The sequence below is a fragment of the Apodemus sylvaticus genome, chromosome 14, assembly GCF_947179515.1.
Source record: "Apodemus sylvaticus chromosome 14, mApoSyl1.1, whole genome shotgun sequence".
Lineage (NCBI taxonomy): Eukaryota > Metazoa > Chordata > Mammalia > Rodentia > Muridae > Apodemus > Apodemus sylvaticus.
Window position 1 is genome coordinate 14,100,042 of NC_067485.1, and position 71,292 is coordinate 14,171,333.

At 46.6% G+C, this 71,292-nt stretch overlaps 1 protein-coding gene and 1 long non-coding RNA gene across 4 annotated transcripts; one reads left to right on the plus strand and one right to left on the minus strand.

Moving 5' to 3' along the window:
* Window positions 1-9,674: 9,674 nt before the first annotated feature.
* Window positions 9,675-53,085, plus strand: Sptlc1 (serine palmitoyltransferase long chain base subunit 1). The gene is made up of 15 exons (XM_052156827.1): window positions 9,675-9,757; window positions 12,694-12,801; window positions 13,383-13,477; window positions 19,000-19,093; window positions 19,568-19,640; window positions 26,373-26,505; window positions 30,365-30,494; window positions 33,392-33,481; window positions 39,603-39,710; window positions 40,610-40,705; window positions 41,224-41,320; window positions 42,143-42,197; window positions 48,042-48,159; window positions 50,279-50,352; window positions 51,846-53,085. The coding sequence occupies exons 1-15, from the start codon at window positions 9,701-9,703 to the stop codon at window positions 51,937-51,939; spliced, it is 1,422 nt and encodes a 473-aa protein (XP_052012787.1). The 5' UTR covers window positions 9,675-9,700; the 3' UTR covers window positions 51,940-53,085.
* On the minus strand, window positions 45,246-46,856 carry LOC127664702 (uncharacterized). 3 transcript variants are annotated; one of them, XR_007973225.1, is made up of 5 exons: window positions 46,400-46,856; window positions 46,192-46,255; window positions 46,032-46,159; window positions 45,808-45,903; window positions 45,246-45,663 (listed from the first exon to the last, which is right to left on the minus strand). It is a non-coding gene; the product is annotated as an uncharacterized LOC127664702 (long non-coding RNA). The 3 variants fall into 3 exon arrangements; XR_007973223.1 differs by having other exon boundaries at window positions 46,032-46,255; XR_007973224.1 differs by lacking the exon at window positions 45,808-45,903 and having other exon boundaries at window positions 45,246-45,631; window positions 46,032-46,255.
* Window positions 53,086-71,292: the final 18,207 nt, after the last annotated feature.

Below are 71,292 nucleotides of genomic sequence, written 5' to 3' on the forward strand. Positions count from 1 at the left end.
ATACACATATATGCATATGCACATACACAGACATGCACACATACACACATGCACACATACACACATACATAATACATATACACCATATATGCATATGCACACGCATACACACATACATAATACACACATATATACATATGTATATACACATACATGCATACATATATACACATATAATAGATACACACATGCACATACATTTATATGTAAACACATACACATATACATACATGCATATACACATGTATACATACACATATATATACACACATAAATGCATACGTACATATACATACAACACACATACATGCACATACATACATACACATACATGCATATATCAAACATATAAATTCCAGTTTAATCCAATTCAGTTTAGACGCCGGGTAAAGCATGGATTTCTGGGCTCCATCTGGGAATGGCTAGAACATGAGTTCACAGTACTGGTTGAGGACCCGAGAAGGGAATGGGGGCGGAATGAAGGGTTTAGCTCAGTGGACTGTCTCTTGCTCAGCCCAGACCCCTGTTCTTTGAGCCTTCAGGTTTCCGCCCACTGAGTCAGCAAGAAGGCAACCCTTATTTGCCCTTTTTCTTTGGTAAGTCTGGCTGACTGGACTGTGTCTTTCTAGGTAGGTTAATTTCTTTTTAGCCAATCTGGAGCCTGGTCACCAGAGATGCCGTGGTCTGAAAGGTGAGCTGGGATGGGCTGTCTTAGGAAGCACCCTCCGGAGTCCCTCGGTGCACACTCCAAGAAAGTAAAGCCAAGAGAGGCCACTTGACTCACCTGGGAGCACCGAGGGCAGGAACAGCAGATAGGGAGGCCAGGCCCGAAGGGTTCAGCGGAGGAACACTCATTGTGAAAAGGTGGCGTGTGCCAAGGTTTGCAAGCCTTGTCATTAAATGTGGACTGTTGTTGTGGAGGAAGAAGGGAGCTCAAATCCTCAGCTGATTTTGGAGTCCCTTTGTCTTATCAGTGGTGGGCATGTTTGCGCAGGCTAAGTCTGAATGCTTTCCCCATCGTCAATGACTCAAATAAAGTCATCTAAGGCGAGCCGTGAGCCATCACTACCATGGACTGTGTTGTGTCACCAGGAAGGCGTCTTCTCAGAGATAGTTCTGAGCTCACGCTCTGAGGTGTTTCAAGGCTCCCAGCCGTTCTGTTCCCATTCTACGTGGAGATTTCCTACTGATAGCAGCCTTGCTGGCTGCTGCTGGCTGCTTCCTATAGGTTAAACAATTCATGCTTTGCCGGCTCTGTTGCACAAAAGGAAAAAGCAAAATCCAGCAGGCTCCCTGTTTGACGTGCAGAGGGATTTAAAGAGAGAACCTTGGAGGTGGGCCTGGCCAGCTTAGTTCTACCCCTCCCTGGTCCAGTTCCCTGAGGAGAGCATGCAAATGAACTCACTTCTGGATCCAGCTGCCCTGGCTGGATCCAGAGTCTTTGGCAAGCCAAGGGAGGGGTCAACTCAGTTATTTTCTTGTTTCTACTCTCGGCAAGTATCATAGTAGGCGAAAGAGAGAGAGAGGAAAGGTTAAAGAGAGATGTTGGTTGCATACCACCTATAATCTGACACTTGGTGGTGTGCATCAAGGAGTGACAGGTGACAAAATGTCAACTGTCCCTGGGGCTTCAGTTCCCCACTGTTGACATGGCTTCTTGACTGTGGTCTGCTGTCCAGCTGCCTATCCACCTGGACCCAAACCTCTGGTTTCTTTCTTTCACTGGGCTCCCCTCTCATCTCTGAAGCTGGCTACATTCTTTTTCTCAGACCCTGGCTCGCCATTGGCCTGATCTCTACAGCATCAGCCTCTTTCCTGCTGCTTATATACCTGGGTTCATTATCTTATTAATACAGACTACTTGCATTCCTCTCAGTCCACTTCTTTTTTAAAAAATGTTTTTAAATTTATTTATTACCATCACAACCACCACCAACTACCATCACCACCACCACCACCATCATCATCATCAAAGCAAGTATGTCTGTGTACAAGTAAGTGTATGTCTTGTACCTGTGGAAGCCAGAAAAGGATATCAGATACCCTGGAACTGGAGTTATAGACAATTGAAAGCTGTCACATGGGTGCTGGAATTAAACCTGGGTCCTCTGGTTGGGCAGCAGGTACTCTTAACCACTGAGCCATCTCCAGCCACGCAGCTCACTTCCGAAGGCTCCTGAACTCTGCCGTAGTCTCTAGCTTATATTTGCTCTGTAAATGGCTTTTATGAATACGTAGACAGACTTCCTATGTGCTGTGTGATAGGAGAGCTATTATTAGCAATAAAGATTAGAATAAAATAATCTAAACTTGCCTCTGCCTGTTTAGTATAGTAATCAAGATGCTGCCATTGAAACTGGTGAATCTTATGGATTTATTCCCATTTTACTAATTCTGGTGTTACAGAAAACGTGGCCACGCCCATCTGTGTTTGTGGTATAGTGTGCTCACAGCTGTAGACCTCGTGAAAAGATGCAAGGAATGCTCAGCACACCAGTCAGCTTTCCTTCTAAGTCGGCGGGCAGGAGAGGGTATCCTCTCTGGGAATCTTTTCCAGGTGTATCTTAGCTTCAGATGGATATGCACCAGTCTTTCCCCATCCATCGCTGGTGTAATCTTACCAATAGATCAAATGAGTCACGCAGGACAGTTCATACGGCACCATCAGGCTGCATGGGAGTAGACCTGCTTGCTCATGGTCTTGCTATTATTAAGAGTGCTTTATTTATTTTATTTTTTTAAATTGGAGCAGGTCTCAAAAGGGGCCCATTACAAATATGGGTGATAAATAGCAAGTCTATGCACTATGCTCTCTGTGTTCAAAAGTGGTTCTCACTTTCTACACGGGTTTTACTGCTATGAACAGACACCATGACCAAGGCAACTGTTTTAAAAACAACATTTAATTGGGGCTGGTTTACAGGTTCAGAAGTTCAGTCCATTATCTTCAAGGCGGGAACATGGCATCGTCCAGGCAGGCATGGTGCAGGAGGAACTGAGAGTTCTATATCTGCATCTGAAGGCTGCTAGCAGAATACTGGCTTCCAGGCAGCTAGGACCAGGGTCTTTTGTTTGTTTGTTTGTTTGTTTGTTTGTTTGTTTTGTTTTTTGTTTTTTGTTTTTTGATTTGGTTTTCTCGAGACAGGGTTTCTCTGTATACCCCTGGCTGGAACTCACTCTATGGACCAGGCTGGCCTCAAACTCAGAAATCCGCCTTTCTCTGCCTCCCAGAGTGCTGGGATTACAGGCGTGCGCCACTATCGCCCAGCTAGGATGAGGGTCTTAAAGCCCACACCCACAGTGCCACTCCTACTCCCCAAAAGGTCATGCCTAATCAAATGGGGCCACACCTTCTAATAGTGCCACTCCCTTGGCCAAGCATACTTGTTAATCAAATTTCTTGACCTAATACTAAATTAACTATAAAGCGGTTACATTTCTAGATTTAAACACTGCACCCTTTGGTAGTTTTCTATCCAACAGGCAAGGCATCCCGGGAAAGCGCATGTCAGAGCACATCCCAGGGCTCTTTAGAAACCTCAGCTGCTCTCACCACACGCTGAGAAAATCAGAGCCCAGCCCCCACAGACCCTGTTCTCTGCTCGCTCATTCCTCTCTGTTTATTGCCTACTTTATCTGATCTGCTTCACCCTGGTCACGTGCCTGCCGACTCTCACTTCCCTGAACACTCAGGGAAAGCCCCGGCCTTGCTCTTCTCTCCTCTATCTCTCCTACCTGCAAAGTCCACAGAGAATCCACAAGGGTTTGAGTCATGCGGAGCAAAAATAAGCAAACGGTATACTAGATCTCTTCAGGTGATAGACCAGTCACCTCCATCTCTCAGCTTCCCAGAAAGGATTTCTTGGTCATCCTATCTAAAGTCATGTGCCCTATAATGCCTCTTGGTTACTGTTCTTTTGCTTTGAAGAGACGCCATGACCAAGGCAACTCTTGGAAGAGAAAGCATTTAGTTGGGGGCTTGCTTATAGTTTCAGAGGCTTAGTCCATTATCCTCACAGCAGGGCATACGGAAGCATAAAAGCAGACGCTGGAGCTGTATGGACACCTTTACATTCTGATCCAGAGGCAGAGAGAGAGAGAGAGAGAGAGAGAGAGAGAGAGAGAGAGAGAGAGAGAGAGAGAGAGAGATGCTGGGCTGAGTGTAGGCTTTTTGAAGCCCACTCTCAGTGACACACTTCCTCCAACAAGATTGGCACCAGCTTCACTGAGGTCACGCTTCCTAATCCTAAAACAGCACCCCTCCCTAATGACTAAACATTCAAACTGTGAGCCTATCAGCTCCCTTCTTAGTCAAACCACCACAAAGACTTCAATTCCTCATTCCTCCATTGTGGTTTTCCCTCCAGCATTTCCTGGGACTGAATGTATTCTATCATGTTTGTGTCCAGGCCCTCTGGGAGAGTATACTGTTCAGTAAGAAAGAGATTTTTGATTGTTTCTTCCCCCCCCCCCCTTTTCCTGGGCAGACTTACCGTGGGTGCTCAAGAAATTGATTGGGTGACAGAGGAGGAGGGGGAAAGTCGTCTTATGAAAGAAGAATGAAGCGTTGTAAATGACAGACACCATGGCCTTTTGACAACAAAAATATATCCTAGACCTTTGAAAACTATCTGGGCTGGAGAGATGGCTCAGTGGTTGAGAGCACTGACTGCTCTTCCAAAAGACCTGATTTCAAATCCCAGCAACCACATGGTGGCTCACAACCATCTGTAATGAGATCTGATGCCCTCTTTGATGTGTCTGAAGACAGCTACAGTGTACTTACATATAACAAATAAATCTTTAAAAAAAGAAAAGAAAACTATCTGGTGGTTGAATATCATAATAAAAAAATGATTAAAGATGGATTGGAGACTCAACCCAATTGCGTGTGGTACAGTAGGAGGAGACAAGGGAACAGAGGCACAGTGTAAACTTGGGAAACATATAAATGAGAGAAACTTGGAAGGTCTAAACTATTTTAATAGCTATTTTGAAACAGAAAAACAAAAGATAAAGAATGTCTAGGATATATTAAAAAGTAATTCAACAAAGCTGAAGAAAGTTGCATAGCTACTCACTATGAACGTTCAAACAAGACACAATACAAAAAATATGAATGGCGTAGTTTTAAATTGGATAGAGGATTTTAATAGAGATTCCTTCAGCAAAAATGTACCAGAAAAGATGAACCACGTCAGTAGTTCTTATGGAAATGCAGTCAAAGCCATGACCCACCCCATATGGTCCACCAGGATGCCTGCCACCAATAGAAGACTCAATACAATGTCCGAAAGCAATGGGTTAATGGGTGTGTTAGCACATGGGTGTGGACTGGAGATGTGGGCTGGAATATTCTAAGAACTCACTTAAGAGATGTTAGTGAGTGTAAGTAGTTAGCAAACTACCAACTATTTGATGAAGTGTTTAAGCATATTGTTTTCAACTTATTTCTTGCCAAAGGAGTTATATAGGTTTAGTTGTAAAAAGCAGGATTTCAGTAAGTGGATGGAAATGTATACATTAGATCTGAGGAGAAACACGAAGCATGTGTAACATACAAAATCCACCTCAAATGCTGCCCAGGGGTGGGGGTGGGGATGCAAAATGGCCCAGTAACTTAAAAAAAAAAAAGTTTGCATTTCATTAAAATGCAAATACAGAGATACCACACGAACCATCAATTTTACTTCTAGATCATTTGTAATGAATGTCCTTTGCCTTATAAGATGAAAATGGTTCTTTAAGGACTTGGGTAGGATACTGCAACATGCCTGGATGTCAAATTGATGAGGAGGTGTGCACTTAAGGTTAAGGTACATTGTCAACAGCAGTGAACTTAGAATTACCCAGGACACACACCCTATACCTAGGTGGGCGAGTATAGCAGGGCTTTTCCAGAGGGGTTTATGTGAGGCAGGTAGAGCCACCATGAGTGTCGGCGAACTGACTAGAAAGAGACAAAGGAGAAAGGAGCTTTCATCTCTGCTTCCTGACTGTGAACACAATGTTATCAGCCACTTCCCACCTCTGCTGCCTTGCTCTCCCCTCCACATGGAGTGTATTCCTTCAAACTGCAAGCCAAGATAAGCCCACCTCTCCTTAAACTGCTTCTGCCAGGTACTTGGGCACAGCAAGTTGAAGTACTTAGTGTATCTACTAAGGGAGAAATACCATTGTACTAAGGCATAAAAATAACATGGTGAGCACAGTAATAAGGCGTTTGCCTACCCATGTGAGTCTGACTCAATCTCTAGCTCTGGAGAATGTGGGGCTCCCACTCTCTCGGATCGTCGGTCCACAGGGGGAGGAGGAGTAGAAGGTTGGAAAGCCCTATGAGTACATGTGTGAATATGTATGATGAATGGCCACACCTGGACCGCTTGTCAGGAGGCAGATCAACTTTACTTAGGGTGATTGAAGGCTTATAAAGTTTGGGGGGACTGAGGGCAAGATGGACAAAGGTCACTGGCTGGGGGCTTAGGGTACCCGGAATGCCTCATTAGCATGGGGGAAGCAGTTCTCTGGAATCTCAGGTGCTGGCTAAACAGGTTTTGTTGGGAGAAAGGAAATTGATCCTATAAATGACTTGAGGCCACCTGAGCACCCTCTGGTAGAGGGCAGTGTTGGGACCTCAGAATACCCCAGACAGGGTGAGAGAAGGAGAAACTTTGCTAAAGAAGGGAGTTCTCTAATACACGCCAAGCCCCGGAAGGCTGTCTGATCAATGATAGATTTTGACCTTAATTAGAAGTTTTCCCACAGGAGAAGACAGACAGCCCACGTGGCTGTGTGAATATTCATCTTTGTGGGTCACCAAAGTGGCTTAGTGGGTAAGCCTAAAGAGCAGCATTGAATCTTTGGGTCCTGCATAGTAGGAAAAAAACAGAAACCTGAATGAACGAACATGTGCACACACACACACACACACATACACACACACATACACACAAGAGAAGAGGGGATTTTTTTAAAAAAAATCAAAATATTTAGTGAGCTGTGTTCAGTTTGGTTGGTAGAGCACTTGCCTAGCATTCACAGAGCACTGCCTGGCTTTGATCCAGGCAGGTGGGTCCCAGCACTGAAGAGGCAGAGGCAGAAAGTTCAGGGATCTAAGGTTATCCTCGGTTACATGGGGAATCTGAGGCTATGTGGCAACCCTGGGCTATGTGACACCCAGCTTTAAAAAACAAAAAACAAAAAACAAAAAAAAATAAATATTGCACATAATGGCAAAGAGGTAAAAGCCATTTAGATGCCCATAAACATATAACCAAAGAAAGAAAACACAGTGTATACATAAGGACCTCAGCCTTTAAACATAAGGAATCCTGTCATATACTCTAGTATAGTATATAGTATAGTTGTCTAAGTGTAATAAGACAGCTATAAGACAAAGATACTACATGGTCCCATATATGAGATAGTTAACTAAATTCTTAAGAAAATAAAGCAGGGTGGTGGCTGCCTGGGGCCAAGAGGAGGGGGGCCCTCTAGGGCCTCTTTTCTAAAAGAGTGTTCTGCTCACCTCCTGATCTGCTCACCTCCAAAGCCCCAAGCTCCCAACACTGCCTGGCCTCCTCCATTCTCTCCCCACAGACGATTTTATAAAGCTAGGAAATTGAACTTCCATATTTCAAGAAACTAGAAAGTCCAGTTTGGTGGTAGGACCTGGTGAGAGCTTTCCTAGTGTGTCACAACCTGCCAGAGGCCATCACGTGACAAGTGAGGACATAGGAGAACTGGCGAATAGAACAAAGCCACACTGTGTGGGCTAATCTGGTCTCTCAGTAATAGTATTAATCCATTTATAAGGATGGTGCCTTCATGCATAACACTGTCTTAAAGGCCCTACCTCCTGACAGCAATTAAATTTCAATGTGAATTTTGGAGGGGATATCCAAATGACAGGATCACTGCCCTAAAATCGGGTTTTTGACATAAGAGCTTCAGGAGACACAAATGTCTACTCTCCTACATATCAAACAGAAGCCTAGCATCTCAAGATGGAGCAGCCAAAACAGAAATAATCCAATTGGAGACTGCAGAAAAGACATGAACAGACTTTTCACCAGAGCTTTATTTGGTGGCTAGGGTGATGACTTGGCGGCTTAGAGCACGTGATGTTCTTGCAGAGGATGCAGGTTGAATTCCCAGTCCCTACACAGCAGCTCACAGCCATATGGCACTTCAGTTCCAGGGAGTCTGACACCCTCTTCTGGATTCCACATGTACCACGCCTACTTCATGTATGTATGTATGTGTACCATGTGTACCTCAGTGATACACACACATACATTCAGGCAAACCACTGTACACATAATAAATCTTAAAAAAAAAAAAGAAAGGGAAGAAAACCCAATAGCTTTATTTGATGTCAAGTAAACATATAAAGAAGTTCCAGCATCATTAATTAAAAACTAACAAATTTAACCAAAATGAGATATAAATAAATACACACTTGTAAGAGTGGTCAAAGTTTCTAAAAGCGATAAATCCTGGTGAGGATGGGGAGAAATTGAATTTGGCTGCTAAATACAAAACTGGTAAGTCATTTGGGAAATAGGTTGGATATTTGTGTGGGTGTGTACATGTGTGTACTTATGGAGACCTGAGGAGAGTCTTCGATGTCCTTTATGAGCCATGTGCCTTGTTTTTTGAGACAGGGGCTATCTCTGGCCAGAAACTCAAGTGGGCTAGGGTAGCTGGCCCAGAGAACCCCAGAGATTGGTTTTCTCCACCCCAAAGTAAGGCATGGGTGCTGGGGATTGAGCTCTGGCCCTCTTTACTTACTGACCACTCTCTACAGACCCAGTTTACTTCTTCCCCCATGCCCTTTAAAAAGCAAAATTGCTGGGTCAACGCCACTTCTGGACAATTCTCAGGAAATGCAAATTGGTATGGACATAAAACTTGTTATTGAAATGTCTGTGTAGCAGCCTTTTGACTGTACTTCATCATGAAAATAAATAGACATACTCACACTATTTTAATATTACTCCCCCAACTCCCCTGAGGATCAAACTTCATAAATTTGTGACTATTTCTTTATAATGCTGCATAACTAGATTGCTTGTTATATAAAAGGGAAGGATATCTTTCCTTCATGGCTTTTTTTTTTTAAGTTTGTGTTGGTGTTTTGAGACAGGGTCTCACTGTGTAGCCCTGGCTGGTTTGGGATTGGCCACGTAGAGCAGGCTAGGCTAGACAGAACTCAGGAGATCCTCTTTCTTCTGCCTCCCAAATAGGATTTATGGGAGGATTTACCACGCCCGGCCTAATTTCGTTCATCTTAATAACCCTGGGCCCAACTGATTGCCCAGGACAAAGGCCGCGAACTAATTCTCTTAGCACAAAGTACACCGTGTGTTGCTGGCTATACAAGTCTCAGGGGTTCCGAACCTCTGTCTCTTTTTTTTTTTTTTTTTTTTTTAAGTTTTTCGAGACAGGGTTTCTCTGTGTAGCCCTGACTATCCTAGAATTCACTCTGTACAACAGCTGGCCTCGAACTCAGAAATCCGCCTGCCTCTGCTTCTTAAGTGCTGGACTTAACTAGCCCGGTCCAAGCACACAGCACACAAGAGAGAAGGTCCCGCCCTACTTCCGGCAGTCCCGCCCCCGAGTTTCATTGCGTCACTAGTCCGCGCCGCGCACTATTTGACGCGCTGCGACCCGCCTGCCGGAAGTCGGGTGGCTGACCATGGCGACGGTGGCGGAGCAGTGGGTGCTGGTGGAGATGGTGCAGGCGCTGTACGAGGTGCGTTTGCCACCGGAGCCTCCCGTGAGCCCGCGGCCGAGACCTAGCGACCTGCGCCCCGGATCCGCGGTGTTTTCTGCTCCCCCGGAGCGCAGCGGACGGGGTCTTGGCTGTACCTGCCTCCGGGAGCCCGGCAGGGTCTCGGGAAAGCAGCTCTTGGGAGGGGTGCCGAGGACAAGCAAGTCCTCAGAACCACAGTTGGAACTGATGGCGAGACGGGGTTAGTGGGAAGTCTTAGGTGTGAGAAATGCCTTATCATCGACTGTAAACTTTACCCAGGGCACGGAGAGAGTAATTTAGAAAAGCAGAATAATTGGGAATTGATGAATATGGAGTAAGCCCTATCCTTTGCCCACAACTTCCATGCTATAAGCGTTTAACTTTTTGAAAGGTTTTTTTTTTTTTTAAACGGTTGAAGGGTTTGAATGGTTTTATTCAGCTATGTAAGACAATAGGAAATCCAAATGCTGGTCTTGGGAGAATGCTGCCTTATCGGGCAAGCGAGCTCTCTTGCTGTGCCCTATAGAACATATCTGACCTCTCTCGCTGGGGCTGTTCAGTACAGAAGTCGCCAACGACACGTGTGGCAACGAATTTGTAATTGCACTTTAATGTAAATGTCGTTGGCTAAATGTGACTAGTAGGCTTGTATTGGACCACACAGATCCAAACCTTGGAGATCATACTGTGAGCAAGCAGATTGATCACAGTACATCGAGAGTCACGGTAATTCAAAGTGAATTTTAATTCTCTTGCTGACATTCGAAAATTTGCTGCTTACTGGAACCGGTAGTGATAATGCTCCATTATAAGAGCTACCTGAAATTTTCTTAGGAAGAATATTCGAGAGAGCACACTTCATTTTCCTCTACTATATTGAGGTTCAATATTAAATTAGCTATAGCTACTGAGTTACTCAAATTGATTTTTTGTTTGTTTGTTTGTTTAAAGAGAGAAGTGAGTAATTTTTGTTGTACAATGTGACTTCTTACTCCCCAAAAGGGACCAACACAAACTCAGGAGAATTCTTGGTGCATCACATTTCCTGAGGAGACAGAGCAAGGAAAACAAAACAAAACCCAGTGCAGCTCCTGATGGTTGTTAGAGTAATTCCCTAGACCAGTAGTTTTTCATCTAAGGGTAATTTTGTGGGGTTGCTTGTTTGTGGGGTGGAACAGATGTTTGCCTGAAGTCGTCCAATTACTGAGAGAATCAAGATTATTTGGAGTTGTTCCTAAATTAATTTTAAGAGGAGTCAGCAAAAATTTTAAGTCATATTAAAGAGAGATTTCTGTTCTTGTTCTCAGTTTCTGTGTATTTTTGTGCAATTTGATCTTTGGATAGTATCCTCCCCACAAGTGAAGATCTGTGTGTGTGTGTGTGTGTGTGTGTGTGTGTGATCTATATGGTTTTAGTGGTATTTTCACATTGTCTTGAAAGTTTGTGAGTCTGTCAACAATTTTCCAGTCTCCATAATCTGGGTATGTTTTTGTTTGTTTGTTTACCTATGGTGAAATACCCACATTTATAATTAGTTGTTAATCTGTTTTTGTATTTCATTTTGTTAAGTACGCATCTGCATTTTGAGATAAAATCTTGTTGGGTAGCCTGGGCTCTCCTTGAACTCCAGATGCCCCTGGAGTTTCAGGCATAACTCACCATGCCTAACTTTTAAATTCTGGGGCTTGCTGGGTATGGTGGCTCATTCCTTCAGTCTCAGCACTTCTGATCTACAGAGTGAGTTCCAGGCCAGCCATGACTACATAATGAGACCTGTCTCAAAAACAAAACAAACCCACAAAGGCCTGGGTTTGTATTTTGTTTCCTTTGTTGCTGTTTGCTTGAGATAAGGGTCCAACTATGGGGGCCATCCTAGCCTTAAACTCAAAGATCTGCCATCCTGTGCTTCCCAAGGGATATATCTCTGGGATTAAAGGGATGTATCATCACACCCAGCTTAACATGGTTGTTTTAAATGATTTTCTGGTAATAACCCACTGGAATAGAGAGTATCTAACACTAACTGACTGAAGGGTTATTGGTGTGTCTAGATTCTTCTGTGTAAACTCAGCCGGACTTCTACCCTGAAAATATGTAGAAAACAAGATACTAGAACAGCTAAGAGACCATCTCAGCAGTTAAGAGCACTTACAGCTCCATCAGAAGGTCTGGATTCAATTCCCAGCACCCACATGGTGGCTCATAGCCATTTATAACCAGTTCCAGGGGAAATCTTATTCTGGTCTCTGCAGGTATCAGGCACATGATGTACAGAGACATACATACAGACAGAATACCATACACATAAAAAATAAATTATGTGAATGATTTAAATGAAAATAAAGCTATCTTTGTGCCTCTCGTCATGGAACTGGTTGAAATTCTTTGAGAAAATTATAGAACAGAGAACTGAGTTCCTTTCAGCATTTGTTACTGCTACCCCACCCCACTTCACACTGCACTGTCTAACATTTAAGGAGATTTAGCTGGGTCCAGGAAATATGGCGAGGTATGCAAAACTGCAACTTATGGAAGCTGGTTTCCATATGACTTAGTTAACTTCTCTGTGGGCGGGCTGGGGAAGCAGTAGGTGTGCCCAGGTGTGTATTGTTCTCTTACAGTCATTTCCTGCCAGTTAAACTTTAAATTATCTGAAAGATAAGAGTGTTGTGATTGTGTCAGGTCCCACATCTTTTTCATTTCCATCAGTGGAAACTTTTAAAGCTGGCAGTGTTAGAGGGGTTTCATGTGCTGAAGTAATTGCCTGTTAGGATGGGAAAGGCATGGAGAGCCAGCTGTTGAGGAAGCGCTGGCAGTGAGGTTTATGTGGTAAGAATGTGAAGGGCAGGAGAGGCAGCTCTGTGGTGGGCTCCATTTCCCTGCAGGCTTTAAAATAGCTCCTTTGGTTTCTTTGTCTTTGCTCTTCTCCCTCGCAGGCTCCAGCATACCATCTTATTCTGGAAGGAATCCTAATACTTTGGATAATCAGACTCGTTTTCTCTAAAACTTACAAATTGCAGGAGCGTTCCGATCTTACAGCCAAGGTAAGAAATGAAGCTTGTTTCTCTCAAGGCATGTGGAAGCTACATCTAAGAAGGAATGAAACTCAGCCCTGTCGTGTGTCAAAATGCTTCATGAAGGGGGCAGGGAGAAGTGTGAAGCTAGTATCAGAGTAGACAAGTGTGAGGAGATGGGGGTAAAGCCACACTGGAGGAGAGAGACAGCAGCCTGCATGGGCGATCCAAAGGGCACATGCGCAGCTGCTGCCCTTCAGTGTCTACTTTGTGAGTTGTCCCTGATACACAGAGAAGAGTTCTCCATGTGTCTTCAGAAAAAGAGGTTCAGAGTTGGAAATAATCTTACCTACCCACATCTCAAGTGGAATTTTGATATGTTTGCTAGAGAAGAGGAAATTCTGAGTATAGAATTAAGATTTTAAGTTGTGGTGTTACCCAAAAACTGCATGGAAGAGTTTGAGCTGTTGTAAGGCAGGGTGAGAGAGGTAAGTACCCTGAACCCAGGAAGGATGGCAGAGAGGTTTGTGTGCTTTGCTGTTGAATGTAGCAGTGTGGCAGTGACCCCCGCTGGGCCGCACACACTCTGACGCTCGCTTGTTCTTCCTTAGGAGAAGGAAGAACTGATTGAAGAGTGGCAGCCGGAGCCCCTCGTCCCCCCTTTCTCCAAGAACCATCCTGCTCTCAACTACAACCTCGTCTCAGGGTGACTGATTGCCCAAGTCTGGGAAATGTGTGATGTCCCTTGTTAAATGCAGACATTTCTTTGACTCACCACTATAGTTCTCAAATTTTTCAAGGGATGGCCGGGAATCTTTTAAGCTCTGATTTAGGCTTATCATTTTGTTTTTCTTTCAAAAGCAACTCTCTCTTCCCCTAACTTGCAGTCTTCTTTCTTGGTTCCTCCTTGTTCTGAGTTTTTATCTTACAACTGGTGGTAGAACTAACTACTGGCTATAAATGCACCCGTACTGGCTGTCCCCAGGACCACAGCATTGTCTGTCAGGTCAGGTCTTTGTATAGATTAGGGACAGGTAGTCTAGAGCAGGTAGAGCAGCATGCTGTGGCCCTCAGCTGTGTCTCGGCACCCAGGGTGCCTGCATGTCCAGCCTTGTCCCTCCCTTCCCTGTGGATTCTGACTCTGGCTATGTTGCCATTAGAGAGGCCAGTGCTGTGCGGGCGGCTCTGCCCTCTTCCTCTGTACACCGTCCTCGCCTACTTGATGATTCTCTCAGGCAGTCTGCAGTTAATGCGCGTCTTTCTCCAGGACTCTTCATCTCCTCTGGTTACTCATGTTAGCCAGTACGGTTCCTTTACTTTTTTCTAGAACCTCTCTCCTCTAGTCCTGCCACTCAGAGACTCCTTGTAATCTTCTCTGTTAGCTTGAAATGTTGGTCTCTCCTATGTTGGCCTCTCCCCCACCCTTCTCCCTTTATCTCTTTCTCTCTACGTGGGAGGCAGGTACACATGCAGTGTGCACACATGCAAATGTTTGCAGGTTCATGGTCCAGTGTCTGTCTGTCTCTGATACAGCGCCTCACCGAGTGTAGAGTTGTCATTGCTTATTCCCTGGAGATAGCCCCTCACTGAACGTGAAGCTGTAATAGTTTCTGACTAGGCTGCCTGATCAGTGATCCTCCTGCCTGTGCAAAGCCTGGCTCTGTGGTTATAGGCACCCTCTGTTCTAGGCCTCTCTTTAATTTTTTTCTTTTATGTAATTAGAGGACAGGCAGACAGAGTCTGGAACATGTCTCATGCTTATCTTAAAAATGTGTTTATTTCACACATGTCATTCTTCTGACTCTCACCGTCTTTTTTTTTTTCAATAATTTCTATTAAAGCCAACAGCATCATGTGCAGTGCTTTGAGAGGCTAGGCCTGGGGGCATAGGGTTCCAGCGGTTCAGGAGGCTGGTCAGGTGGATCTCACGATCAAGCCCTGCCTGGCCTATAGAGTGAATTTAAAGCAGCCCATCTCCAAAAAAAAAAGGATTTAAGTGATAATAATAAATGGGCTGGGATTGTAGCTCAGTGGTAGAGAACTAGGAGGAGACAGCAGGTTAGGTAGTTTTAAATTGTTTTTGTTTGATTAGTTGTGTGTGTGTATAAGAGAGAATATGCAAGCCTGTGTAGATGTGTGGATGCCTGTGGAGACCAGAAGAGAGTGTTGGGCCCCTTGGAGCCGCTCAGCATGGGTGCTAGGATCCAAGCTCTGGTCTTCACCGTAGAGCCTCAGGTCCATCACTACTCAGATGTCTCTCCAGCCTAGCCTGTGGGGATTTAAATGTTTTTGTGGTGCTAAGAATGGAAACCAAGCCTTGTGTATGCTGCCTGAACTCTGACCCTGACTGGACCGATGCTTTTACTGATGCACTGAGCCTTACTGCAGTTGATGTAATTCCTGTTTGCTTTAGTTCTGAGATGATGTGAAAGTGCCACTGTAGGTTTTTCTTTTAAAACATGCCTTACTGAGCTATCCACAGAGCACAAAATCGATTCTTTTAAAATCTCAGTTAAAATTAAATAGGTGGTTTTCGTTGTGTCAATGTAGGTATGCCACCATCACCAGTATCTTAATTCTAGAATATTTCATCTCTCCCCGCCTCCCTCCCTGCTCCCAGGCCCTGACATTGTTTATCTACCCTTTCTACTGACTCAGTATTTTAGGTATTTTATATGAAAGAAGTCATACAAAGTGTGACATTTTGTGACATTAAGCTTAGTGCCTCTGGGGCCATCTTTGCTATAGTAGCTATCAGTGTGTCTGCCCCTCTTTGAGGTGGCTTCTGTGGTTTTTAAAGTGTCTTTTATGTTCCATGAAGTCTGGAAGTCACCTTTGTGTATGGTTTCTCAATTTTTGTCAATAGAAAAACTGATAAATGATCTGATAGCTTGTGGGTCACATGCCGCCCTACTTTACCAGGTCTGTAGAGACACAGCTGTCAGCAGGCCAGCTTCCCATTGGTCTCTGCCTTCCGGCCCCAGCGCTGAGGCCAGTGTTACCCTTCCTGTGAGGGGACTTCCTGCTTGTTTCTAATTGAGCCAGGCATGGGCTTCCACGTTCAGTGTCGTTACTGAAGTTCGGGGGATTTCCTTGGAAACCCTGATAGAATTTTAATTTAAGCAGTCCTTTCAGATGAACGTCATACATTCCTTCCTTAATATTTTTCTTAATATTGCACATTTTGTATTTTATTACACACTGCAGATGCTTCCCACATCGGGGCAGTAGTTTCCTGAGTCTGGAGTCCAATGCAATGTGACCCAGGCCTTGCAGGTGATAGCATGACTGCTCCCCTTTATGTAGCTTACCTCTGCACACAGTCCCACTACACACAGTGTGATGTTTTGTAATAAGCTGAGCAGTAAGAAATAAACAGCTTTGGTTTCTATTCTTAGAGAATGCCTTCATTGTCTGCCTTGTTATCGACGTATTTTCCACACTGTGTCTTATCATCTTGCAAATATCTCCTTTGATCTTGGTTTTAAGAGTTTAGATATCAGTGCTGAACTTTGTCATTTCCATTTCTATGTTTTTAAAATTGAGTCACACTTGGGATTTGCCTTTTTGCGTTTTTAAGATTCACTAATCAAGTGATTTATACGTGTTTACTTTTCTCTATTAATGATTCGGCCTTTTTTTCTGATACCTTAAGAGCAGGCATTCAGAATTGTGTAGATTTTGAAAGACACAGTGCTAATCCCAGCACTTGGGAGGCAGAGGCAGGCGGATTTCTGAGTTCAAGGCCAGCCTGGTCTACAGAATGAGTAGCAGGACAGCCAGGACTACACAGAGAAACCCTGTCTTGGTGAAAAAAGAAAGAAAGAAAGACACAGTGCTTACTTCCTATCTAAGAGAGTGCTGCGCTTGGCCTGGGACAGGCTCTGACCACACCCCTCACTGGGAAAGGCGTGGCTCTGCCGCATTTCTCCTCTCTTCATAGGATGGCTTTGCCCATTTGAGACTCGTCGCTTCTGAGCTTTAGAGAGTGGAGATGAGGGGTCCATCCTTCGTACGTTCTGTCCAGCTGTAGCCTGTGCTTTTAATGTGTGCTGGAAAAAGAGTTTGATACTTTTAAGCAGAATTTTTATTGTTTTAAATGTGTGTGTGTGTGTGTGTGTGTGTGTGTGTGTGTGTGTGTGTGCACGAGTGCACGAGGCTGCATGTGTGACTGCTGCATGCCTGTGGAGGTCAGGACAGCTTTCCGGAGTGAGTTGGTGGGGCTGAGCTCAGGACATCAGGCTTTCTGGTGAGAGCCTTGACCACTGAGCCATTTTGCCAGCTGTAATATTTGCTGTTGAAACCTGAGCATTCCCAACTTTTTACTTTGATTTTTTTTTGTTTTTATTTTTTATTTTTTTAAACAAGAACATTGCTTTCCTTGAACTGTCTTTTTAGTGGTTTCTGATTCATTGTCTTGTCTCCAGGAATTATGTTCCTTTCTGAACGATTCTGTGTCCTTGCTGAGTTTGGCTCTGTGTCTTTTACGTTTTTTGCAAGTACTTTACTCATACTGAGTATCGTGGCACACAGTGTTGCTGCTGGGTGGGTGGCACCCAGCTGTACTCAGTCAATAGCATTGGGAAGGCGGGGCAGGAGTTCAGGAACTCAAGGGCAATCTGGGCTATATAATAAGTTTAAGACCATCCTGAGCTACAAAGTCAGGCCCTATTCCAAAAGAAAAAGGAAGACGCCATGTTTTGTAGTCCTGGATGTGATGGCATGTGTCATAATCTTTAGAAATGTTACAGTCAAGCAGACATTTGCTTTACTTCAGGTGTCTTGTATCCATTGCACTCACTGTTGCTCAGATAGTTCATCTCAGACGCTGTCTGCTCTGCTGAGGAGTGGAAGAGAGTAGACAGGACTCCCTCCCTCCTTCCCTCCCTCTCTGCCTCCCCCCTTCCTCCCTCCTACCCTCCCTCCCTCCACCACCATCTAGGTTTTGTTTTCTCCCCCACTCTCTGCTCTCAGAACTTCAGTTCACTGCCCTTTTTACTTTTTTCCTACTCTGTGTCCGTTTTTGCTGTTTAATATTTTTGTGGGGGTTTTTTTCTTTCGTTTTATTTTCTTAATACAGGGTCTCTCTATGTAGCCCTGGTTAGCCTGGAAATCACTATGTAGACCAGGCTAACCTCCAATTCACAGAATTCCTCCTGCTGCTGCCTCCTGAATGCTGAGTCTTCGTCCATTTTATATGATCTAGTGCACGTCTGTGAATTGATTTCAGATCGTCTCTTCTCTAGCTTTCCAGAATTTTGTGCCTCTTTCCTCTTGAGTTGCCAGATGTGCTAAACCATAAATAGTGTCCCTGAGTGCAGTGTGCCAGTTCTGTCTTCTCACCACAGACACAGCCAGGCAGCAGTGCAGCCGAAGCCACAGCCCTGGGCACAGGCCTTTGCTGGGTTGTAGTATGCTGGGTTGTGTCGTTTCCTTACGCCAGCTGAGGACTTGATGTTTGTTTCTGCAGGGCCTGCCTCCCACGTCAGCTCTGCTTGCTGCTGGCTCTCGTATAGCTGGCTGCTGGGATTCTTTTCTGGGGCGGGGTGAGAGGGCATGAGGGAGCCTTTCAAAGATCATCTGAGCATTAACTCGGAAATGACCTATTCTTTCGGTGGGTTGCTAAAGGTAGCATTTTAAAACACTTTAAGATCATAACTCATTTGGCCTATTCTTGCCTTTGGTCTTGATCATTTCATACTTCTTCCATCATTGTTTTATTATAGTTTCAGACATTTTATTTAGCTTCTTCGTCCTTTTAAGTTTTAAAAATCAAAGACTTATTGTTCATTTATCTCCTTTTTTAAAAACAGATTTTATATTTATTCTTGATTTACTTGAATGAATATTTGCCTGAGTGTATGTAAGTGTTTGGTGTATATATGCACCACACGTATGCAGTGCCCATGAGGGCTGGAAGAGGGCCTCAAGTCTCCTGGGACTAGAAGCAGTGGGAACAACCACATCCGTACTCAGAACCAAACCCCAGTCTGTCTTTCCCACAATGGCCCCCTTTTTCTCTGTTAAGTTGTAAGGGACCATTTAAAGGACAGAGCTAATGGGAAGGTGCCTGACTTTTAACTTACCATTCTCTGACCTATCAGAGAGCACAAAGGAAAGGGGTGGGGAGCAGATAGGGCAGGCTGGCTCCACAGGTGTGCTGTGCTGTGCCTGCTGTCCCGTGCCCAGATGGGTGCGGAAGTAAACCTCTCCGGGTCTTTTCCCCAGCCCTCCAACCCACAACATCGTGGTGAATGGAAAAGAGTGTGTCAACTTCGCCTCCTTTAATTTCCTCGGGCTGCTGGCCAACCCTCGGGTAAAGGTGAGTACACACGAGGCAGAAATGGGTGCAGACACTGCTAGCCAGAGAGATGCCGTGAAAGGCTGGTGGGTCATCCAAGGGGGCCAGTGTTTCACATTACTGTGTCTGACAGAATCAAATCTGGAGTTAGACCACACAGGGCAGAAGTGTCTGGTGGGCTCAGTGTGGGTGGCAGCCAGAAAACCTAGGAAGCCAGGCCTGGGCGGAAGTCAGAGAGCATCCAAGAAGCCTCCCCAGCTGCTGTTAGGATCAGGACATCCTCCAGAAAAGCCTGGCCATCGGTGGGCTTTCAGAAGTAGGCAACTGTCACTTCTCTGCCTTCAGTCTGTATCTGCTTCGTAAACCCTGGTAGAGTTGCCATAGATACAAGGAAGAAGGGAAAGTGGGAGCAGGAGGGAGATGCCGTGTGAGACCAAGAATAAGGAGGTCGCCTGCCTGTGCACACAAAGTCATTGCAGGTTTGCTTCCACACAGGCTGCAGCTTTTTCGTCTTTGAAGAAGTATGGTGTGGGCACTTGCGGTCCTCGGGGGTTCTATGGCACATTTGGTACGTGAAATTTCCAGTCTCCTTGAGAGATTTGTTTGAATTCAAAGCTCTTGGAAGTATTCTTAAGTATCATCACTTAAGAATATGTGTATGTGCGCATTTCATTTAGTCCTGTTTGAGAACACAGGTGGGACTTAGAGGGCAGAGCTCTAAGCGCCTGAGGATGCGCCTCGGGAGAAGTCCCAGCACATGGTGCTGGAACAGGCTTTCGGTTGTGCATGACTGTTGTTGGATGGAAGGGCCGACTGCTGCGGGCTCACTCTTTGTAGTTGTGGGGATCCATGTCTAGTGCCACAGTACTGGAACAAAGGGGAAGGCAGCAGTGCGTTCCCCCAGGACAGGCGGCATTGAGCCTGTCTTTCCCACCATCCACTGGCAAGAACTAACAGCAGGCCACATCTGACCCAAAGGTGGGGCTGGGGCAGAGCCCTGGGCAGCAAGTACAGTGGCGAAAGTGGGGCACATTCACTCGGTTGTGACTGTAGCTTTTTGTTGTTGTGGTTGTTGTTGTTTTGGGGTTTTTTTGGTACGATGAGGGTGGAGGGTCACTAGGGTCTGTCTGTATGTGAGCTCCTGCTCAAATGCCAGGATCAAAGGGCTGAGCTCCTCAGGCCAGCCCCCACTACCAGACGGCGTGCGCGACGAGTCTAAGGCCAGCAGAGGGCTTTGCTTGGTTCTCACTAGCAGCGACTTGTTTCTTAGGCATAGGACTAGAAAACAGGAAGGCTGCTGCTTACTGCGGTTCTAGGCTGTCACCTGATTCAGACTCTGTGAATTTGCCAGCGTAAAGAAGCAGCTTTCTCCTCCTTCCTCCTCCTCTTCTCCCTCCTCTTCCTCTTTCTCCTCCTTCCTTCCTCCTCCTTTCTTCTTCTTTGTCTCTTTGGACTAAAGGTTTTGTTTTGTTTTTAATTCTTTTTGCCCATTTACTGTAACAAAGACAGTAGAGCAACGGCCAAGGTAAAGTTTATATGAAGTGTGGGTGACATGGCCTTCCTCGCAGAGGTCTGGCTGAGAGAACTGAACATCAGGTTCTTAACAATGGTCAGCACAAATCATGCATGCCATGTGTACCAATTTGTGGTGCTGATAAGTGTTGTTAATTGTGGTTTAAAAGCCGTTGTAGAGTCATGAGTGCACTGCTTCCCACACACTCGTTGGGCTGAGAGCCTCGTCTCCCTCCAGGGTGCTTAGGTCCTGGTGTTGAGGAGGGTGTGTTGGTGCCTGTTCATTCCAACATTTCCTGTTTGAGGCCATGGAAGCCAGACTTCCTCCTGTGCAGCCCTCTGCTGCCTTGGGAGTGGGCTAATGCAGATGACCCTCACCGCTTCTTGGTGACAGCACTGTATAGCCGTGAACCTCCTGTGGTGGTCTTTAAAATACCTGCTTTTTGTGAGAGTGGTCAGCTGGGCTGCCGCTGAGGGCCAAGAACACATGTTCTTCAGACTCCTAGAGCAACTGCTGCTTTCCTTTTAAGATCATGGTTTTTAGGGGAGCAGTCCTCAGGCACAGAGCTGCCCAGAGCATTTCAGTGGAGTCACAGGGTCCAAACATTAATCATGACATTTGAATACATACGTACTGTTGGTTTTACTTTTAGGAAAAGGTATATGTGTTTGCGTGTCTGTTTATTTTGAGTCAGGGTCTCTCTAAGTTGCCCAGGATGGCCTTAACTTGGGATCTTCCTGTCTCAGCCTCCCTGGTAGCCACGCTAATGTCTCCTATATCTCAGGAGTTTTTATTTTCACTTATTTGCTTATGTGTGGGAAGGGGCGTATGCCGCAGCCCGTGTGGGAGGAGGAAGTCAGGTCTTAGGTCTGCCCCTCCACCATGTGGGTTCTGGGAACCAAATTCAGGCCATCAGGCCTGGTAGGAAGTGCTTTAACTTGCTAAACCATCTCAGTGGCCAAGGAATTTTTTGGTTTTTTTGTTTGTTTGTTTGTTTTAGAATAGTATTTATTAACGTCGCGGTGGCACACACCTTTAATCCCAGTGTTACAGAGGCAGGGGCAGGCTAATCTCTGAGTTCTGGGCCAGCCTGGTCTACAAGATAGCCAAGCTACACAGAAAAACCCCGCCTCAAACCACCACTACCACCACTACCACCACCACAACCACCACAACCACCACCCACAAAAAGAAAAGAATAGTATTTACTTAAAAATAGAAAGTTCTCAATAGAAAATGTCATACATTGAATTTGAACTATTGTGAAGTGAGTTGTTTCCTGGGCTTTCCTTTGGAAACCAACCCACAGGGTATGCTGCTTCTTCGTTGTGAGTGAAGCCAGACAAGTGGCCTACAGAGAATAAATGTTAACTACTATGAATTCATATAACTTCATTAAAAGATAAGGGATCACAAGACTTTTCTTTTTTGAGGTAAAACCTTTTCTCCTAGATATTAGTCTAATTGAACAGTCTTTTTCAGAGCCGGCGCTGTTCTGAGTGTTTTAGTGATAATAGCTTGTGTGTCCTCCCAGCCCTTTGAGGAAGATGTGGCTGTTTCATGCTTGTCAGAGGAGATATTGCGAGGCATGGAAGAGGTTCAGACTTGTGTGGGTGTCCACTCAATGGTGGTTACCCAACCTGAGCCTCCTAGAAGCCTGGCTGCAGCCTGAGCTCTGGGGTATCTCAGTGGTCAGGTCTCCTGTCTCAGGCTCTGGTGAGCTTTGACAAAGGACTGGAGGATCTTGAAGCATCAGTGGCTTTAGGGAGTGTGGAACATAGACCTCCTAGTGCCGGCCTCATCTCTGCTGATTCAGTTATCCAATGTAATGCTTGAGCTGTACTCCTGTGTAGTTGGAGCCTCACTGGTGTGGGTTGGTGTACACACAGAAGGCAGGACCGTCAGCACTCAGAGAACAGCATCAGTAGTTTTCCCTGCCACCCCCTCCCTTGGATGGGAGTGTGTTCACTCACAAGCCAGCATCAAGAGGAACGAGTTCTGCACTTGCCCATGTTGACCCATCACAGAACCTGCTCTGCAAGCTTGACGCCAGCCAAAATCTATGTTGTTAGAAGGAAAGGCCACAGCTTCTGAAACTTTGAGGACTAGGCAAATCTGATTCTCCAGCCCAGCATGCTGCAGCTATCTGTCTGTGAGCGACCATCAGTGAGCACAGTGTGAGCTTGCTCCCTGCACCTGCACATATGTGGCTTTGGAGCACACGGTGTGAGCATGCTCTGACACAGTTTCTACCGCTGGGGGCTTCCTCTAAGGCCCTGGGACAAGCCCTGGTGTGTCCACCAGTGACAGGAGTCTGAGGGATGAGAGGCCCTTTCAGTGTTGGTAACAATGCTGTGCCTGCTTCCTAAGTGACAGATTGCATTGCATCTGAAATGGGGCTCTCAAACGAGAGCAGTTCACCATGACCTAGAAGCTGAATTACCCCCTTCAGCTAAATGCTGAAGTTCTGGTAGTCTCCCAGGCAGGGGCAGGGGTGTAGCTGAAGGGAGTCTTTGTTTGGACCTGAGAGGGCAGGCTGTGAGGCTCCAGAGCCTAGGAGAGAATGGAAGGAAGGTGTGCCTCGGACTGACCTGTGCTTAGCAACCCGGGGAGGGAGCAGCTGTAAAGTCCTTGTTGCTTTCTTCTTTCTGGCCATTTTACCTGAAACCTTTTCCTGGTGACATTTCTCTGGGCAGCCACATATTTTAGGCTCTGTGTTAATGTCATAGATCTAGGACTTGCTGAGGAACACCTGCTTAGTCCTGTGGAAGCCACATTTACTTAATGGTGAGGTAAGTTTAGCTGTGATTTGACTGTGGCCATTGGCAGTGTATTCCTTGCAGTAAGGGCATCCTGTTCCTTACAGACACTGTGGCCAGTGAGTATGGACAAGCATGCTGGGTCACTGCTTGCTTGAAATGGGATCTGCTGCTTGTTTTCAAGCTTGTAGGACCTTTCAAAGAACCTAGCTGACCAGGGATCTGCCATGGCCACTCCCTACAGTCCCTTGACAAAGTCTTGCCCTTGCCATTAGTTAGAGTCTCCTCAGTTGACACGCCCTGACTCCTTCCTGCACTGCTGTGGAATCTGCCTCTACTCCCCTGCCTACGCCCGCCTGTTAGTGGTAAGGACCAGAGCCAGTTTGCCTCCCTGAGCTGCAAGTCCTCCCTGCACAGAGAATGTGGTGAGGCTCATCTGCTCCTTCAGGCCTGAGGTCCTCCCTGCACAGAGAATGTGGTGAGGCTCATCTGCTCCTTCAGGCCTGAGGTCCTCCCTGCACAGAGGATGTGCTGAGGCTGATCTGCTCCTTCAGGCCTGAGCTTGGGCAGGGTAAAGGAGTGTTTATGACCAGTGCTCCCTCACACTGCCTCATTTAGAAGGGACTTCGATGCTCTAAGACTGAGCCAGTTGGTGGTGAGCTGTCTCAGAGACTGATATCTTTCCTTCAGGACCTGAATTAATGGCTCAGACTGCATTGAAAGGCTACAAGGAACCATGGTTTTAAAGTGACTAAAGCTCACAGTTAATTTATGTGGTATACCAGCATCCCTTTTTCCCAGTTTTATTGAAAATAGATTTTTTTTCTCATATAATATATCCTGATTATAGTTTCCACTCCCATCCAGATCAAGTCCCTTTCTGTCTGTCATTAGAAAACAAACAGGCTTCTGATGGATACTAATAAAATAAGACAGAATAGAGTAAGATGAAACAAAACTAACAAATTGGAGTTGGGTGAAACAAACTGTAGGAAAAGTGTCCAAGAGATGGCACAAGAATCAGAAACTGTCTCTCTGTGATATCTGTGTGTCTAATTATATTAATTAGAATTCTCTAGAGTGATGGAACTTAGAGAGGTAGGGGGAGGGATAGGGAGAGAATCGTGAAGATTTATTGGGTGATTTATAAACTACAATCCAGCTAATCCAATAATGGCTGATTGTGAGAAGAAAACCCAAAAATCCAGTTATTGCTCAGTCCACAAGGCTGGATTTCTTGGCTGGTCTTCATTTCAATATCTGCTGGAATCCCAAAGAAATAGGCTCCAGTGCCAGTGAAGGAATATATGTGCTAGCAAGGCTGGGGCAAGCAGACCCTGAGCAGCACCTTCCTTCTTCCACGGCCTCATATAGACTTCCAGCAGAAGGTGTGGCCCAGATTCAAGGTGCATCTTCCCACCTCAAGACCCAGATCAAAGATGTGTGTGTTCCTGGCTCTAAGATCCAGACTAGAAGAGAATTCTCCCACTTCAAACCAAGCTAAAATAATCTCTCACAGGTGTGCCCTTCATTTCTGGATTCCAGTTCATTCCAGATGTAGTCAAGTTGACAGCAAAACCTGCTGTTACATGGGTCTCTATATTTGTACCTATCTGCTGTAGGACGGAGCTTTTTTGATGATGGCTGAGCCAGGTATTGATCTATGAGTGTGGTGCTTGGTCCTTCGAGTAGTGTTGTGTATGGAAGAGGCCTGAGTCAAATCAAGTATTGGTTGGTTGTTCCCACAAACTTTGTGCTACCACCTTACATGCAGGACAGCATTGTGGATTAGAGGGATGTGACAGGCATGGTGGTTACATTTTCTTTTGGAACCATGCAAGAATACATTCCTGTACCAAAGATGCTAGAACATAGGAATGGAGGCTCTATGTAGAAACCAGCTGGACTTCTTCATGCTCAAAGAGTTGTGTGTTATCATCAGCAGTGGAGCCTTACATCAATTTGTGGAGAATAGTCTGTAGTCTTAGCAACAGCCTGGGTTGTTTGGGATTCCCATGGGATCCTCTTGGCCAACAGCTCCATTAAGTGTAACCCAGTCCTGGTACTGGAAGCTTCATTTGGTTACAAGAGCTGGCCAGCTGGAGCTCTGTCTCCCATCTTGTTTAGAGGTTTCATTTGGATTGCTTCATATATGCTTACATCTTAGAAGGCTTCTACTGTGTCCAGTTTTCGTGCTACTCTCAAAGGGCCCTGATTTAGCTGTTTCCCTGTGTCCCCTCCCTCATGCCCTTCTCCCCTCCTCCTCCTCACTTGATCCTCCTGCTCCAGCACTGCCCCCATCCATCCATAACTGTCTATTCTATGTCCCCTTTCTATACCCCTAGTCCCTTACTGTCCACCTACCCTCTGTGGTTCTGTGCGTTTATACCAGCATTCTTAAGCTGCTTCTACACGAGGACCTGCTTTCTGTTGGTGCTGTGAATTTGAGTTTTTCTAGTATCCACCTGCTGCACCTGAGTGCTAACCTGGCCTGTGGGAGAAGAGATCACTTGAGTTCAGCGAGTCTCAGTGCAGAGTTGGCACTTTTTTTTTCTAAAGTATAGCGCTGCTTGTGTGAGCGTCAAGGGGAGGTGAAGTGGGCTAGGTAGCTAAAGTCGATGTGTATGGGTTCCTGGTGGAGAGGTGAGGAGGCAAAGCTGCCCTGCTTCTGCTGCCACTGCCCTGTCACCATTGGGATCAGTTGTTAACACCCAGCTTCTGAAACCCTTGAGAAATCTGCAGCTATGTTGGGGTCTCCATCTGTCATGCTTAAAGGTAGGGAGATAGGAAACTGCTTTCAGTTTACGTGTCTGGCAAGATCTTTTGAGACCCAAACCACACATAGACTATCACATAGGCACGCACCCGCACACATACATACGCAAATAAATACATATTTTTAAAATGGAATTTTGTCTGTAAGGTGAAAGGGGCAGTAATTAAACTACTATGTACTTTTTATCATTTGTTAATAAACGGAAAAGAATTACAAGACAGTTTAACTGTTTTAACTTTTTTCTTAAAATAGATGTCCACCTGGATTTGGAAGAGCGCCTGGCAAAATTTATGAAGACTGAAGAAGCCATCATTTACTCGTACGGCTTCTCCACCATAGCCAGTGCGATTCCTGCGTACTCCAAGAGAGGGGACATTATTTTTGTGTAAGCGCCCTTACCTCCACATCTAACCACATTCCCTGTGAACCAGCCCTGTGCTGCCAGGGTCAGCAGGCCCTCATAGGAAGTTACCTATGGGGATCTTCTGGGGTTCTTGGGTTTGGTTTGTTTTCTGAATGTTTGGTTTTCCCAGTCAAGACCCTCACCCATAAGAAGTGCAGGTCTCACGCTCTCAGCACCACAATTGCTTATGTTGGTGTCCACATTGAGGCGTGCCACCTCCTTGCCGTCAGGTCTGTGGCCCTGCCATGGGCTGAGTCATGGTCACAGGCTCACATTGCTTATTGTGCCTGCAAACGTCACATGCTCCTCATCACCCACCCTTCCTAGTCTCCAGGTCTCTGCTGATCTTACCTCAGTGCTCATTAAGGATAGGAACTGAGGCAGGGGAACTGGCTCCGTGCTTAAGAGCACTGGCCGCTGTTGCAGAGGACCCCAGGATGGTTCTCAGCATCCATATGACAGCAGATAGCCGTCTGCAACTCCAGTTCCAGGGTAGCTGATACCAATCTTCTGGCTAATTGGATACCAGGGACCCATGTCATGTGCATATATATGATCAGACAATCACTCATACAAATCAAATAAAAACAAATATTTTTTTAAAGGGATATAGAAGCCACAAGGTAGGGATATCCCTGACTGCTTATGACAAGTCTACAAACTCAGGTGTATTCCTTGAGTGCATAGTGACTGTTTATTGCAAGGGGAAGGCTACTGGCTGTGCAGCTGAGGTCAATGGTTGCTAGCATCTCTGCATTTACCGTGAGTGCAAAACCATCTTGTCACTATAGCAAGCTGATTGCAACTTCTACATCATAAATGTAAGGACAGAAACAGATGGAAGATAAGCTGTTGGCATTCTTTCCCCCACTGGCCCAGCTCCTTGCTTTTTAATGCTGCCCCAAAGCTCGTGTGAGCCCTCTTCACCATAGTTTATTCCCCCAACTCCAGGTAAATGTTTGTAAATGGTCAGCCTGTCTCTGAGCTCAGTGACTCTCCTGTGTCTGACCTCTCTGGTGCTGGTGCCTCCTGCCACGCTTTCTTTTTCGCTCACTGTGCCCTTTTAGCTCTACACTGTTCTTGTTTCTTCCTGTCAGTTTCTGTTAGAATACTGAGAAGTTTATCCGTGCTTCCTCTGAGCTCCTCGGTCTTCCTGAGAATGCCGGTGAGTCCGCCCGTAGGTTCTCTCCATCACTGATTACTATGCAGTTAGCCTCTGCTACCTTATTTTGGCATAGTGAGGTTTTACTTTTTAAGATTCTTCTTTAACATGTGTGTGCAATGCCCACAGAAGGTCAGAAGAGGATGTTAAATCTCCTGGAACTGGAGTTAAGTGTGGTCCTCTAGGTACCATGTGCTGTTGGGGATTGAACCCACGTCCTCTGCAGAGCAGCAGTGCTTGTCACCGCTGGGCCAGCTCTCCCACCCCAGGGTTTTAGTGGTTGACAGCTCTTGATTGTTTTGGTCTAGACAGTTCTGGCACTGAAGGAATCATGACTTGTCTTTTCAAGCTGGCTTAATGAGCATGCCCAAGACCAGGTTTCCCAGAAATGATCTGTTGTATTGCCACGCTTTGAACACTAGAGGGCAATCCAAGCCCAAGTTTTTGTCAAATTCCTAGATGGTGGGTTGTGTAGGGATGAACCTGAAGTACCTAGAAAGGTTAGTAAGTTTTCACAAGTGCCAGCCATAGGCCCAGGAAGCTTGTTCTGGACGTCACTGCTGTCACTGGCACACAGTCAGGCACTACAGAATTCTGTTCAACAAGGCGTAATCATTGTGCATAGAGGTACTCTGCTTCCCGTGCCATGCCTGTTCTGGCAACACTGCCAAACTGTGTGATACCACAGGCCCCAAATCACTGGCGACACACTAGAGCACACCTCCTCTGGACTGACTAAGGCAAAATGGACTTGTGACCCATGACCAGTGCAACTGGCATGGATGACCCTGCCTCTTGCCGAAGTTTCTTTTAGACAGAGGCATCCTCTGTTACCAGGGTGTTATCCTTGGACCTGAGGCAGGGAATCAGCGGAATTTGCGCCTTCTCTGTGCTAGGTTTCTCCTGTTTGACACTCTGAAGTCAAGTCTCTGCTTTTCTTGTTGTACCTCCATGAATGGAGTCTTGGACCACACTAATGGGTGAAGGTGATCCCTTGGCCACCTAAACAGGTGCTGAATGGCTGAAAGCAAGTTGGGTTATGTGTGCCTTTGAAGCCTTGAGAACCTGCACAGGAGGGTGTTTCACTGTAGCCCTGTGAGTCTCCACTCGGCCTCGCCTGTTGTGGTTTGCCCCTGACTTTAACCTGTGGGTTTGAGTTGGTTTTGTCTTAGGGTTGTAGCCAGGTTGTTTGTATCAGCCAGTCTGTGTTCCCTTCTTCTGTGACTACTGACACAGATGTTGGCTCACTTGTCAGAACTCCCTGGAGCTCTGCCCTCTTCCCAGCTCTTTCTCTCTGACGTGCAGTGACTCGTTTCAATTATGCCTTTGTGTTTACCGATCCTTTCCCTCCTCTCCACTGTGTGTCTCCTCGGCTATTTTATTTTTCAGTGCTGTCTCTGTAGGATTCTCTGTAGCTTGTTTGTTCGGGCTGTCTGTTTTAGCTGACTTGCTTCTGGTTTGTTGTAATACTCACTGAAGCATTTCTCCTGGCTGCTTTGGATTTGCTCCCAGGTTCTCTTGGGTTCTGTCAGCTTAGTGACACGAGGGACACTTGATGGAGGTGATACTCAGTTGGAACCTAGCATTTTCCTGCTACGTGGCTCCACTCTATAGAACCTGTCCACTTGCTGCCCACGGGTCACATACCCCGAGGAAGCTGTAAGTGTGATAACACTTAAAATCCCATGATATCCTCCCCCTTCTAACCCAGTTGTGTTTCTGGAGCATGGCAGTGTTGTGGTGTCGTGCATCTGGGTCGGCTGTCACTGACACTGGGGAAATAGGAGGAGGGAGGCTACTGTGTTGTCTCTGCTTCAGCTTGGTACCCAGGGTCAGAGTTTCTCCATTGCTGCTGGGTGATGGGGACAGTGCTGATTTTCCTTGCTGTTACGTCTGACAACACCCACTGGAAATGTCTGGTGCCTCGTTGTCCCCAGGGAAGGTGCAGGCTGCCACCCTCATAGCCCTCGAAGGCCAAAGGCTACACTCTTCCCTCGCCTCAGCTAGGGTGAGCAAGTGAGGTTAGACCAGGTTCCCTGTGAGCAGCACTAGACCGGTCCCCTGTGCTGCTTCCTGTGCTCAGGTGCTTATTGCCTAGAAGCTCTCTCTGCCTGCAGCTGGACTGCCAGCGGTTCTTTTTTAAAGTCTTTTTTTTTTTAAAGATTTATTTATTTATTTAATGTATACGAGTACACTGTTGCTGTCCTCAGACACACCAGAAGAGGGCATCAGATCCCATTACAGGTAGTTGTGAGCCCCCATGTGGTTGCTGGGAATTGAACTCAGGACCTCTGGAAGTGCAGTCAGTGCTTTTAACCTCTGAGCCATCACCAGCCCCCGCCAGTGTTTCTTTCTGGAGCACGATATGGAGCCATCAGGTAAACAGAGCTGCCACTCGGGGTGAGATCACCAGTGCTTTCCCAGGTTCCTTGAAAGAGGAGCACGTGAGCAAGCTCAGATGCCGGCCACAGCGTGGGTCCTGAGTTCAGAGTGGTCGGGATGCAGCTAGCCGACGGGATGTGCAGTGTGAGGAGCGAACAGCGCTCAGACGCTTTCTGTTTGCTGCGTTCCAGGCTGCAATTGGAGGCTGGCCCGCCATACAAGCAGGCATTCTTCTGGGAATGTTGACAAGGCCCTTTAGCCCCAATCTCGTCCCTTTCGTCCCTCTCGTCCTTGCAGGGACAGTGCTTCCTGCTTTGCCATCCAGAAAGGACTGCAGGCCTCGCGCAGTGACATCAAGTGGTTCAAGCATAATGATGTGGCCGACCTGGAGCGGCTGCTGAAAGAACAGGAGCTTGAAGATCAAAAGGTAGGGAGGGTCCTTGAAGGAAGCCAGGCAGTGCAGCCCTTTGTACTTCCTAAGTAGCTAAATTATAGATGAAATGGTAATTTGTCATTGAAAACTTGCCTGCAGACTGCATTTGGATGGTAAGTAAGGCTGTTTCTGCTTATTAAATGTGTCTCAGCTTGGAGAGCATTGTCACATGGAGGCCGTCGGGGCAGCTTCCATGGAGGCCGGGAGGAGAGCAGCTGGCCCTTCAAGAGATGCAGATCTTTGGGTTCCACACAGTAGCTGCAGAACACTAAGGCTGTAATGGGGTGCATGGATTAAATTCATAATATACTTATTTATGCCATCGAATTGTAGCCTCCTGAAGCTCCAGGCAGCTGCTGTGGGGAACAGCACCCTGAAAAAGAGGGAATGCCTGGGTGGTGGTGATTGAATCCTGTCTCCCTGGCATGGTTGGAGTGTGTTTAAGCATTGTTGGGAGGATTGTGACTTATTTTTCTGGGCAGTTTGGATGGAAGTCAAGCTGGTTTGTGGCTCTGCAGCAGGACTCCATGATGTGTGACTGTCTTGGAAGCCCTGTTGTCCCATCTCAAGCATCCTATTCAAGTGGACCTCGAAAGTCCCGTTCTTGACTAGAGTAACTGATGAGATACTCACTGCTTTCTTTGATTTTGTGTTAATTTGTGTTTCCCCAAATATTTGCATTATTCATTTAGAATTCTATCATCTTTATTTAGGAGTCATCCTATGCAATACACACTTCATGAAGATGCACACTGTCATTGAATTGAATAAACTCACCAGTTTTGGGGTTTTTTTTTTTTTTGGTGTGTGTGTGTGTGTGTGTGTGCTTAATATGCTGTCAGCCAGTGTTCCATAGTTACACAATTAAGAAAAGGCTAAAGAAATTCTGAAATTGAGACTGTCCCTCAGAATAGGGAGACAGACGGCCTGTAATCTGACTGAGTACCAGATCCCAGCCACCAGAATAAATTCTATCTTGGAAAGTCTGACTGAGGACAAGGCTGCCTGAGCTTTTCATGTGACACTCAAATCTCACGTGTAGTTTTCATAAGGTTTACACATGGTGGAGCTTCTTAACGGATTTTTTTTTAAAACGGTATCTTAGAAACTAAATTCACTTTTTTACTAAGTAATTTATACTTCATTTTCTTCCCAAAAGTAGCTATTAAATAACTTCACATTATATTTTTAGAAATATCTCCTTACTTGAGATTTTGTCTCTAAAAGATAGGCAGAGGTTATATCAAAGATTGGTCGGTTCTTACAGTGCAACATAAAAAGCCAGGCGAAGGTAGCTGCCTGCTCCAGCACGAAGAGTCCTGAGGTAGCCATGTGCCTGCAAGGGCGTGTCTCCTAAGCTGTGTCTTAAAGTGCAGTCATCAAGAACACTCACTGCCCTTGCAGAAGCAGGCCCATTTTGCAGCATTGGAACTCCAGTTACAGGGCGTCTGGCACCACTTCCTCCTGACCTCTGTGGTCACTGCACACATGCACTTACATATGTGCAGGCAAAACATTCATACACATAAAAATAAATCTTAAAAGAACAAAAAAATGTGTTTTGAATAAAGCTTAGAAATGACCACAATGTAATATTTTTAAAATTCAGATTCTAAAATTCCTGCAGTAAGGTCCTGGTTTTAGAGAAAGTGATGCACAGGTGATTATCTAAGAGAAAGACAAAAGTTACCCATGCATCGAATGACTACCTAATCTTCAGAATCCTTCCATATATTTTTGCTCATCCTTAGCCTCTTACATTGACTATTTTGAAATCTCAAGCAGATACGTGAATGGGGATGTGGTACAGCACTTGCCTGGTGTGTATACAGAAGCCCTCAGAAACTGAGGAAGGGAGATGTCAGGATGTTGTGAGTGGACTTGCAGATGTCCAGTTTCCCCCCTACCCCCGACAGAGCTATACTGTCACCTTGAAAGCCTTTAGCTGTGAGTTTCAGGAGACTGGCAGCCTCTATGGTGTCTACCTGTGCAGAGAAGTACTTCTGTGCAAACAGTGCTCACTGGGGCCTGAGATGCTCTACAGCATGACTGTCATGATGCCTAGAGCACAGTGTGAAGTCTGAGGAGGAAGTGGGAATGTGTTCCCTCTGGTCTGAGTATCTTCCAGGCCATCACACCTGCAGTGTGATAGGATAGTGGCCTGCTAGACACGAGGTATAAGGAGACGCACACTGTCTGAGTTAGGCCGCGCTACTCTACCTTGGATTTGATCAGACAAGTTACGCTTGGATTTTACTTGACTAACTGGTGGGTCAGCAATGGTGATAGAAGTTACAGATGGCCAACAACAGAGGAAAGTATGATAATAATGTACCCCCCCCCACACACACACAGACACACACAGACACACACCACACCCCTTTCGCACTGTAACCATCAAACTCCCATTGCCTGCACCGTTTTCAGCTCACCCTGCTCCGCAGGCTGTACCCGACCTGCTGAGAATGGTCGTCACTGTGCATTTTTCACATTCCCTCCTATGCTGAAATGGGTAAATCCTAGCTATGAAATCTTGAATTTATTATTACATCATAATCCACCCGTGAGTCTGTGTCTCATCATTAAGTCCCCTGGGCATTCTCCCAGCTATTCTGGCTGGGACACTGTTTTAATACTGTCAGGGTGCCTCCAGTGGGTGCGAGGTCACCTGACTGATGTTCTTCATCGAGAACCGCCTAAGGATGGAAACTGCTTGTTCTCACTAGTGTTTCTGTCAAAATAATAGGATCTCAAGAGTTGGGTTTTAATTCATCATAGCCTTCCCTCCCCCCTTTAAAATAATTTATGAGGTGCAAGTTCTTGGGAGTAACAATTTTTATTTGGAGTTATGACAATTAAGCGGCTTTGTTTTGTTTTTGTTTTTGTTTTAGAATCCTCGCAAGGCCCGTGTGACTCGGCGGTTCATTGTTGTGGAAGGGTTGTACATGAACACTGGAACCATCTGCCCTCTTCCAGAACTGGTGAGCAGCCCTGTCGAGTCCCTGCGTTCTGTGCTGATTATCTAGTTAGACCTTTCGCTTATGACTACATTTAAAGCACGGTGCCTGGGGCACAGGCTGGCTCTGCCGATGAAGGGCTTTGTGCTAAGCCTGACCTCAGAACTCACTGGGTGGCGTGAGGGAAAAAAAAACCCTGAGAGCTGTGCTCCAGCTACACACACACACACACACACACACACACACACACAGACACACAGACAGAGAGAGAGAGAGAGAGAGAGAGAGAGAGAGAGAGAGAGAGAGAGAAATAAAGAAGTAAATGTATGTTTTTAAAAGATAATAAAAGCGTGCTATAGGGAAATGTCATAAATAGACTCTTAGATTAGGAAGGTCAGTAGCCTTATTGGCCAATGTGACCTTCAAAGCAGAACCTATGTTGAGTGGGTTGTTTTTACTTTTACCTCCCATCTGCAGTTTCCCTTTCTCCTTCTCCCCATCCCTCATCTCATCTTCCCCTACCGTCTTCCATTCCTCCCCAATCCACTCCTCTATTTCTCTTCAGAAAAGGGCGAGCCTGCCATGGAATATCAAGTTGCAGCAAGGCTAGGCACATCTCCTACTAGTGCTAGACAAGGCAACCCAGTAAGGGGAAGGGCCCCCAAAGGCAGGCAACAGAATCCGAGACAGCTCCTGCTCCCTCTGTTTGGAAAGACGGAGCTACACAGCTGTCGCATGTGCAGCAGGCTAGGGCAGTCCCGTGCAGGTTCCTTGGTTGGCAGGTTAGTCTCCGTGAGCCTCTCAGAGCCCAGGTTAATTGATTCTGCGGGGCTTTTTGTGGCATCCTTGATCCCTCTGGCTCCTACCGTGGCTCTTCTGTGGGATTCCCCAGGCTCTGCCTAGTGTGTGGCTGTGGTTCTGCATCTGTTCCCATCAGTTGATGGGTGAAGCCTTGCTGATGACACCTGGGTTGCACACCAATTTATGAGCATAGCAGAGTAGTGTCATTAGCAGTCGTTTCGTTGACTTTCTTTTTTTCCATTTGTGTTTGGCTCTATCCAAGGTAGGTCTCTGGGCTCTTCCGCCTCTGGTTCTTGGCCCTCCAGGCAGTGCCAAGGGTGGGCTCCCTCTCATGGCAAGGGTCTCAAGTTGAGCCAGTCATTGGTTGGCCAGTCCCACAGTTCTGCACCAACTTTACCCCAGCACATCTTATAGACAGGACAAAGTGTGGGTTGATGGTTTTGTGGCTGACCTAGTGGCCCAGACTCTCCACTAGAAGTCCTGCCTGGTTACAGGAGATGGCTGGTTCAGGCTCCAAATACTTAACTTCTAAAACCAAATTTTATTGAGACAAAATTGACATGCAGAATGTGCCCACTTTAAGTGTATTGTTGGATAAGTTTTGATAGATAGGTATGGATGTATACTGTGTCACCAGCACAGTCGGGATACAGGACATTCTGTTATTCTCTAAGTTCCCTTATACCCAGGCAACTACTGATATATTTTCTATTCCTATAGATTAGTTTTAGCCTTTGTAAATTTTATATGAATGAAAACAAATAATGTGTATTTCACAGTCTTTAACAGTGAAAGCAATACAATTTTCAGAAGCCATAGCCACTGTAGCTTTCCTAATCAAGATGAGATTTCTGTACTAAACTGCACAGCACAGCACAGCACAGCAGGTCCCCTATGCAGGCGGCCCCGTCTAGCTCCAGCATGTAGTAGAGCCCACGTCTGTTCAGCAGTCAGCGTCCACCTCCCCACACCCTTGGCCCACCCGTCGGACTGTCTTCATGGCTCTGCTGGCTCTGCGCATTTCCTATGAGTGACACTCAGTACCCGGCTTTCTTCGCTGTCGGGATGCTTTCTAGACAGATGCACATCCTATTGTTAAATATGTCCATTCCTTTGACATGCTGTCCCTTCATATGGGTTCAGCTTTTGTGTTCTCATCTGCTGGCCGCATGAAGGTCTCGTCTGTTGTGAGTGTTTGAGTGTTCATGTACAAATGTTTTTCCAAGGCCTGTGTGTTTTCACAGTAGTGTGTGGAAGCAGCTGCATCCCCTGTGTGGTGGCTGCCACATCGAGCAGAGGTCCCATCTCACACACACTAAAAAAAACCTTGAATTTTGATGAGGTGTAGTTTGCCTGCTTTGTTGGTCATAGTGTTTGGTGTGGGGTTTGTACGTTTGGATGAGGTTTGTCGTTGCTTGGTTGGTTGGTGTTTTTTTTTTCTTTGTTTTATTTTTTGTTGTTGTTTGTGATGCCATGTCATTTCTAAAAATATTTTTGTAATCGAAAGCTACATAAAATCTTGTGTTTGTTTTCCTCCTTTCCCTGGCGTCTGTTGAGGTGACTGTTGTGTGTGTGGCACTGTGGGCATGGCCGTGGAGTTCTCACCTTTTGTGGAGGCGCCTGTCTGTCTAAGCTCACTGGGCCATGTCACTGTCTTCTGTCTGAACTTGGGGTTTTAGTCACCCATCTGTGTCATGTCAATCCTTCTGGTGCTGTGACGTAGTCCGGAGCTCTGAAATCACGACTCCTGAATTCTCTAACTTTACTTTCATCTCTGTGAATCTCAGAATGTGCTTCTCCTTCCCTGTAAAATCAACTGTTGTTTTGTAGATTGGTTCATGGCACAGGACCTCACCGTTACGGTAAATCTTGAGTCTGTGTGGAGGTCCTACTCACTTTAGTCCTTAGTCAGCCTGCAGCGAGCACAGCCTTCACCTCACCACTGTATTCACCTCACCACTAAATGTCTGAGACTTAAAGTCTGTTTTAAATGCAATTGTTTTCTCAAATTCCTTTTTAGATCATTCACTGCTAGTTATAGGAATACAACCATCTTTATAGATCTTTTATTACATTGTAGTGGAACAATGCTGTTTTAGTATGTTATATACTGTGAGTCAGACAGAGAGACAGACAGAGACTGACTGACTGACTGACAGACAATGTCTGGGCAAGGCATGGTGTCTAGGAGTCTCAGAAGTTTAAGGTCACTCCCAGTTACTGTTAATCCCAAAGATGAGAGGAGAAATACTACTGACCTAAATAATCAGCCAAATTAATTAAAGTAAGCAATTAAAGCAGACCTTTTCATTTGTGTGCCTGGGCTGCCTTCTCCTAACGGGATTTGAGAGGCAGCATTGGATGTAAGGAAGACAAGGCTTTTATAGCTCAGGGCAGGGAATTTACAAATGCAGTATCTAGCAGGCAAAATAGGCTGGGTTACAGAAGCAGAATGAGCATAATAAGTCAGTCCTACATAGGCTTCTAAAACAAAGACATGGTTGCAAGTTGGGCATAGCAAGGTCATCATAGTCATAACACATAGTCATAGGTGGCCATAGAATCTTTTAAAATAAAGGTAGGGTTGCAAGGAGATTATAAATAACTTTTCAAAACAAAAACATGGTTGCCGTTCCTGGACAGGAAGAACAAAACCATTTGTAGTTAAGGTTGCAGGTGGGACATAGTCCAGTCCTTGAGAAACAGAGGTTTAACCATGAGCAGGAATGAACTAGCTTGTCTTTACTATGAGATGACGACTTTCAACCCTAAGATGGATGCCACATTCTACGGTATGTGGCAGTTTAAAGGCTAGCCTGGGCTGGATGAGATTCTGTTTCACAAAACAAAAGAACAATGTAATTTGTAAACAGTTTTTCTTCTCCCTCAAGTTTCCACTCTTTTGTCTTTTCTCTTTTTGCCTGCTTTCTCTGGGTAGAGCTTCCTCCACAGTGCTTAGGAGCAGTGAGAAGAGAACCCTTGTCCTGGTCTGAGAGGAAACTTTCTGTCTCTCTCGGCTGATGGGTTTCTGCAGGTTTTCACAGATTCTCTCCAGGAGGCTGGAAAAAAAACCAAAAACCCTTCTCGTTCCTGGGAGATTGTTGGATTTTCTCAAAAGCTTCTGTACCGACTGGGGTGCATTTGCATTTCTCCTGAGTTCTGACAGTGTGTTCTCCTGTGGTGGCTGCAGTGCATCTGGACAGGAGTCCGTTAGTTGAGTAAGGACTCAAGTTAAGGCTTCATGGATATTTGTAAAGCTTTTCACTACTATTCTAAATACTGATGCAAGTGATGGATTGTTCTTCATCTTCCTGTCTTTGTACAGGTGTCAGAGACTGACAGGATAGTGAAGAGGGAGCCAAAACTTATTACAGCAGGGTTTTCAACGCACTTTGGTACAGTTATTTATATAGTGTGGGGAAGAGCATGTATGTCACATTGCACATTTGTGGAGGCCAGAGGACAGCTTTGAAGGATGCACCGTGTGGGTCCTAGGATTGTACTGGGGTAGCTTAACCCACTAAGCCATCTTGCTACCCCTAGAGCTGCTTTTTATGGGGTTACGGTTTCAGGGCATTGTCCATGGACAGGTATGTGGTGGAACAAATACAGAGAAGGTGGCAGCAGAAGGGATGAAAGTGCTCATTGTGTAGAGATGACCTGGGACCCTGTGCTCTTCCACTGGTTTCCTCCAAGTGCTGGGTTATTGTTACTGCTCTGTAAACATGTTTTAGAACTTGATATCTCATTCCTATCAAGGTAGGTAAAGTCTGTGTTGAAGAGCTTTCCTTTAAATTAGTGTTTTTGATGAAAAAAAAAAAAAAAAACTGAACCAAATCCCCCGTCACCCAGCCCACTCACAGTGATGATCAGGAACAGACCACAGTACTCACTTATCAGAAACTTAGGAGGTGGGACAGCAAGCCCCCTTCATCTTCTGAGCATGTCCATGGTGGCGACAGTGGAAAGGAGAACTTAGTAATTGGAGCTGTAATAGTTAAAGTGTGACTCCAGCCACCAGACAGACTCGGAGTAGCTCACGATGCTGCTCCTTAATGTGACTGTGCAACTGATGACATGCAAATTACATGTAATTAAATTACAGATTGGGGAAATACATACAAATATGCATGTATCACTTCCTAACACGTTGTTGGTAAGTTTGTTAAGAATAGTTATTTAATAATTTCATACATGTCTCCTTCAAGGTGCTCTCACATGTCTTTAGTCGTAGCATTTGGGAGGCAGAGGCAGTCAAATCTCTCTGAGTCAAGGCCAGCCTGGTCTATAGAGTGAGTTCCAGGACAGGAAGGGCCACACAGAGAAATCCTGTTTCAAAAATCAAAAACTTAAGGGGAAAAGATTTACTTAGAAGCCTAACAGGAAAAAACAATAACAAAAGAAAGCCACCTAGCAATCCCTGTCAGCGGCACCTGCGTGTCCGCATCCTGGCACCAGGGACTCAGACAGAAGGAGCAAGGTGAGTTTTAGGCTATCCTGTTCTGCATGCAAGTGCTATACTAGCCTGGGCTACAGAGTAAGATTCCTCTCTTAAAACGTAAATTTATAAATAAAAGCAAGTAAGAGAAAAACATGAAGGAGCTATAATCATAAACATAATAAAACATTTTTTACATTCATTCATACATTTTTGTGGATCCAAATTAAAATACCACTGAAAAAAATTAATTTCTCAGAGGGTGTTATAGGTAGTCAGACAAGTATTTAACAGATACGTTGTATGTCTGTACACATAAATGTCTGAACGTTCCCTTTTTTAAAGTGAGGCACAGTGCTGTCTGTTGCCAATCTGGGTCACATCAGAGGTGAAAAAGACAGTTGCCTCTTAGATTGACTGTTCTTCCGTCCCGTAGAGATGCTGTGCACAGTGACAGGGAAGACGGAGCTTGCTCATGAATGACTCGGTCTAGTGCGGATTGTTGATTCATTCCCACTGCACTCCTGCCTGCGGCCTCACAGTCCCTGCTGAAGGGATTTCTCCTATGTACATTTCCCCAAAAGGCATTTCTCCGCCCACACTCTGCATCTAAGATACTAGAAAGCATGTGAGCAGGGCCAGTGTGAATAGTGGAGTCACTAGTGAAGGCACAGTGACGTGACAGTGCACAGCGGTGTGATGCAAAGGGCACAGAACACAGGGAGCTCGCTTGTCCCTCCCTGGAGTCATAGATTTTAACAAGTAGGTAAAGTTTACTCATAGATAGTGAGGGTCAACTGTCAGTGTTTTTATAAGTTTAATTTTTTTCTCCAAAAGAATTCTATATGTTGCTATCGATGATAGTTTTAAGCTTGTTTGTTTGCTTTGGTCTTTTTTGAAACCTAGGTTAAATTAAAATATAAATATAAAGCAAGAATCTTCCTGGAAGAAAGCCTGTCATTTGGAGTCCTCGGGGAGCACGGGCGAGGAGTCACCGAGCACTATGGTATCAATGTGAGTACTCTCACTGGGGAAGCTCCCCTGTCAGAAGCCTGTCCAGGGAAGAATTCCACCCACCCAGAGCTTCTGAGGCTTGATGTCCTGGTGGACTGCTCAGCCCCACCCTATCTTTCCTCTGGAATTTTTGTTCTGGTTCCCAGGGGTGGGGGGTAGGGTGTGTAACTTGACTTTCCATATCTCTTCTAGGTGTAGCTAGGTTTGTGTCACATTTGTTAAGATCACAAAGAATTGCCTTAGTGACACGTGCCTATGACCCAGCAGTTAGGAAACTGAGGCTTTCCTGGGCTACCCAAAGAATCCACACCCAAACAGCAGCAGCAAAAAGGATTCCCTTAGTCCTTTTAAAGTATTTAAAATTCTACATCTAGTTTGGAAGTACGTACATCATATGTGTGTTTGTGTAGTGGCAGTATGTGTGGCCATATTTGAAACATAATATTCAAACATACATGTATGCTATCAAAAACACCACCAGAATGGATTCAGCAAAGCTACTAAAGGCCCCAAAAGTTGGAATAACATTGGCCCATTTCCATTCCCTACAGGGAAATAGAGCCAGAGTGACAAGTGCCCCGGGGTGTGCTCCTGGTGCTTCGGGCTGGTGATTGCTGCCTCGCTGGCCACCGTGGGTAGTTAAAGGGAACCTTTTCTCCAAGATGTGCTTTGTTGCCTGTGTCACCTAGTTGATGGGTGAAATAACCAAATTTCCTTAATTATGTGCACTGAGCATCGGACTGCCCCAGAGAAAAGAGTGCAGCACAATGCCCAGGAAGTTAAACGATGGCTGACATCAGCAAGTGTGGGTAGGGACCTAGGTGATCTGTGACTGTGTGACATTTAGCACCGTGCCCGGGTGGACCTGTCCGTGACCAGCTTTCTGTTCTTCCTGGCAGATCGATGATATCGACCTTATCAGCGCTAATATGGAGAATGCGCTTGCCTCAGTTGGGGGCTTCTGCTGCGGCCGCTCTTTCGTGGTTGACCATCAGGTGATGCCTCTTAGAAATGACATACAATTGCAGGCCATTGTCCCCACCACCCCTTCAGAGCACTGCTCCAATACAAGATTTAACTCATAACTTATTACACAGGTCTTATTTAAAAGCCTGGGGGGTTTGTTTTATTAGTTTTGTTTATATATATGAATATAATGTAGCTATACATACCAGAAGAGGTCATTGGATCCCATTACAGATGGTTGTGACTACCATGTGGTTGCTGGGAATTGAACTCAGGACCTCCGGAAGAGCAGTCGGTGCTCTTAACCGCTGAGCCATCATCATCTCTCCAGCTCCCTAAAAACCTGTTTTTAAAGGATAGCTCAAAGTGTTTACAGATATATAAAGTCCTTATCTCTTGAGAAAGCATCTTGGTTTTGTTATATGTGCACCCCTGTGGTTCAGTCAGTATGCCTGCTGTTCAGATGGGTGTGCCCTACTGGGGGGACTGGGTACCTTCCAAAAGTCCCTCTCTACAGAGAGAACATCTTGTCTTTGTTTCTCCTTAGCGGCTCTCTGGCCAAGGATACTGCTTTTCAGCTTCGTTACCTCCCCTGCTAGCTGCTGCCGCCATTGAGGCCCTCAATATCATGGAGGAGAATCCAGGTAACAGTGCTAGGAAAGGTGGAGGCTGGGTCAGCCCAGGCCCCAGTGCTTTCCCAAGGATAATGGCTGCTGTGATTTGGGGATGTTAGCTGAGGGTGCTGAGCTTTAGTAGATGTCCTTTTCTATCTTGTTTTCCCTTCAGCCTCTGAAGCATCAATTAATAACAATTCTAGCCTGTTTTGTCAGCAAACAACTCTGGGCAGAGTAAAAAGTTAACTGGGAATTGCAAGTGGCCTTTGACTGTAATAGTGCAGCCTTTAAAACCAAAAAGGGGCTGGCAAGATGGCTCTGCAGATCCAGGTGCACACAATACAGCCATGGCAGCCTGTGTTAGATCTCCAGAAGCCAGATCCAGGTGCTAGAGAACTGACTCCACACATGCCCAGTGGGGCTTGACTCCACCCCAGGAAAGGAGAAGAGGCTTGCTTAGCTGGCGCTCCTGAATCCCCAGCAGAGGTGTCAGCCACATGGTCAGATGTGTGTCTCAAGCTTTCCTTGAATAAAAGAAAAACATCACAAAAAAATGACTGTGCTGTGGCCCACTGATTTAAATTGAGAGCAGAGTAGGAACTGTGCACCCAGTGGTCTTCGCTGGGCTCGGGGCCTCTCAGGAAGGGCAAGGGCCTGCATCTGGCTCAGAAGCCATCACCGCTGGGCTTGCTGAGAGCGGGCCACCTGGCGACGTCATGAAGCCAGGCCCTCGAGCTGGGCAGAGCTGAGAGTCTACAGCATTCCAAACTAAGATCTGGGCTTTTAGAGGAATCCATAGCTGGGGCCAACAAATGTCTTAAATATACCATCAAACTTTTTTTTTCAATGCAGATATTTTTGCAGTTTTAAAGAAAAAATGCCAGACCATCCACAAATCTCTGCAAGGGTAAGCACGTCTCCACCACTCACTCTGCAGTGCAGCTCTGAGCTTGTGAGCTCTGGGCCCTTCATCCATCCGTACAGCAATCACAAAAGCAAAAACTCAGTGCATGCAGCTTTAAGTACAACTAGACCAGCTGTTTACCATGTCCTAAAGCCAAGGCCTTGCTTTTCTACAAGTCACATAGCGTGTTAGTAAGCACTGTGCTACAGGGGAAAATAAGTGACCCTACACTAGGGTGACCAGGTGGGCCATGGCAAATGTATCTTGTCAGAAAGAGCTCGGCTGTGTTGTGTAGGGGACGGCCCTGCTCTCCACACTGCTCTTAGTAAACGTGATAGAGAAAAGAAAAAAAGCTTAAGGTTAGTCATGAGTGTTCTCTGTATAAAAAAGAAGAGTCTTCAGGCTGAGTGTGGGTGTGGCAGGAAGTGATCTCACATTGGTCTAGATCTTTAGCTCCCTAAGGAGATAGGTGCCTCTGGGGTTGTAAAAGTTCCAACTATTTTGTAAGATGTGGGAATAGACACTGCTGAAAGTGACGGCAGGTGAGTGGCCGCAGCTGGCAGACTGTGGTGCTGGGTTAACTGCGTGGGGAGTGGCTCTTGCATGATTTACGATGGGAGGGTCACTGTGTTGCTGTGTGCACTATTAATTTTCTGGTACAGCACACTGGAAGGCTGCACATCTACCAACCTGAGATGACTTGTGCTCCAGCTTTCTCCAGGTCTTGACCTGCCTCCTCTGCCTCTGTCCAAACTTCCTTCCTCTATACCTGGCCATCTGTGTCTATCCACCCACTCTAGTGGATAGCCTGGGCTCATGCTGTTACTCCCTATGTACTCATGGACAGCTGAGCCAGTGTTCCTCCTGCAACCATAGGGGTGTGTGTGTGTGTGTGTGTGTGTGTGTGTGTGTGTGTGTTCATTCTGCTGTCCTTAATAACTTGTAAGCTTCCTTTTTAAGACTTCAAATGCTTAATCTTGGTCTCCTGAGAAGACTTTCAACACCCTGTTCTCTTTAGGGAGCTAAAGGAAAGATCTAGAACCATGTAAGATCATTTCTGGTGGCACCAAAACTCAGCCTGAAGATGTATGTGTTTACAAGCACACATATGTGCTTGTATTTAGGGAGGAGCACTTGCTTTCATTTCTTAGTTACCATCCATCTTGGTTTTTGAGAAACATTCTCTCGTTGGCCTACAACCTGCCCAGCAGGCTTGGCTGGCTAGCTACCTAACTTGAGGGTCATCTATGCCTTTCTCCAAACTCCCCAGCCCCAGGATCCCAGCATAGGTTCTGGGGATTCAAACTCGGGTCCTTGCTTACCCTTTTCTGTTTTAGGCCTGTCTTTTCTGCCTTAGCTGGCCCTCCTGTTTCCTGGGTCATTACAGTAGCTGCACTCCATGTCTTTATAATCCTGTCCATGTGACCCCCTCCCATTCCTGCTCTTTGTTGCTAGTCTACTGGAGATTTGTGCCCGCTCTTTCCATCTCCCCCCCTTGACCCTCTTGAGCGCTGGTGGTTCTTTTACACTTGGCCAGACTGCCTGTTAGCAGTGGTGACAGTGGTGTGGCACCAACAGGACCCACCTTTGCTCAGTTGGCATGTCTCCTGGTATTCATACCACCCATGGGTCAGTCATACCACCATGTCTTCCTTTGCATTCTGCGGTCCCCAACCTGTCGGCTTCCTTTTGAGACTTAAGATGTCTTCATCTTGGTCTCCTGAGAAGACTTTTGTCAACACCCTGCTCTGTAGATTTTATTCAGAATTCTTACACATGAACAGCTCAGGTTTTTGTGTCTCCCCTGTGGCATGCTGAGGGATCTGTAGGCCAGTTCAGACTGAGCACTCAGTAGCTACCCCAGGAAGGCCCTGCAGGAACTTGATACACAGTGCCAGTGAGCAGTGGACAGGAACAGCAAACAGCAGAAGGGGAGTAGGCCTCGTGGGACGGGACATGGATTGAATGAAGGTGAAACCTACAACTGTTGGCCTTGAATCTCAACAAGATCGTTGTCTGTGCTGTACAGTAACGCATCAGATGGCGAAAGAGTGCCAGGGTGCAGTTAGGATTTACATGCAGACAGAACAACATCATAGTCCAGAGAACGGTGCTTGGCCTCTGGGTGTAAGAAGGGAGAACCAACAGGCTCTTTCAGAAGAGTGAGACAGAACTGTAGCTGATCTCCATCTAGCTCTGAGGGACTGGAGGAAGTAGCTACTGGGGCCTGGCGATGCCCTGGAAGAAGTGCTCTGTGGAGGTGCAGTGTATGGTGTGGCGAGCTTCCCCTGCCCACCCGTCACTGGAGAGCGGCCTTGGATTCCCAGGTTTATATTTGAAAGTCCTGCCCTGGAGAGATGGTTTGAGTAATTAGCACAGAGTATCACCAAAAGTATTTCCAAGTGTAAAGGGCAGGAACCAGCTGAGGAGGAGTGTCCAGTGAGGAGGAGGAGGAGACTTGAGGTTTCTGAGGTTGGGTTTGGCCATGGCTTCCTTGTTGATGGCTCTCTGAGCCTAGGACCAAGCCCAGTGTTTGCTTTCTTCCTGTCTGGGTAAAGTGATGGGCTTACCAAATGTGTAATAGGTTCGGAAGCAAAGTGCCTCAGTTTCTGAACTAAAACTACAACTCTGTGTCCTTCTTGTCTTACCAAAAACATAGTCATTCTGCCTCGTTCTCTCACCTGCCCTACCCATCATGACTCATCTGCTTATTGAAGGAAAGGTGGGTCATGTGGATGCTCTTTGAAAATGAGAACTCGGTGCTGCTTCCTGCACCCATTCAGGACGAGGAGAGGAGAGGGGAGGTCCTGGGAGCGCGTCACCGTGGGCTTCCCCGTATGGCAGATGCCCTGGGTTCTAGAGGTCTAAACTCAGACCTGTACCTTGCTCTACTGGAAAACCTAATGCCTAGAATTACATTCAAATAAAGAAGACAGGAAATGTTTGGGGTGGTTGTGAGCCAGTAAGAGTAGCCGCCGTACCTCACACACTCACACAGTGCCCACCTCACACAGTGCCCACCTCACACAGTGCCCACCTCACACAGTACCCACCTCACACAGTACCCACCTCACATAGTGCCCACCTCACACAGTGCCCACCTCACACAGTGCCCACCTCACACAGTGCCCACCTCACACAGTACCCACCTCTCACAGTACCCACCTCTCACAGTACCCACCTCACACAGTGCCCACCTCACACAGTGCCTACCTCACACAGTACCCACCTCACACAGTGCCCACCTCACACAGTGCCCACCTCACACAGTGCCCACCTCACACAGTGCCTACCTCACACAGTACCCACCTCACACAGTACCCACCTCACACAGTGCCCACCTCACACAGTGCCCACCTCACACAGTACTCACCTCTCACAGTACCCACCTCACACAGTGCCCACCTCACACAGTGCCCATCTCACACAGTGCCCATCTCACACAGTGCCTACCTCACACAGTACTCACCTCACACAGTGCCTACCTCACACAGTGCCTACCTCACACAGTGCCTACCTCACAAAGTTCTCACCTCACACAGTGCCTACCTCACACAGTACTCACCTCACACAGTGCCTACCTCACACAGTACCCACCTCACACAGTGCCCACCTCACACAGTGCCCACCTCACACAGTACTCACCTCTCACAGTACCCACCTCACACAGTGCCCACCTCACACAGTGCCCATCTCACACAGTGCCCATCTCACACAGTGCCTACCTCACACAGTACTCACCTCACACAGTGCCTACCTCACACAGTGCCTACCTCACACAGTGCCTACCTCACAAAGTTCTCACCTCACACAGTGCCTACCTCACACAGTACTCACCTCACACAGTGCCTACCTCACACAGTGCCCACCTCACACAGTGCCTACCTCACACAGTGCCTACCTCACACAGTGCCTACCTCACACAGTGCCTACCTCACACAGTGCCTACTTCACACAGTACTCACCTCACACAGTGCCTACCTCACACAGTACCCACCTCACACAGTGCCTACCTCACACAGTGCCTACCTCACACAGTACTCACCTCACACAGTGCCCACCTCACACAGTACTCACCTCTCACAGTACCCACCTCACACAGTGCCCACCTCACACAGTGCCCATCTCACACAGTGCCCATCTCACACAGTGCCTACCTCACACAGTACTCACCTCACACAGTGCCTACCTCACACAGTGCCTACCTCACACAGTGCCTACCTCACACAGTACTCACCTCACACAGTGCCCACCTCACACAGTACTCACCTCTCACAGTACCCACCTCACACAGTGCCCACCTCACACAGTGCCCATCTCACACAGTGCCCATCTCACACAGTGCCTACCTCACACAGTGCCCACCTCACACAGTGCCTACCTCACACAGTGCCTACCTCACACAGTGCCTACCTCACACAGTGCCTACCTCACACAGTGCCTACTTCACACAGTACTCACCTCACACAGTGCCTACCTCACACAGTACCCACCTCACACAGTGCCTACCTCACACAGTGCCTACCTCACACAGTGCCCACCTCACACAGTACCCACCTCACACAGTACCCACCTCACACAGTACCTCTGTTCCAAGCTTTCATCACTGATCGTATGCTCCAGGCAATTAACTGATACGTTGGAAAGATAGTTTTCTTCACAGTTCTGGTGCCTCTAGTCCATTGTTTTTGGGAATTCTGGACAGAGCCAAGGAACAGAAGAGGCAGTTAGGATCCACATTGCCATTCAAGAGGGACACCCTATGGCCTCAGAACTTCACGCTTCCTAAGGTGCATGACTTCTGCCGGTAGTTCTCAGAGGGCCTGAACAGTGGGGACAGTCATCTAGGCCACAGTGGCAGTCATGAAAAGCTGTCTTCTGAGTTAACATTCCAAGCGTTGCCCAGGACCTTGCTTCATCCTGAGGGAAACCTGGACCTAAGGATCTGAAGAAAGCAACAAATGGGGAGCCGGGCCTCAGAGGGTGTGGGGCACGGCTGTGTCCTGGAGTAGTGGGGATGAACCTGTGCGAGTACCACTCACACAGTGAGTGTCCTGTGTCTAACAGTCAAGAGTTCATCCTAGAGAAATCTCTTCCCTGACAAAGCAGATTTCTATGCGTTAATCTAAGAATAAAATCTTATCCACACAAGATTTAAAGTTGATCACACAGATCATGCGCTAAACCTATTGTCTATAGTCAAAATTTAGTGTTTCTTAGTTAGAATATAACAATATTATGTCATGTCTTCATGGCACTCTAAAACTTAGATAATAAGGAAGGAGCGTGCATGATAGTACATACGTTTGAAGGAAGCAAACGGGAAAAATAATAGAAAGTTGTGGTACACATCCTGCTGTAAGTGGGTCCCAAGAAAGGCTGCATGACCTGGGTCTCACAGTGGACCACTTTCCTGAGGACAAGAGAGCAGTATAGATTAGGTGAAGAGATGAGGAGCACAGAATGAAGGGGCTATGAGAGGGGTGACCATGAGGGACAAGGATGCCCAGATCCCTGTGGGAGACTGGAGAGACCACAGCATCCCATGAACAGCAGCCTTCTTCCCTGTGCACACAGAAACAGCTTCCTGGACGGGAAGGCACCCATGCAGTGGGGTGATCCCACCATGCAGTGGGGTGTTCCTGTCTGCATCCCCAGCTCTCCCAGCTCTGCTTTCAGTTCAGTGGGCCTTGATGTGGCTTTGTGCTACTCATGGATTTTATCTGTGGCACTAGCACTGAGCCCAGGGCCTCCCCATGCTAGGCCAGCATGCAGCCCTGAGCTCCAGCCCTTGCCCTAACTGTGAGCCCACAGAGTACCGGATTTCATGTGTGTTTGTTTCTCTAGTGTGTCTGGCTTAAAACTGGTGGGGGAGTCCCTTTCCCCGGCGCTTCACCTCCAACTGGAAGAGAGCACGGGCTCTCGAGAGAAAGATATGAAGCTGCTTCAGAAAATCGTAGATCACGTGAGTATGCAGTTATGCATCGGCCCCCAACCGCCCCCACCCTCGCTTACCTTGTTTTCTGGACAGCTCCCTATCCCCAAAGGTGGGGTATGCCACAGCTGCTGCTCCCAGGGTGCCTGGAGGGCAGGCTGAGGGCTTCTCTCACCTTGTCCGCCTAACATTATGAACTTGCTCCTGCATTGAATATAGCTGTGTTTAGCTTCTCTCCTAAACAGCCCTGCAGAACACTCACCATTTGCATTCTTGAGACAAGGTCTCACTCTGTCATCAGGCTAGTCTGGAATTCACCATCTAGCCCAGGCTGGACTTCTAACTCATGGGCCATCCTAACTCAGCATCCTGAGTGCTAGAATTGCAGGTGTGAGCTAGTAATCCTGACTACATTTCTGTTTATGAATTTTGCTAACATTTCATTTATTTTACTTCTGCTAAGTTGCTGACTCAGTGCACACTGGGCAGTTGCCTAGCCGATCCTCGCAGCAGCAGCTGCCTCTCCAGAAGCCACCCCTCCTCTCTTGAGGCTCTTGCCCAATCCTTGCAAAAATCCAGGGTGCTGCAGCACTGAGGAGATGCATGCCTGGGCCATGCAGCCTCCTGTGGAAGCTGGCGCAGGTTCAAGCCTTTATGTCTTTAAGAAGTAAAGGCGTCATTCCACTCTGCTGCTGCCCTGAGACAATACCATCCGGCTCCTTTAAGTAAATAGATTGTCTGTCACCTGTCCCCACCTGTGGCCTGCCTGGAGAACAGTTGGTGGTCAAATGATACTCAGGGTGAAGACCTCTTGGGTTGCATAAGCTGCCTGGGTGTCCTTCATCCTGCCATGTGTGACTTGTGTGACCTGGAGTGAGAATCTACGGAGGAATGCACACAGTACATACCACACATGGTACACAATGCACGTAGTGCACACAGCACACAATACACAGTACACACTGCACATGATACACAATGCACACAGTACAGAACCTCTTGGGACTCACTGTCTTTAAAAAAAAAAACCAAATCTAAGATTCATAATTAAAGACGTGTGTATGTCCTCATCACAGTGTGGTGATCAGGCTAAGAATACTTGACTGGCTGCAAAGGGCACGTCACACATGTCCTCTCAGGCTCAGCTCTGCGTGCCTGAGGAAAGACAGGCTTCCTTAAAGGGGCACAGCATCCTCCACCCTTTTACTGCCTCAGTGTCTTACCCCAGAAATACACAGATGTGAAAGTAAGTTTGTGCTTAGAGGTTTTAGAAAAGGTAAGACAGATGCTCATGTTCAGAAGCAGCCAGTGGACAAGCCAGCACGGCTAGGGATGCACTATGTCCCTGTGGCTGCTGAGTCTGCTCTCTCCCACAGGACTGCTTAACAGTGAACCCAGTGGAAGCTGTACAGAAGCTGCGCGCCTATGTCGGGGCTGTGAAAGGAGCCTCTGCACTGCCTGTGGGCAGAGGACTCCTCATGCCGAATATGTGCTCCTCCTTAGCCCCACTGTGTTCTCCTGCCTTAGCAAACAGACACAGGGCTCACACGCAAGCAGTGGACAGCAGCAGGCAGACTGCATGCACAAACATTCTCAGAACAAAGCCTGAAGACGGGGCTGGAGAGATGCTCAGAGTCTTAGTCACTTCCCTGTGCTGTGATAAACCACCAAGTCCAAGACAACTTCAGAGAGTCAGAGGCCATGACAGTGGAGAGAAGGCATAGTGACGGGAACAGCCATGAACTCTCACCTTGATCTACAAGTAGGCAGAGAGCACGCTGACAGGGAGTAGCAGGAGGATTTGAAGCCTCAAAGCCCACCCCCAGTGACATTCCTTCTCCAGGAAGACCACACCTAATCCTTCCTGAACAGTTCCACCAACTGGAGGCCATGTCTTCAAATATACGAGCCTATGGGGGCCGTTGTCATTCAAGCCACCACATCCAGACATCTCATGGGCTCTGTAGCCACCATCTCAGGGAGGTGTGAGTCCAAAAGAAGGGTTGGTTCGCCTTGAGAGAACAGTAGGGCCACATAAAGTTTGTGCCCTAGAACTCTAGGTGGACATATAAATGGCAGGTACTTTTGTGGCCAGCATATCTGTCCACCTTGACCTAAGTGACTGTTAATATACTCTTTGTCCCTACAGTGCATGAACAAGGGCATCGCATTGACTCAAGCACACTACTTGGACAAGGAAGAGAAGTGCCTTCCTCCTCCAAGGTTGGTTAATATTAAAAGTGCAATGTCACTTCCTGCTTTACACCCTTTGAAATATGTTGTGTTGGGAAAACTTGAAATATTTCAGGATAAGAATGTCCCTACAGTTCAGAACACACCCTGGTTCATTTCGCACTAGATGTTTTTCATTTTAACTGAGAAGCATCACAGGACTGTGTCCTCCTAGGTGAGTCAACAATGAACCGAGGCGACAGACTTTAACAGCTGTAACAGCTGGAATCCAACTGTAACTTGTGCAGTGGAGACACTCAAGAAGGGAGCAGCCTGGGTGTGGTCACCTTGCTAATGGTGCTTGTGGGTGTGTATGCGTCATCCCACAGACACCAAAGCTCCAGCAGGACTGCAAAGCTAGGGAGGACCCTAAAGGGCCTGCACTGTGATCAGAAGAGGTGAACACACCACCACCATAGCCCAGGGTCAGAGGTCACAGAGGAGACTGCCATGATGCTGAGACTTCCTAGAACTTCAGATAACTAAGTACAGGCAGTTCCCAGCTTCTGATAGTTTCCCTTCAGATTTACCATGATGGCAAAGTGCACTCGTAAGAACAGCCATCTAGTCTCTAGCATGACTGTAAATTTAGTTTGTTGTGTGTGACTTTCCCACACTGTAGGCTCATGTTCTGAACTCAGGTGTTACCACGCTCTGGCTGAGTACAGTGGGGAAGTGGCCAAAGAGGATTAGATTTGTAGAGGGTTTGTTAGGGTGTGGTCCCACCCTAGCCAAGCAGTGTCTGCTCAGGAGGACCCTGGTGGACACCATGGTCTTCAGCAGATGAGACACTGCAGTTTGCTGGGCTGTGCAGTGGCCTGCACACCTCCAGGGACCACCTGGAGCAGAGTGTAAGATACGGGCGGACAGGGCGCAGGCTCCCTGATAGAATGAGGGCTTCTCCCATGCAGACAGCCAGATTGGAACTAGGTAAGCACACTGAATTGGCTGCTCAGAATGCCTTGAGTTTTGACTCCTTCCTGTGCCCACCCTCACTGTGTCCTTGGTGACCATGTCTAGTGCTTAAAGCCACTGTTGGCAGAGGACAGGAGGATTGCCTCACCAAGTCTGTGTCCAAGGAACTAGAAAATGGCTGCTTTGCCTTCTGAAATACACATTCACATCCCAGCTGAATTAAGTAGGAGCACCCAGGAGACCAGGCAGTACCAGCAAGTATGTTGACTTTCTGTTTTGGCCCAGGACTGCTTGGAGTAGTAGGGTCAAGGTAGAGTAATAGATCAGTGGCTTCCCCAAAATAAAACTCTTGGACTTGATACAGGTGAGTGGGGTGACCAGAAGGCACAGCTTCTGCCCGTGGCCACAGAGAGCCGTGTGTTAGGCCTGCAGGCTGCAGAGCCCTGCCACGGCTGCTCCCTCTGCTACGTGGTAGGAAATCGGCAGCAAGTAGAAGGTGGGCTCTCTCAGGAGCCCCTCAGTCTCCCACACAAGGCCCTGAGCCCGCATCCCTGCTTTGTCTGTCTCAGCATTAGGGTTGTGGTCACTGTGGAGCAGACAGAGGAAGAACTGCAGAGGGCTGCGTCCACCATCGGGGAGGCGGCCCAGGCTGTGCTGTTGTAGCGCCTGCTCAGTGCTTCCTACCATGTCACCTGCAGACGGAACTACTCAGAGACCTCCAGCTGGCCGGCCACGGAGTGGATTGCTACCCAGGGTATGGCTGTGCGTGGGTTCACAGCCAGAGTGGATGGTTGTATGCAGCAGGAACTGACTTCTGGAGGATGACAGATGACAGAGCATCTGGTGTTTATGCGGTGCCATGTGCTCTGTCAGGAGGCCTCACTCTGTCACTTATATTAGCTTTTGTGTAAAACTGGAGCTTCCGTTTTCCCTCTCCCGTCTGTGGGAATGATTCAATAAGCACTGCTCCATATTCCATAGAAAAGGACTTCGCAGCCAAGAGGAGCTCTCCTCGTGCCACAGTCACTGTGGGAGACTGATGGACTGTGTCTTCCCAGGTCCTTCACGTAGAGCTCAGGTGGCTGCCCTGCAGAGGACTCTCTGTGTATTATAAACGTCATATACCATGTTGATCCTTGGACTCTGCTCCAGCTACTGATACTGTCACGTCTAATCTGAGCTTCACTAACAAATACTCATACTGCTTCTTCCTAAGCAATAATCTGAATCAAACATTATTTTATTTTTGTGTAATTGACTTTATATTTTTTATATATTCTCTAGTCGGTTTTGGGAAGAGGGTTATTATTCTGATCCCCAAATACAAATCATGCCCTTGGTATTTTTTAATGTCCAATGTCCTTTCTCATGGTAGTTTTGTCCAGGAACATAGAACTGTGGGCTTTTTCTAAGCAGAGAAAAATGGGAACGTCCCTCTTTCATTCTATAAATTCCAGACACCTAAGAAAAATAGGAATGCTCTAAAAGTGATTTCCGAGCTGTACACTGGCTGCTGCTTCATCGCGAGCGTTGAGTGGTGTAAAGGCTTGTGACATGTGCCACATTCCGTGTACATGGAAGGCCATTATTCCTCCCCTAGTGGCCTGGGCAGAGGAATCAGGTCATTTAACGTCGTTTCCGATGTGCGTTCTCGTTAACCGAGGGTCCGCATCTTTAAGTGATCTGTGACATTTTTAATGTTTCTATTTCATACGTGCCTTGTGATTGCTGCTGCTGTGAGGGTACGCTCCTGTTGGGGAGAAGTCTGTTTTGTTTTGGTTTTTAATAAAATAAACCTCCAAGAGCTTACATTCCTGAAATGGAGTCTGTTTGGACAGCAACTTGCTCAGCTCAGCAGTCTCTCGGTTTTAACCTTTGGCAAATCTAAGGCAGTGTTCTTTTTCCCTGTGTGTTTTTCTTATGTTTTAAAACATAATTCAATTTCTTAGTCCCTTCTCCCTGCCCAACCAAAGAATATCTACTATCTCAAAATTCTTCAGTTCCTACTGATTTAATGCTGGACTCTAAGAAGGCTGGAGTGGGGGTGGGAGACTTAGTTCCATGCCTGGCAAGCACAGGCCCTGGGTTTGATCCTCAGCTGGGGACTGAAGCTTGGCTGGGTAGCAGGACAATTGCCTCTAATGGCTGGGGGGAGGAGGAGGAGGCCCAGAGGCAGTGCAGGTGCCACCTGAGGTGCTGGCCGCCATCTCTGTTGGTGCACTCACTCCCAGCTTCCCATGAAACCTTCCCAAGATGATTCTCCACGGGGCCCACACAGAACCAACATGAAATTCAAGCTTCAGGATCCCTGTGGCCCCTCCCCCCTCCAGCCAGGCTACACATCCACAGGTTTCTCAGCTCAAAACCACTGCCAGAGTGGACCAAGAGACACACGAGACAGTACAAGACATTTCACATACAACCCATGACAAAGATACTTTCCACTTAATAAAGAGCAATAGGAATAGTGAGAGTAGAGACCCGGGAAGCTCGGTGCTCTCTGGGATGTGGAGCTGGCATTTACAAGCTAGGAAGTAAGTGACGTGCTTCAGTGGTCTTACGACCTGGGCCCTAAAATTCTTCAATAGCATTTGGCTTTCTCAGACCTTATCTCTACACCCAGGATTCACATCAAACTAAGACTGATGGGTTTGAAGGACGTGGTCCCACAAGACACTTAGATGTTGTAACAAGATGCTCTGCTTCCAAAGTACCCCAGAACATGTGATGAACATCTGAGGCCTCAGAGAAACAACATCCCCTCAGTTCCCCCTCAAAAGCCCAGGATTCCTAAAGCCAGCAACTTGATATATTCAAAATGATGAATTGCCAGTCAGTCCACAGTCCCATAAACACAGGGCACGTCCTTCATATGGGCATGAGAGATAGAGCCTTTTCTTCTTGCTCTCTATAATAGCTATTCCTGGTTGTCAACTTGACTATATCTCTGGAATGAACCACACCCCAGAATTGAAAGGCTCACCTATGACCCTAATCTAGAGGCTGAGAGATACAAGTTTCTGACCTGCATCTTGGCATGGAGATCTTGAAGCCTAGTGGCTATGAATGCCAGAAGATTAAGACAGGTAGAGTTCAAGGTCCTGGGATTAAAGGCGTGGGCACACACCTTTAATCTGGGCCACACCCTCTGCTGGAGACCTACATAAGGACAATGCAAGGAACTGAGCAACTGCTAGATCCTTGGACTTCCATCTGCAGCTGCTGCTGACCATTGCTGGGGAGTCAGACTATAGACTATAAGTCATCAACAAATTCCCTAACTATATAGAGACTACCTATATGTTCTGTGACTCTAGAGAACCCTGACTAATACACTCTCCAACAAAATGCCTTGGTTTGCATCATTTATAAACCCCAGAAATGAACCTCTTATACTGCAGAAGCGTGGCCAGTTAAGACCAAGGTACCAAGAGGGTAGAAGGAGGGCACCATCTCTAACGTAGCGGTCTGTTGCCCAAATGCTGCCAAGGGAGGGACTGAGCCCAGGAGGTGAATATTTGGAGCTGTTTTCCAAAGGCAACACTTCCATCATCTTCCTGAACCCTAAGACCTCATCACCCCCTAAAGGCCCCACCTATTAATGCTGTTGCACTGGAGTTGAAGTTTCAGCAGGGATCTGGAGAGACACACTCACACCTGAAGGACAAGCAAAGCAGGTTTCCCATAGTTGTGCCCTGCCTGAAGGGAGTCCTTCAGGGCCAGCCAGACAGTAGGAGAGTCTGGGACTCTCCAGTGAGCATGTGACAGGTGCCAGACTCCTCAGAAGTCAAGGCAGTTCAAGGCCATCCTTACTACAGCCAGTTCTAGACGAGGCTGTACTCCTTAAGATGCTGTCTCAATCCAAAAAGTAAATTAACACAGCATGCTGTGACACAGCACAATAAAGCTGTCAAGGCTTTTGGTTTCATATGATTTCTATCACTAATGTGTCAAAAGCATATTACTTAGCCTAAGTACACACATGTGAATGTGACATTAGCTGTAGCTGTCTTTAAGATTGTGTGTGCATGTGTTTGTGTGTCTGTGTTTGTGTGTGTGGATTTGTGTGTGTCAGTTTGTGTGTCTGTGTTTATGTGTGTGTCTGTGTGTATTAGTCTGTGTGTCTGTGTCTAAGTATCAATGTGTGTCATTGTTTATGTGTGTGTTCATGTATGTGTATTCATGTGTGTATGTCTATTAGTGTGTGTGTTTATGTGTGTGTCTGTCTTTATGTGTGTATTTGTGTGTCAGTCTGTGTGTTGTGTTTATCTGTCAGTCTGTGTGTTTGTGTGTGTGTGTGTGTGTATCCAGAGGACAGTGAATCCAGAGGACAGTGTCCTGGAGTATGATCTAGGAATGAACTCTGGTCCTTTGCAAGAACAGAAGGCACTCCACTGAGCTGTCTCTCCAGCCTCCAAGAACTAACCAGCCAACCAGTCACCTCCCTCCGCACCCTCATGACTCTACTGCTGTGAAGTGATGATCAGGGAAGAAAGTCCAAGTTCACTTCGATTTTGGACTTTTGAAAGATTCGTCTACATTCAGTTTTTTGTTCACAAGTATGGCGAGACTCCCTCGTTCCAAATGCTCTTTTAACTGTGTTCTCGCCATCTGCCATCACACGTCACTATGATGGCTCCTGCTCACACAAGCAGCCATCTGTAGCTAGGAGAACAAAGAGGGTGGGGCAGAAATCAGAGGATCCTAAGCTTTGCCTGGCTGAGACCATGACTCCATTTTGAAAGAACAATCAGCAAGCTTAGGTCAAGCTAAAAGGGCATGGATAATGAAGATAAACATTTTTTAAAGGTTTGGTCCTTTAAAAATTTGAACAAAAAATTAATAAAAACTAGGGTGGGTGACCAACTTACCAGGGATGACCCAGTGTCCTTTAGGGGAGGTGCGTAATATTTGAGACAGGTCTGAGGAGGGATCCAAGCCTGCCGCAGTGTGCCCAAATGGAAGAATGTCCCAGGTAGAGAGGACAGTGAAGAGGGGGCTGTGAGGTCAGAAGGGGTCTTCGGGAGGTTGGCAGAAGCACAGAGAGTAGATAAAGTCTTGCAAGGTTTGTGGGCGTGCCAAGCATTTAGATCTAGTTTTGATCTCTTGTTGCTACATCAAAAGTTAATGTTTCAAGTTAAACATCTCATTACTAAAAAACAAAACAAAACAAAACAACTCCTAGACCCCTTCCTGCAAGGCCCATCTGCTTCACCAGCAGGGGTACGCATCTCAGATTCACACACACAATAGTGTCAGGCTAGAGAAAGGCCAGGCAGAGCAAGCCCTCTGGCTGCCCCTGAGCATACTGCCCAGTAGTGAGGAGAAGCCAGCCTGCTCTCTCACAGCAGACCATCTGAGGAGAGCCCGGCACTCTCTTCCCCACCTGCCTCAATGTGGACACTCATCACGTGCCCTGCACCCCCATTTTCCCATCTGTGGCAAACAGTTGTAAGCTGTAGCTGAAGAACTGAGGGCTCTGGACCACAGGGAAGGGGGCCTCCCAAGAAGGAGCTGTGTGAATTTCTTAGAGTATCTCCTATAGGACACTCCCCTGCCCCAGGCTCTGCTCCAGCTTCCCCCAACTTGCAGTTCCATTGCTTGCTCAGCCCAGGGCATAGCAGTAAATATCTGAGGCCAGGCACCCTTGTGGGGCCTACAAGTCTCTACCGCCTGCACAGAAAAGTCCACCTGAGCTGGGCCTGCTGAGTACCGCTGAGTAGCTGTTACAACAGGCCCCTCCTCCACAGCTTCCAGGGTACAGGACTTCTGGGTGGTGGCTACCACTTGCCTTTGATCCCCTCCTGTTCAATAGAAGATGAGCCCTTCGCTCTGCCCTGAGGCCAGCCGGGGGTGAGGGGCTTGCATCTGTGCTCTTAATCTTTGTTACCTCTGTCTTTGTCACCTGGTGCCAGTGTGGCCCTCCTGGCTTCATTCCTCTTTACACTTTTAAAGTATACAGGTGTATTCTCTTCAAAAATCTAAATAGGAGCAGGGAGATGGCTTGGTTGGGAAAATGTCAGCTGCACCATCGTGACCAGCTAAGTTTAACCCCCAGACCTGCGTAAAGATGGGCAGGTGCTATTTGTCTATAATATGCATTGGGGAAGGAGAGACAGGATCCCTGAGGACCTCCAGTCCAACTGTCTGACCCCATAGGCTGTCTTCCAGGCCTATGACACACCCCATCTCAAAATCAAAGGTCGACAGAAACTGAGAAAGAAGTCTGAAGTTGACCTCTGACCTCCACACATATCCATCCATATACACATATTTTTTTTAAAATAAACATCCAAATAATAACAAGGTATGAATAGTAAAAGTTGAAAACCTGATTTCCACCCAATTTCCTCTCCATCCCCAGGAATAAAAATGATCTGGCCATCTGCCAAGAGCATTTCATGTCTTCTGTATTCCTGGGCGGCTATGCTCCCTTCGAAGGGATTGGGAGTAACCTTCACAGAGTGGCTTCCTTATTCAGACTTAATGCAGGGATTTAATCTCACCAGTAAGGAATACTCTCTGAATCCTGGCAGAGTATTCTGCCAGTTTGGCTGTAGTACAATATTTTTTTTTGACAAATTTTCTTTTGTGGATAACTAGGTTTCTTTTGAATTCTCTACTCCTATGAAGAAAGCTAAGGAAAAACACCCCTGAGTTCAGAACATTATGTAACTCTCCAGCAATTTCTGGGCTGTGCGTTCCCCAGGTCTGCACAAACTACACGCTGGTTCTCTGTACCTATCAGTTCTGAAGTATTTCTCTCTATTGTTGAGTCTCTCCTTCTCTGTCTCTCTCTCTCCTTCTCTCCCTCCTTCCCTCCCTCTCTCTCTTTTTCCCCCTCCCAGGTTCAGTTTCTCTCCCAAAGAGCACTAGCTGCTCTTGCAGAGGACCAAGGTTTGGTTGCCAGCAGGCACCCACATAGTGCTTCACAAACCACCTTAACTCCGGATCCTATGGAAACAACTCCTTCTTCTAACCTCTGAGGGCTACAAGCATGCACGAGGTAGCCATACACACATGGAGGCAAACTACTCAGACATATAAAGTAACTAAGAAGTCTTTTTTTTTTTTTTTTTTTTTTTTTTTTTTTGTCTCCGCCACGGAGCTAGGAAAAGGCGATGTTCCACAGTTCAAAGATTCCAGTTGCCTGGTGATCGGGTCATCTGTCTCATGCTGTGAATTTCTGGTATGAGTGTGTGTCTAGGAAGATGTGACTCTTAACTTTCTCTTTTTCAAAATATCCTTGGCCATTCTTAGGTCCAAACTACTACTTAGGTTTCGCACGAACATGGCCTTACCAGTACGTACTGTCTGGGAGAAGAAAGATGTCCAACCTGCTTTGTGGGCAGAAACCTCCTTTAACCCATTAGACCAGAGAGGTTGTGGGTGGCCATGGTACTGTCTGTCTGTCTGTCTGTCTGTCCTTCTAGCACCCTGTGTGGCTTGTCCTCAACAGACACTATGTAACTATCTAGTGAGGAAGCAGAGAGATGTGATCCACTCTCAGCACTGGGGTTACAAGCTTTTTTTTTTCTGTTTTGGGTTTTTTTTGGGGGGGGTTGGGTTTTTTGGATTTGTTTTTTTCGAGACAGGGTTTCTCTGTATAGCCCTGGCTGTCCTGGAACTCACTCTGTAGACCAGGCTGGCCTCGAACTCAGAAATCCGCCTGCCTCTGCCTCCCAGAGTGCTGGAATTACAGGTGTGCACCACCACCGCCTGGCATTACAAGCATCTTTAAAGCCCAGTTGCTGGGGCTGGAGAGATGGCTCAGCGGTTAAGAACACTGACTGCTCTTCCAGAGGTCCTGAGTTCAATTCCTAGCAACCACATGGTGACTCACACCCATCTGTAATAGGATCTGATACCATCTTCTGGTGTGTCTGAAGAGAGCAACAGTGTACTAATTTACATAAAATAAATAAATAGATCTTTAAAGGAAAAAAAAGCCCCGTTGCTAGTGTTGGGACTCAGGTCATGACATTGCCCAGCCCACGTTTCATGGACTGAGCCATCTTAGATGTTGCTCTTTTTATTTTTCTCTTTATATGTATTAAGGTTGCTCATTTCATTCACTTCAATAAAATTTAACTTTCCCCAGGGCATGGTGGTACGTGCCTTTAATGCCAGCACAAGCCTGAGAACAGCCAGGGCTATACAGAAAAAATCCTGTCTCCTAACTTTCTAACTCACAGCAGGTTAGAGGGCTAAGAACAATCTGGCAGCCACATTCTCTCTCCTGCTAAAGCCAAAGATGAACAAACAACACATTCTTGGCTTCCCTTCATGTGTGAATGAATGCCTTGTGTTCCTTCACAGTGAGTCTGATGTGAGTGTGGGTGCCCATATCGCCTATATACGTGTGGAAGTAGGGGCACATCCTTGAGTGGCAACCCTCAGCTTCCATCTTGCTGGCGACAGAGTTGACTATTTTGCTGTTTCACTGAGTGAGCCAGGCTAACACGCCCACAAGCTTCCAGAATTCTCCTGACTCTATCCCACATCTGCCTCTAGAAGCACTGGAATGATAGGTGCACCTTACCGCATCTGGCTTCACATGGCTACTAGGGATTTGAACTCAGGTCCTTAAACTTACAAGGCAAGTGTTTTACTTAAGGATCCGTCTTTCCAGGGCCCACGTCATTTTTGTTTTATTAAATGTACCAGGTTTACTTAGTGGGTGTGTCAGGTCATGAATGCTTACTAGCCACTAACCATAGTTGTAGAAATCAGAGCTGTTGGTAGACCTCCTTTTTCTGTGTGGAATTTGAGGATGGAACTTAGGTCACCAAGCTTGGCAGCAAGTGCCTTAAGCTACTGAGCCATTCACTGTTACAGAATATTTGATCACACTGTGAACCCCAAGATTGTGTAATTAACGTAAAAACTTGTTTCTAGTTGTGGTGTGGCTCAATCCTTAGCCCACACATTTAATTCCTCCAGCTGGACACACAATAAGTATCCACCTTTAATCTCAATGAAGGTAAAGTTAGTTTGTAGAAGGGAGCACCCATGTTTGAAAATGATGTCTAATTGAGGGACAGACAAAGTGACGAATCAGAGAAAGATTTGACACAATAGGATACGCCCAACTCTCCCAAGGAGAGACAGGAGAGGGAAACTACTTGAGGGAGCAATGCACAGGAAGGAGAGGGACAGTCTTACCAGGACAGTTGTACAGAGATAGGTTGAAGAGAGAACAAACTAGACACAGGTGAAGGCAGAAGAGCCAGAGAACGAGGAGCCAGAAGATTAGAACAGATGGCTACAGTTAGTTTCAAGCAGAGCAATTCAGTCAGAAGCTGGGTGAGAAGCCAGACCGAATCAGTTATCTTGGAGAAGAGTTTGAGCCCAAACAGCCGAGCTGAATCAGCCAGCCAGAACTCAAAAAGAACTAGAAGGGGTGAACGTATTCAGCAGTAAGTCTCTGAGGCTGAAAACATTCTGGGCCTAGATAAGATTGTACAGAGGTTAAAAGCTTCTAGAACTAAGCCACGGTTAGCAGACGAGGCAACAGGCCTCCAAGATGACAATTACTACAGGAGAATGATCCTCCTTGCTTCTCCTGCCCCTATTTTTGAATAATTTTCTCAGATATAGGATGTATAGCTGAGGCTGAGAGATGTTCTTCTTCTTCTTTTTCTTTTAATAACTTGAAAAATGTGCCTCTAACTTGTGGTGTTCACGACTAAGACAGATCATGTCTTAGTTAGTCTTTCTATTGTTGTGAAGAGCTATAACCACAGCAACTCTTATAAAGGAAAATATTTCGTTAGGAGTGGCTTATGGTTCAGAGGTTTAGTTCGTTATCCTTCCGGGAGGAAGCACGACAGCATCCAGGCAGACATCCAGGCTGGAGAAGCCGCTGAGGGGTCTAACTCTTGCTCTGAAGGCAGCAGAAGGAGACACCGTGTGTCACACTGGGCATAGCTTGAGCATATGAGACCTCAAAGCCTGCCCCCACAGTGACACACTTCCTCCAACAAGACCACACCTACTCTAACAAGGCCACACCTCCTAATAGTACCACTCTCTATGGCCAAGCATTCAAACATATGAATCTATGGGTGACCATACTTATTCAAACCACCATATATTTCATCATTCAACTGATCTTTCTCTACAGGCGCTGTGTTACTCTCTGGCTATTTTAAGGTTTTTTTGTTTTTTTTTTTTTTTTTTTATACCGTTAGGGGTTTTTTTTGCCAGTTGAATTACTCTGTATTTGGTGTTGATTTGTTTCGGTTTATTCTATGGCTTACCCTTCGGCCTGGGTTCTACTTCTCTGACCAAGTCAGGGAGATTGACAGACACCATTTATTTGGGGACGTTTGAGCACCATCTTCTTCCCATTTTCTTCTGGAACTCTAAAGATATGACTGTCACTGTGCAGGTGAGTGTTCTTCCAGGCTGCCTGCTGGGGCTCCTGGTGTTCAATTTATTTTCACTGTGTTTTTCTCCAGTTTTCGAATGCATCCTACTGAGGTCCTTGGCTTCTATCTCCTGTGGTCTCTGCTTTAGCACTGAGTGTGGTGTCCTGTCCCACAAGTCTTTCATTTCTACCACCATGTTTCTCAGTCAGACAGTTTTCATATCTTCACAGCATCTGTTTCTTTGCTGAGGTTCTGGCTGAGGCTGGTTTCCATTTGTCTTGAGGGAGTCTGTTGAAACATTCTTACCGTGACCTTTCAAAACATTTGAGATATTGTCAACACGATTCTTTTCAGTAAGTGCTAGTGTGGGTTGGTTTTGTTTTTGTTTTTGTTTGTTTTGTTTCTCATGAAGGTGTGGTTTGTGATAGGACCAGTGGTTTTATTGTGTCCTGGACACACTGGTTGTTCTGCTCTGGACTCTTGGGAGTTCAGTCTCCTGCGTAGCAGAGGCTCACCTCTCTAGTGTGTAGGCTGACTTCTGACCTGCATCTGTGTGCCATGTTCCCAATACCAGTTGTGTTTCCCCTGCTCTTGTGATGTTGCTCTCTGGAGGGACTGGAGTTGCTTTTCTGTCACAGCTGCTATAGCACGGCCACCTTCTGCCAAGGCAGATGGGAGAAAATGAAACCTTGGGCCTGTGTCCCCTAAGGCAATTAGACTCAGAGCAAGGCATCTGCGGGTTTGGCTTATACTGTCCCAAGGGATGGCTGATCCAATAGCCAGTTACCCAGATCTGGAGAGGTTCTAAGCCCTCTCAGCCACCCGCCTTCTTCTAGGTGCTCAGCCTTAAACGATTGCCTGGAGATTGCTTTCCAGGCCAGTCATTTATTTCTTTTTGTTCTGCTTTTCTAGATGAGGTCTCTTATCCTTAGCCCAGGGGCACTCCGAACTGTGATCCTCCTGCCTCAGTATCCCTCCCAGATGCTAAGAGGGCTGGTTAGTTTTAAATGTACACTTGACACAATCTAAAATTATCTGAGAGGAGAATCTCAGTTGAGGTATTGCCTAGATGAAACTGGCCTTTTGTGCTGTCTAGCAGGAGGCAGACTTAGTTGTTAAGAGATGGGGGCGGGGCAGTCCACTGCCGGAAGCATCCTTCCTTTAGATAGATTGTTCTGAGTTGCCTAGGAAAGCTAGCAAGAAACAATGCTCATAGTTCCAGCCTCTTTTATTTTTTTTATTTTTATTTTTTATTTATTTATTTTTTTGGCTGTGAAGTGAGATCCTTGGTCGAAGGGAATGGTGTGTGGAATGGCAAGCTGGCCTGCCTTCAGGTACTGTGTACTGCCTGGCTTGGGTCCTGGAACCCCGTCTACAGGTTTCAAGGAATGAAAAAAATAGAGACACACAGGCATTCATACAAAAAAGGATGGGAGGGGTCCTAATGGAGTGACACCTTCCCGGGCCACAACCCAGAGCTGTTGTGACCTATCCACCAGAGGAGAACACTTGACAGGAGTCCAAGCCAGCCATCGACTGCAATGGATCTTCCAGACCCAGGTGTAGTCCCGAGCCTTCCCTGGGTGAGCTTTTAAGCACAAAGTTGACGCACCTCAGTTAGCATGTACAAGTAGCCAGAAGCTGAACGAGAGAGGCCGAAAAGCATTATGGGACTTTCCCAGAACTGTGGCCCTTGATAGCTTAAGCCTTTGTTCTCATCTTGGCAGGTACTGCTGCCTACCTCCTGGGCCTGAATGGCACTGATATCACAGCGTCATTTGTGCTAAGGTCTGCGGGCCTACTAAGGTCGAGGGGCCTGTCACAGAACAGGTGTGTTGGTGTGTTTATTAGGTACGGCACCTGGGAGGGGTTCAGTAGTCTTGGAAGGAGATCTCCGTAAATGCGCAGCTTCATCCTGAAGACATTCCACAGCAGAAAGCCGCAATTGCCATTTTTGCATGCACTGGTCAATCATTCCAGCTCAGAACTCTGAGGAAAGCTTTGCCATCCTTCTGGGCCTCAGCCAGGAGAGGCTCCTTGCCCCTTCCATGGAGCCTTGGAGTCCCTGACGTGGCGCCACCGAAGTCAACACGTTCGCTCTGGATTTCACACACAGCCCTCCTACATTCAGGCTCCTGCCTTGACTTCGCTCCGTGATGGACTGTGAGCTGGAGTCATGAGCCAGAGAAAATTCTTCCCCCAAATTGCTTTTGGCCAGGGTGTTTGTCGTAGCCGTGGACATCAAACTGGAACACTCCCTCTGTCTTCCATAACTGTTTAAGATGCCGCAAGTGGGACCGCAGAGGAACCAGCCATTGACATTTCGTGAGAGCCGTTTCTTCCATCCTCGGTGCAGAATGAACTCTAAGATCCGTGGAATGAACAGGACGGTTTTTATACTGGGGGTGTCAGAACCCTACAAACCTGCACCAGGCGGACCACAGACCCACCCGTGTCCCTACACTGTTGATTAAATGCCTCCCAAGGCTGTGTATGGCCTCTTTGTGAGAAATAGTCAGGTAGAACTAGTGACATCAAAGCAGGGAGCCAGGGCCTGGAGAGATGGCTCAGCGGTTAAGAGCACAGACTGCCCTTCCAGAGGTCCTGAGTTTGATTCCCAGAAACCACCTGGTGGCTCACAATCATCAGTAATCGGATCCGAGGCCCTCTTCTGGTGTGTCTGAAAACAGCAACAGTGTACTCGAATAAATTAAAAAAAAAATCTTTAAAAAAAATGTAGAGAGCCGCTATTGTCCTAAAGTTAATGGCATTACTTTCAACTTAAACCCTCTCCAAACATCCTGACATCCACCCCTCCTCTACACACCCCAACCAGTCTGCTGACCGCCTTGAATCCTCGCTACTCTACTCACTAACTAACCTGACGACCTCAGTCAAATAGAGCAGTCCCCTAACTGGACTGTCCCTCGGGAAGGAGGCCAGGATCTACCATGCAAACACAGTGGGACTTTTAACTCTTGATCTTTTTTTTTTTAAAGATTTATTTATTGTTATATGTAAGTACACTGTAGTTGTCATCAGATATACCAGAAGAGGGCGTCAGATCTCATAACAGATGGCTGTGAGCCACCATGTGGTTGCTGGGATTTGAACTCAGAACCTCTGGAAGAGCAGTCAGTGCTCTTAACCGCTGAGCCATCTCTCCAGCCCTTAATTCTTGTTCTTAATGGCACTGGGGTTCAGTGACAGAACTTCCTTGGACTTTTAGCATATGGAAGCGCCCAGATTCCTACTAACTTTCCTTCAACTCTCCTCCCCTTTGCTCTATATATATTATGATGGCTCTCAGACTTGGATTGTTTCTTAAATAAAAATGTTTAAATGAGTCCGTAAATAGCCCCCACAACGCACCACCTACTCCTTGGTATAGGTTGCACAAAGGACCACACCGGCTAGGTTTTGTTTTCCTAAGTCTGAATTCCACTCTCCGTGGACACCCCACTTCTGCGTTTGAGACATGAGGGTGCAGAAGGGAGTCATTACACACTGGGCTTTGGTGGGGCAGCTTTGATTTGACACCTTTGAAATATGATCTGGGTCATGGTGGTGAATGATGCAGACCTCTTTTGGGGAAACAGCGCCTGGACTTGATTATCTTAAGCCTGGCTATGGGCGCTGTTACCCACACTTCACCATGACAGGGCTGCTGTGGCAGATCCTGTGTCCTGAAGTGATTGGAAGACTGTATGGTTGTAAATATTAAGAAGTGTCTTCTTAGGTCCTGGCTTTGTTGTTAGCTACCCAGGTTCCGTACGTTTGGACTCCATCTTTGTTACTTTGCTTCTATAGGAGCAGCCTTCCTGCCACACAGATTATACCCCTAGTATCGTGTCAGTGTTCAGTCTCTTCCCTAAGGAGAACAAATAACACTGAATAGATTATTCAATTTTAAAAAATGTATCCAGTGAATGAAAAATTACTGGAGAATAATTTGCCATAGCATGTGTCCGTGACCTACATATCTGTGTCCCTCTGTGTCTACACATCTGTGTCCCTCTGTGTCTACACATCTGTGTCCCCCCTCTGGTGGTGGGGGGATTCACACAGCATCTTTCCATCCCTTCCATCCCCGAATGCAGTCAAAGGAGAGGGTGGAAAGTTGGCCCATACACCACAAGGTCCAGTCTTGGGTAGATAATGTTTTCTGACTGCAAGAACATTCATTTTTCAGAGAAGCCTATTGCACCTAAGAAGTCCACAGGCCTCTCTCATGTTGCTTCAGTCTCTTAGGACTGCTTCTCAGTGTCTTAGTTGGGGTTTTATTGCTATGAAGAGACACCACAACCAAGGCAACTCTTTTTTTTTTATTCGATATAATTTATTTACATTTCAAATGATTTCCCTTTTCTAGCCTCCCCACTCCCCGAAAGTCCCGTAAGCCCCCTTCTCTTCCCCTGTCCTCCAAGGCAACTCTTATGAAGGAAAACATTGAATTGGGGCTGGCTTATAGTTTTAGAAGTTTGGAATTATGACATCATGCGGACATGGGACTGGAAGGGCCGAGAGCTCTACATCTTGGTCCAAAAGCAGCCAGGAGGAGACAGCTGTGTTTCATACTAAGCGTAACTTGAACATATACGTGAGACTGTAAAGTCGGCCTACACAAAGACAGCATTCCTCCAACAAGGCCACACCCATTCCAACAAGGCCACCCCCACCCCCAACAAGGCAACACCTCCTAATAGTGCCACTCCCCATGGACCAACATTCAAACACACTAGTCTATGGAGGCCAAACCTACTCAAACCACCACACTCGATAGTCACGTAGAAATGAAATTCCAAGCATGTTTGTATTTCAGAGACAGCTGGAGAATTTGCATGGTCTTTCCTGTTTGTAAAGAATGTTGTAAAAACTGTCAAGGGAGGGAGTTGGGACAGAAACTTGTGAATATTCTTATCCATGTGGGTCAGGGGGACCCAGCAGAATCCTCTGCACTCCCAGACTTACCTTGACGTCACCCATGGGTATTTTATAGAGAGTATATATCGGTAAGGTAATGTCTCAAACTGTTAAATAAATCGCATCTCATTAAAACTCCACAAAACTGCTGGGCGGGTGGTGGCGCATGCCTTTAATCCCAGCACTTGGGAGGCAGAGGCAGGTGGATTTCTGAGTTCGAGGCCAGCCTGGTCTACAGAGTGAGTTCCAGGACAGCCAGGGCTACACAGAGAAACCCTGTCTCAAAAAAACAAAAACAAAACAAAACCAAAAAAAAAAAAAAAAAAAAAAAAAAAAAAAAAAAAAACCTCCACAAAACTCCATTAAAGGAAGGGAAACAGACAAAGAAAGTAAACAACTTCACTAGAAACTCCAACAACCACATGCAAAATCCTGAGAAGTAGCAAAGTCAACAAGGGCCCTTGAATCTCCCTGGCTTCTACCACAATGGCTGGCTCACAGAGTGGTGACCAGGAAGCTTCCCTTCCCCTCCATCCCCCCCCCCCATCCAGGTGGTGGACCGCTTCCCCCCAGTCCCTAGCAACGCAAGACCAACTGAATTTGTGCCATCTGGACTGTGTCTTGGCTTGAGCTTCCTCATAAGCAGAATCTAGGAGAGGAGTTTTGCAGAAAACCAAACAGGGAACTCCTTTGGAGAGGTCAGGAAGGGAGGCTCGTCTAGGGAGCAGCTGGTGGCTCAGCTTCAGGGTAGGCAGCTGCCACCCAGTCCTATGGAGACTCTATGTTCATAGTTCTGCCTACAAGAGTCTCCTCAGGCTGGGGAGATGGTTCAACAGAGGACCTGGGTTCAACTCCCAGCACCCACACATCAGCTCACATTTGTTTGCTCCAGGGGTTCTGACACCGTCACACAAACATTCAGGTAAAACACCAATGCACACTACATATAAAATATTAATAAATTATCATTGGAGCTGGAGAGATGGCTCAGCAGCTAAGAGCACTGACTGATCTTCTAGAGAGGTCCTGAGTTCAAATCCCAGAAACCACATGGTGGCTCACAACTATCTGTAATGAGATCTGATGCCCTCTCTTCCAGTGTGTCTGAAGACAGCAACAGTGTACTTATATATAATAAATAAATAAATCTTTAAATATAAATAACTATATCTATTTATATTTAAATCATATAAATATATGATTTATATTTATCAAATAATAAATATAAATAATAAAAATAAACGTTTTTAAGGTCTCCATAGGAGTGCATTAGGTACACCTTAGGCACACTTTGGGCAGCTCACAGACACCCACAGCTTTTTAGGATCCGATGTCCTCTTCTTGCCTCTGTGACGGTCAGCACGCACCCATGGTAGGTAGCATAAGCACAGAGAAGCACATAAGTAAAAATCAAAACAAATCTTTGAATCATTAATTAAAACAAATTAAAGCCGCCTGCGGACAGGGGATGCAGCACAGCGGCGGAGAGCTTGCTCGGCATGCTACAAAGCCCTGGGTTCAACTCCTATTGCTACATGATCATCATATAAATAAATCAATAAGTTAGGAGCGCTCAAGGCTTTTGGGTTTGTTATTGTTTTGTCTTTCCCCCTGCAATGCTAGGGTTAGAAGTTACAGTCCACTACTGAGCACCCTAGCCCTTGCTCTCAGTATTATTTTTAAAGAACCTACTTTAAGTGAATGGCATAGGCTCCCTGTCAAGAGTTAAGGACTAGAGGATGCTTATTCTGCAGCACATCGAAGGAGCACAGTCGAGCCGGGCCACTACGCTATTCAAGCGAAGTCAGCTTTATGCAGTCTCCAGGAAGTGCCTTCCCAGAGAACACCTCTCCTTTTGGCCCATCAGCAGGTTGACAGAACAGCTAACAGAGAGCTGGAGCCTGGTCACAGGGAGTCTGTCTTGCCGGGGTACTTCCCAGCACCAGGAGAGAAGGGAAGCGCATGCGCAAAGAGAAGCCCAGCTTGCTTCGGTCCTTTCTACCATAAGAGGACCACTGGTACATATCCAGGAACCCAGAGACTGGAGAGCCAGAAATTTGCGTGTCCAAGGACAGGAGAAGACAGCCTACCTCTTCAAAAGACACAGCAGCTCCTTTGCTGTGTCCAGGTGCCCACAGACTGGCAGGTGCCCATGTTGTTGTGGGCGGTTTCTTGACTCAGTCAAAATGCCCGCATATTCTGGGAATACTGTCATGGATACACCCTTAAGCTGTTTTGCCAGCTGCCTGGGCGTCTCTTAGTCCAGTCATCGCCCCTCCCAGAGGGGAGCAAGGAACTCTTTTGAAGTTTGTAAGTAGTGATCACCCAGTTATACCACCGTTTCTTAGAGAGGGGTTCATTGCAAGGAAGGCTAATTTACCAAAGAAACCACCAGTCTAAATCTTTAGCAGCCTGGGGTTGTGGCTCAGTAATAGTACTCACAGAACACATTGAGTTCAATTTCCAGCACCACCAACAAACAAAAGCAAAAAAGGTGAAAGATTAAAATTTAATTTTAAATTTTCCCTCCCAGAGTGGCAGACACAGACCCAGTTTCTGGGCTGGTTTTACTGTCAGCTTGGCCCAAAGCACAATTATCTAGAAAAATGAAGCTCAACTGAGAAAACACCTCCATCCAGATGACCTGTAGGCAAGTCTGTGGGGTATTTTCTTGATTAATGATTGATATGGGAGGGCCCCGCCCACTGAGGGCGGGTGCCACCTTGGGCAGCTAGTACTGAGTTTGTCTAAGGAGGCAGATTAAGCAAGCCAGGGGATGGAGCCAGTAAGCAGTGTGCCTGCCCCGACTTTCCTTCAGTGACAGAGTTTTGACCTTAGAATTGTAAGAGGAGATAGCCTTTTTCCTCCCCAAGTTGCATTGGTCCTGGTGATTTATTACAGCAAGAGAAACACTAAGACGCAGGGTTTTGTTGTTTTATCTTGTTTTCATTTTCCCAGCGATCCTGCATTGCCAAGCTTCCTTGGGTGTATTTTCCTTCAGTGGGCTGTCAGTGGGTGGCAAGTCTCCACCCCACCTTCCTTGCTCACCCCTACAGGACAGAATCACCAACACCCTTAATCTGCAGTACAGAACACTTGAACAAGATTCTCTGTAGATGAGTGCTTTGCACTTCATTACCCTCCAATCAGAATTCTTGGCAGGGAGCCTGTGTGGTTCGCCTGAACACCCTCCCCATCTTGCCCTCCAACTCCCCCCCTTCACAGGAGACACTCTGGTTACTTGGTTGCGTCTGTTCTCCCAGAGCGGCCATTTAGAGACCCGCCTTCTTCAGAGGTCGTCTGAAGGCTCTGGATGCCAGTGGGTCCTTAGTGCTGATGTTCTGAAGTCTGGAGCAATACAGGTTTATTGGAGCATGGAATGAAGGTCGGGGCTGGCAGGCCTGGCTGTGAGGGTTCTTACTGTGGCAAACATCACAGGTAGTGATTCTGGAAACTAGAATCTGTGAGTCCTACAATCAGACAGGAGGAGGGGTTTGGGGGGAATCTGTCAACTATAGTCCCTTCCCCTGTCTCCTGAAAGGACACTTTCCTCCACCCTTGTCAATCTCCAAGGAACTTCAAAGACAAATAACTCATGGCCACCGTGTTCACTGCATCTCAGCCAGTTACGAGGCCTTTTCTCCCACTGAATATCAGTGCTGCAAAGGCTTGCTTCTTACACTTTTTTTTTTAAAGACTTGCTTTTTTTTAATGTATGTAGTTTTTAAATGTATGGAATTATTGTGTGTATTTGTAGATGTATGTAGGCTCAGAGGACAACTTGAGAGAGTCAGTTCTCTCCTTCTACCATGGCTAACTTCTCTCAGAAGGATTTTCTGGGAGCCCAAGCGACAGCCCAGTGGTTAAGAGCGCCTGCTGTTCTTGCGGGATCCCTGGTTCCCAGCACCCACATGGTGGCTCACAATTACCTGGAACTACGGGTTCCATCGGGGCTGATGGCCTCCTCTGTCCTTTGTGTGGGGTAGGCACAAGTGAGGTGTCCATACGTGCATGTATGGAAAAACACTGTGTCTGTTGTTGTTGTTCTTTTATGAAACAGAGTTTCTCTGTGTAGGTAGCCCTGGCTGTCCTGGAACTCGCTCTGTAGACCAGGCCGGCCTCAAACCTGGAGATTTGCCTATCTCTGCCTCTGGAGTGCTAGGATTAAAGGCTTATGCCACCAACACCTGGCCAAAGCAGGTTTAAAAAAAAACATTGTATAGCAATTTTCTGAATTAAATCTATTTTGGTTAAAGCTTTATTTAGAGTTTTAATAAAATATAGTGAACAAATGCTGCTTTAATAGGGAGCAAATAGTCCCACACAGTTACGCCTAGGTAAGAAGACAAGAATTGGTTAATCTAATCCAGTACTTGGCCCCATGACATGCTGAGGTCTTGGGAGAGTTTGTTTAAGCAATCCTGTTTCTCAAAGCCAAAAACATAAGTAAATTAAAATTCCTTACAGTATTGGGCAAATTTTAACAGATCCCAATTTCCTGGTGGTACTGTTTTCCAGAGGAGAACTAAGAATACAATCTGTATATTTTACAAGCTATCAAAATAATTTACCTAACGCCATCCCAATGTAAAAACACATGGGGACGAGTGCCCAGGGGGAAGCCACTGTGCATGCCTGCACAAGGAGTAGGAACTACATCAGGTTTCCTCAGCAAAGCAAGATTTGAACAAAACCCTGTTCAGACAGGGCTTAGGGTCAC

Bases quoted from the DNA above. Each gene is read 5' to 3' on its own strand.
- Sptlc1 (XM_052156827.1), top strand. From the start codon at position 9,701: ATGGCGACGGTGGCGGAGCAGTGGGTGCTGGTGGAGATGGTGCAGGCG. The intron at 13,478-18,999 runs GTGACTGATTGC...TCTTTTCCCCAG, and splicing joins AACTACAACCTCGTCTCAGG to CCCTCCAACCCACAACATCG. The intron at 48,160-50,278 runs GTGAGTATGCAG...TTGTCCCTACAG, and splicing joins TTCAGAAAATCGTAGATCAC to TGCATGAACAAGGGCATCGC.